General features: G+C 36.1%; 2 protein-coding genes across 5 annotated transcripts; one reads left to right on the top strand and one right to left on the bottom strand.

Annotated features, from left to right (window-relative positions):
- Positions 1 to 15,273: 15,273 nt before the first annotated feature.
- On the top strand, positions 15,274 to 51,101 carry LOC129281168 (polycystin-2-like protein 1). 4 transcript variants are annotated; one of them, XM_064112921.1, is made up of 19 exons: positions 15,281 to 15,894; positions 21,232 to 21,345; positions 29,309 to 29,439; positions 30,292 to 30,545; positions 30,889 to 31,113; positions 31,659 to 31,887; positions 32,489 to 32,659; positions 33,066 to 33,247; positions 33,634 to 33,754; positions 34,739 to 34,971; positions 35,638 to 35,755; positions 36,425 to 36,612; positions 37,262 to 37,409; positions 38,422 to 38,517; positions 40,548 to 40,724; positions 41,871 to 41,948; positions 43,504 to 43,938; positions 46,047 to 46,154; positions 47,061 to 51,101. In XM_064112921.1, exons 1-18 carry the CDS (start codon positions 15,486 to 15,488, stop codon positions 46,143 to 46,145), a joined length of 3,408 nt encoding a protein of 1,135 aa, XP_063968991.1. In that variant the 5' UTR covers positions 15,281 to 15,485; the 3' UTR covers positions 46,146 to 46,154; positions 47,061 to 51,101. The 4 variants fall into 4 exon arrangements, with proteins under 4 accessions (XP_063968993.1, XP_063968992.1, XP_063968991.1 ...); XM_064112922.1 differs by lacking the exon at positions 38,422 to 38,517 and having other exon boundaries at positions 15,277 to 15,894; XM_054917112.2 differs by lacking the exons at positions 41,871 to 41,948; positions 43,504 to 43,938; positions 46,047 to 46,154 and having other exon boundaries at positions 15,291 to 15,894.
- A 677-nt stretch (positions 51,102 to 51,778) lies between these two features.
- On the bottom strand, positions 51,779 to 65,941 carry LOC129281173 (uncharacterized). Its single transcript, XM_054917117.2, has 5 exons — positions 65,908 to 65,941; positions 65,016 to 65,541; positions 61,432 to 61,587; positions 61,006 to 61,165; positions 51,779 to 57,374 (listed from the first exon to the last, which is right to left on the bottom strand). Exons 1-5 carry the CDS (start codon positions 65,939 to 65,941, stop codon positions 56,874 to 56,876), a joined length of 1,377 nt encoding a protein of 458 aa, XP_054773092.2. The 3' UTR covers positions 51,779 to 56,873.
- Positions 65,942 to 72,089: the final 6,148 nt, after the last annotated feature.

Raw genomic sequence — 72,089 nt, 5'->3', positions numbered from 1 at the left:
CAACTGCTTATCAAGGGCAGGAAAATATTAAGCTTTGACATGTTTGATGATTAAACGAGTTGATAATCGTTTTACTACAAGTTTCAATTTGTATGCAGAAATAAACACACCGTCCCACACCCACATCTGTATACAAAGTAATATGCTTGCAAAGTGCATCAGGCATTATGAAAGCACACAGCTGATCCAATAATCAGGATATTGTTCAAATTCCATGAACATACAACAAAGATATTAAATATAAATTGACGAACTTATTATCATGCTGAAATTAGATTTCTTGAATTAGAAATATTAAATGATTTCATATATTATGTCCATGATTAGATGATAGGCCTACTTTAGTAATAATCAAATAAACGTGTGACTTCAATTTGCATTTATTTCATTTCGGTTAAAATTATACTTAATACAAAATATAAAAAATTATTAACAAGCAAAAGTAAAAAATGAAAATGAAAAGGGGAACTGCAAAAAAGAAATCCAAGAGGCCTTGTTCCCAAAAGATTATGTCGAATACCTTTTAAAGAAATGACAAGATAATATATATATGATATGATCAAAGTATATCAACAGAGACAAACGAAAAAAAAAAGATAATTTACAATAAGGAAATGACTACGCATACTTCACATAAAGAAACTGCTTCAATGTTTTTGAAGGAATTAACTGACTTATATTCAATTATATCTTTAGGGGTCGAGTTCCAAATGTCGTACAGATTTCATTACATTATTAATTTTCACAGGCCATTATGCATTGTAATTCATAATGCCATTCGGATAAAGTACCATACTTATGTTAACATCCTTGTAGCAATATTATGTATTTAAGTTTGCTTATAAGTTTCCACCAGACCTGGGGGCCGTTTCATAAAGCTGTTCGTAAGTTAAGAACGATTTTACGAATGACTGGTCATCCTTTCTTGTGGTAAATGGTATTCACCATTGTTCATTGGTGATTGTTTTGCGCATAAGAAAGGTTCACCAGTTGTTCTTAAAGTCGTTCTTAACATACGAACAGCTTTATGAAACACCCACCAGCAATCATTGCAGCTAACTATGCGAAGAACAATTTGTAATCAAGGCAAGGGGTCTGTATCACCAGGGCCCCGTCTTACAAAGAGTTACGATTGATTCAATCAATCGCAACTCTATGGAAATCCATCAGTGTCATAATTTTTTCTCAGGAAATTTGCAAAATGTGATTTGTAAAGAAAGGAGAACACACAAAATTGTCAAGAAATCAATGAATTTCTGGATATACATTCATATCTAGAAAAAAAATTGAGCAAACATGCATTTTATAATGTTGACTTTGATGGCCGTCCATAGTTGCAATTGATCGGATCAACAACAACTCCTTGTAAGACGGGGCCCATATCGCTCACATTTTCTTGCTCAATACCCTGCTGTTTATTTTTCATTGAACTTTCTTTTTCTGGGGATGCATTTCCAAAGGGTCAACTATCAAAGTGATAACTTAAGAGTAGAGCTTCTAGAGCAAGTTATTCTTCTAGCATAGGAAATGATAAAACATGGGCAAGACAAGAAGGTTTTCAGCCAAGATTGTGCTGAGCAAATGTTTACACCTCGTCCTATCCCCTTTCCCCTTTTTCTGGGGATGCATTTCCAAAGGGTCAACTATCAATGAAACTCTTGGAGCAAGTTAGCTTTTGTGAAAGCAAAAAAATCAAAGAATAAGATCAACAAAAGTTTGAGTAAAATAGGACTAGCATAAGAAGAGTTATGAGCATTTGAATGTTGAGATCACTAATGCTATGGAGATCCTCCTATTGGCAATGCGACCAAGATCTATGATGTCACAGATGAACAACTCTCCCCTTTGGGACACTGAAAATATACCCCAAAACATTTCTTTTTGCTCATTCTAATCATATGACAAACGATTCATCAATGATATAATGTTGTGAAACCTCTGTACTTGTCCTCTCATAAAGAGAACACCTCACCTTGTGATAGACTCTATAAAAGTGAGAATATAAGTGATATAAGTACTAAAGTAATGAGGGAGTTGTACGTGTGTGACATCACAGATCTTGGTCGCATTGTCAATAGGAGGAACTACATGGCATTAGTGATCTCAATATTAAAATACTCATAACTTTCTTATTATTCATTCAATCTTCCTCAAACTTTCAACAATATGTTTCTTTGATTTTTCTCTTTGATATGGATTCAGCTGGTTTCAAGGGTTTCATTCTCATTTAAGAGTAGAGCTTCTAGAGCTAGCTATTTTTCTATTTTAAAAACATGAATATATCATAGGAAATGATAAAACATGGACAAGAACAAGAAGGTTTTCAGCCAAGATTGTGCTGAGCAAATGTTTACACCTCGTACTATCCCCTTTCCCCTTTTTCTGCGATGGGGATGCATTTCCAAAGGGTCAACTTTCAAAGTGATAACTTAAGAGTAGAGCTTCTAGAGCTAGCTATTTTTCTATTTAAAAACATGAATATAGCATAGGAAATGATAAAACATGGACAAGAACAAGAAGGTTTTCAGCCAAGATTGTGCTGAGCAAATGTTTACACCTCGTACTATCCCCTTTCCCCTTTTTCTGGGGATGCATTTCCAAAGGGTCAACTATCAAAGTGATAACTTAAGAGTAGAGCTTCTAGAGCTAGCTATTTTTCTATTTAAAAAAATGAATATAGCATAGGAAATGATAAAACATGGACAAGAACAAGAAGGTTTTCAGCCAAGATTGTGCTGAGCAAATGTTTACACCTCGTACTATCCCCTTCCCCCTTTTTCTGCGATGGGGATGCATTTCCAAAGGGTCAACTTTCAAAGTGATAACTTAAGAGTAGAGCTTCTAGAGCTAGCTATTTTTCTATTTAAAAAAATGAATATAGCATAGGAAATGATAAAACATGGACAAGAACAAGAAGGTTTTCAGCCAAGATTGTGCTGAGCAAATGTTTGCACCTCGTACTATCCCCTTTCCCCTTTTTCTGGGGATGCATTTCCAAAGGGTCAACTATCAAAGTGATAACTTAAGAGTAGAGCTTCTAGAGCTAGCTATTTTTCTATTAAAAAAATGAATATAGCATAGGAAATGATAAAACATGGGCAAGAACAAGAAGGTTTTCAGCCAAGATTATGCTGAGCAAATATTTACACCTCGTACTATCCCCTTTCCCCTATTTCTGGGGATGCATTTCCAAAGGGTCAACTTTCAAAGTGATAACTCAAGAGTTAGAGCTTCTAGAGCAAGCTATTCGCCTATTAAAAACGGGAATATGGCATAGGAAATGATAAAACATGGACAAGAACAAGAAGGTTTTCAGCCAAGCTTGTGTTGAGCAAATGTTTACACCTCGTGCTATGATTGAAAGTGCTATAGGGTTTCCAGATTCTCATTGCAATGAAATTTATTGATTTCAGCAATATATTTTTATAGCATAAACTAAAAAGTGTCATTGCTCAAGGTGCTCACTCGAGTCCCATAAACCATGTGTTCCTTACCATCGATACAATCTTTGGGAGTTTCTGATGGCGTGGAAGGAGAGATGATGGTTTTAGTGACTGTTTTTGACAAGTCTACCCCAACAAAAAGTTGATTTGAATAAAAAGAGAAGAATCCAACAAGCATAACACTGAAAATTTCATCAAAATCGGTTGTAAAATAAGAAAGTTATGACATTTTAAAGTTTCGGTTAATTTCACAAAATAGTTATATGCACATCCTGGTCAGTATGCAAATGAGGAAACTGATGACGTCATCCACTTACTATTTCTTTTGTATTTTATTATATGAAATATGATATATTCTATTTTTCTCCTCATTGTCAAGTGAGACAACGATTAATTCCTCCCGAACATGTTGAATTAGCATTGTTTAATACTACATGGTTCAGTCAAGTTGGTCCTTATTCATGTTATTGTCAAATTGTCTTCTGTAAAAAATGAAAAATTGTATAATTCAAACAATAAGAAACAAAAAAAATAGTGAGTGAGGGACATCATCAACTGTCTCATTTGCATGTCACTGAGTTGTGCATATCAATGTTTTGTGGAAAAATAAGCGAAACTCTAAAATGCCATAACTTTCTTATCTTACATTCGATTTTGATGAAATTTTCAGCATTATGCTAGTTTGATTTTTCTCTATTCATTCGATTCAACGTTTTTCTGGGGTGGACTTGACCTTTAAGTTACTTACAGAAGTGCGTCAAGGTTGCATACTATCGCCGATTCATTTCGTCATGAGCAATGAATTTGGTTATGAACACGGGTTATAGAGAAAGGTATTTCATGGCTGTACATGTGTTTTCGAATAAATTCCCTAACTAGACTTTGATGATGATATTGCAGACATACAGGTAGCCTATCAGAGATAGGAAAGCTATTGTATACAGTTGGGGATAATGCCGGACAAAAATGCGGATTGATAATCACCCACTAGAAGACCAAACATGTCAGGAACCCATCATCCTCCGAAATAATCTCTTTATTAGCTAACAGAAAAAATTATGTCGTATTGAGATGTCAGCTTTTCGTAGTTCGATAAATGATAAAGGGGATACACATGTATCTGCAGTAGTGGAAAGCTGCATTACATGGTCATTTCAACACCTAACAAATCTGGTCAAACAGCAAATTCTCCCGCAAGACTAAAAGTCTGGTTTTCTCTAAGGATCTGTGGCACGAGGATTGAACATGTCTCAAGAACACAAAATATGATGACTTGGATATAGGCACATGCTTCCGCAGAATATTTTGTTGAATGGCTCTAAAATAAAAAGAATTTTTATCTTCTTGGCTTACCAATAAAGCCATATCTGGAGGAGATCTGGCAGTTTTTCATTCAGCAATACCCCGAGGGTTCTCGATGAACTGGTAAAACATAGATCAAACTGGAGGAATTAATGCAGTCCTTAAAGGAGAATGAAACCCTTGAAACCAGCTGAATCCATATCAAAGAGAAAAATCAAAGAAACATATTGTTGAAAGTTTGAGGAAAATTGAATGAATAATAAGAAAGTTATGAGCATTTGAATATTGAGATCACTAATGCCATGTAGATCCTCCCATTGGCAATGGTTTCAAACCGCCTCGATCACAAGAATCCCCGTTAAATTACGAGAACATTTTTAGGCTAAAAAATACCCATTAATTATTCCTGCATTCACATCGCCCCAAAACATACTCTTCGGGATAAATTCCTGAAGTTAGGAGCATGCGCAGTATGGTCTTATAAGCAGGCAAGGCGCGAGATTCAAAACCACTAGCCCAGCAGCCACCCACGGCGCCCGCGCCCAACGACACGCTGGGCTAAAAGTTCCCGTAAATTGCTTTCACTTAGCCAAAATACCTGCGACCTTGGAAAAATCCCCGCGAAAGTTCTCGTAATTTCGCCAAGTACCTACTATTTAGCGGGTATTTTCTTTCGGGGAAATTACGCGTAGTTTGCTTTCACATTACCAAAATACTTGGTATTTTCTGATCGGGGTAAATTTCCCGATCAGAGAATACCTGGAACTGACGAACTTCGAGGCGGTCTGAAACCACCTATTGATGAATCGTTTGTCATATGATTAGAATGAGCAAAAAGAGATGTTTTGGGGTATATTTTCAGTGTCCAAAAGGGGAGAGTTGTTCATCTGTGACATCATAGATCTTGGTCGCATTGCCAATGGGAGGATCTCCATAGCATTAGTGATCTCGACATTCAAATGCTCATAACTCTTCTATTGCTAGTCCTATTTTACTCAAACTTTTGTTGATCTTATTCTTAGATTTTTCTGCTTTCACAAAAGCTAACTTGCTCCAAGTGTTTCATTCTCCTTTAAGGGGACAGGGCCAGTTCTGTTTTGGTAAAATACTATGCACATGCAATCCATCAAGTCGAATGATAAAAATTCGGCGTTGGCAGTATACAGCGCGTCCCCCCAAAATGTCCCTCTGACATAGAGTTGAATAAATTCTAAAATGTGGTAGTATTCTCAAATAAATGTTCATGAGTAGAAAGCTCATTTCATGTTCTAACTTCTATGAAAATTTCATTGGTCGCGCTTCAGCGGGTTTGAATACACACTCTGTTACGTAACAGTGGTGCATTTTAGCCCATTCCAAGTTTGCAGCATTGATGCATTGTCTGTGGCATATTAACCCCCATTTTTTACATCCAGGATCTGAGCAGGAACATTTCCCTGATCATATCCAGGCTCATCAAATCATAAACTTGAGCATGGTCAGAAGGACAAGAAACATAACAAATTAAGTTTGTTTGATGATTGATAAGGGGAATCAGTGCACCAACTTGGAAAGAAAATGTGAATGATGGATGAGTAAAATAAGCTGAAAAATAAGGGGAATCGACAAGTTAATCACCATTTGCGAAAAGGAACTTTACCAGAGAAAACTTTGACTTTTTTTCTTTTAAAAAGTTACATTGAATTAACATAACCACAGTAGCTTATTAACTAAAAAAGTAATGAAAACAAAAATCCAGTATTAGGCATGAATTAGGCATGAAACAGACATGACCCGTTGTCCTAATCATTGTGCATCTCCTGTTATCAAACATGAAATGAACTGTCAAATATTGTTTTTGCCCTTCTGAACATGCTGAATGATGTGATTTGATGAGCCTGGTTAGATCATGGAGATTTCTCTGGTCAGATCAAGGAATTTTTTGGTCAGAATGTTCAAAGGGGGTTGATATGCTAGAAAGTGCAGAACACAAAGCAGTGCTGCATGCATGCAAACTTGGAATGGGCTAAAAAGCACCACTGTTACATTATTAGTCTGTGTATTCAATCAAAACCACTGAAGCGAGACCAAATTTTTATAGAAGTTAGAACATGATATGAGCTTCCTAGTTCCATACATTTCACTGAGAATAATTCTTATTTTTTAAAGTAGTTTAGCCACATATCAGAGGGACATTTTTTGGGACGCGCTGTACAGAGTAAATTGTTCATTTTTGTGGAACTAAGACTACAAAAATTATTTGTTGTGGAATGTTAGAACATTATAGCCTGGCTTTTAAAAAGTCTACTTGACAAGCAAAATGTGAAATAAAATAGTGGTTTCTTATCTATGTGGGTTTTGTTCTGAGAAGTTTTAACAAATTAGGACAATACAATTCGAGGAAAATATTATTATCAGAAAATCAAAGGAAATCTTATTTTCAGCAGATTTTTTTATTATTATTTTTACTTCATACTGCTATAAAGACATACATGTAATCAGATTATGTTGGACGGCGGAACACATATACTGCATTGATTGAGTAAAACAATTAAGGAATTGAGAATTGCACAGCATTTTCTTGGTTAAATTTTAAGTATTTATCATCTAAAGTTCTTAATATGAATGAATTGATTTATCAATATATTCAAGAAATCACAATGCAGTCAAATTGAAATATTGTACCGACATGTTCATGAAATTCGCAGGTTCACCACCAGTGTGCTTTTAAATGGGTAGCCCCCCCCCCCCCTAAGTATATTACTTTGTATTCAGATGGAGGTGCACTGTTAAAAACCTGATTTTACAGAAAAAAGAAAGATTTTGCAAAAAGCAATCACAGAATCATTTTGTAGATTCATAAAACAGGTATTTTTCTGCAATTTAACAGAACAGGTCTGTTTAAAAAGGGGAAAAGGGTGTTTTATTAAAGGAAATTTGAAGGATCCATACACCAAATACCAATTTCCTGTAAGATTACGCAATCTGGTAAGAGTACAGGTGTTCTCGAGACTCTGCTGCAGGAACTTCTTTTATTTTAAGGATAAATTTTCTAACAGTGTGTGTGTGTGTGTGTGTGTGTGGGTGCATGTGTCTCTCTATCCCTAAAAATATGAAACAAAGGTTGTTGTAAAGAGCATCATTGAATAATTAAATCAATGAAGCAAATTATATTTTTCTGTCTCTGATAATCAATACTTTGAGAGATCTCATAACAAAACATGTACAAATAAAAACAAAATTAATGGCAGAAAAAAATAAAGAAATGAGAGAGATATCCAAACAAAAAAATCAAACACATTAGTATTGACTGTGATAATATTTTAGGGCCGGAAAATTATTCGTAATGCTGTGAATGCTATCTGTACCAAACTAATAAACATTTGAACTGAATTTATCAAGTTATATCATAATATTGCAAAATATGTAAAAACTTTGCATGATTAATCAATTATACATAAAAATAGCAAACTTTTCACAAATGATGCACACTTTGTATGCATGATTTTGCATTATCAACATGATCCCTGAAAATGAGAGACAATATTAGACTAGAAATAATAAGAACATGAATGGTCGATTTGGCAGCCATTTTGTTTATGCAAATTAGGTGGTCAAGACAAGAGAAATCAGCTTGGGTACATGTCTAATCGGATTAAGCACATAGGAATTGTGTAAATAGTCCTGTTTCCAACTTTTACCCTAAAATGCCTCTAAAATTTTATACAGGCCTCTGTTTCAAAATATCTCTAGTCTAAAATGTATATGTATATTTCGACCAGCACGGTTAATGTTTAATAATGCCCTCTACGTTGGTCTTGCTGGAAATTTGACCTCGATTAATTTTCTTTATTGGAGAATTAATCATACACGAAATAAATCGTATAAATCCAATTTCGTGATCATATACACGCATCTACTTTATACGCGGTGGTATTTCCACGATAAAAAAAAGGGAGAACAGAAAATAAAATAAAAAGGTGATGCACATTATTTTCTGAATAAATTTCTGTCATCTATGTCAATACCTATCACAAAAATTTGATTTTTATTTAAAAAAAGGTCAAAAAAAAAAATTTCCGCCATAGCTTTCAATTGTAAACTTCAGAACTTTTTAGAAATTTTTTTTTTTTTGACGCATGCGCCGTGTTGCGCCTCCTGATTGATTTTTTTTTTTTTTTTTTTTTTTTTTTTTTGGTTGGGGCTCAATGTTAAGCTACTGTAAGTCTACATGCGATTTCAATAATAAGAGGACAATACAAAACTAGACTTTCTACAAGTAGTTGGTCTCCTTCTCAGAATATCTCATGGGCTTATCTAACTCAACTCCCTATTTAGTCTAATTACCGGTTGGTCTAGATTACTTCTTGGTCCACTACCTATACACTGTAAAAACTGTGGTGTTAAAACTGACACCAGTTGGTGTTAATAGAGGACCACACCCTGAGGTGTTAAAATTACACCCTCGAGATTTACCATAACACCAAATAGTGTAAATGTAACAACCAATGGTGTTGCAATAACACCTATAGGTGTTAAAATAACACTGTCAATTTAACACCGGTGTAAAATAACTGGTGTGGTCCTCTATGTACACCAGTTAACACCACAGTTTTTGCTGTGTAATTTTTCTAATAAATGCGCAGTTTTAATAATTTCTGCTTCGCCGTATTGCTGGGGAAGTCACATTTTGTAAATACAATTTATGGCATTCATTTTCATTGTTCCATGTATCATATAAATAAAATAATAATATACAGTTCTTGTATAGCGCATATCACAATTATGAATAATGTCTCTATGCGCTTCCAAATTGGACTTGGATATTATTACCCCAGCAGTAGCTTGGCAGCCGTAATTACTAAGATTACAGCGCACACGCATTTCAAGGAATAAATTCCTGCCAGGTACCCATTCACCTCACCTGGGATGAGTACAGCACTGGATAAATTTCTTGCCGAAGGAAATTACGCTATGGGCTATGGGCCCCGTCTTACAAAGAATTACGATTGATCCGATCAATCGTAACTATGGAAATCCATCCATACCATGAGTTTTTCTACAGGAAATTTGCACAATCTCCTTTATCATGTTTATAGTATAAACAAAGAGAATCACATTGAACATAGGCGGATCCAGCTTTTGGCGAAGGGGGGGGGGGCGCACTGCCGAGCGGCGCACATATTTTTGCACTTCACCGGCGCCATAAAAGAAAATGTTGAAAAAGGGGTAAAGTCTGACCCTGTCAAATGCTCTTTTCAAAATGTAGGATTTTCAGTCATGCCATTTTGCATGACCACACGCAGATAATATTTCCGGGGGGGCAAGACTCGAACAAATTTTTGAAGAAAAAAAATAAAAACGATAGAGTAAACGGACCGAGCTGCTCAATGGGGCGATTATTTTTTTACAAGTGTAATAAAAGAATTTGGTGCACATTTCACATTTGCACATTTTTCAAAGTTTTTATGAAATGTTAAGGAATTTTTTTTTCACAACAGCTGATCGCGAATTTGCCCCCCCCCCTTCCCCCTTGCTGCGTACGGCCATTCCCTGAAGTCCACTAAAACATATCTCATTATAACAGAAAATATATATCAATTTAAACATATAATCTTTCTAAAACATAAATAGAGAGAGATTGAAAAACTTATTAAAGAAAGAAACAAGCAAAAAGTAACACAAATTATGCATGTTATGTGCGATTTCAAAATCTCGTGTATTAACCCTTTTATTGCGATGAGGCCAATACTTTTGTATATTAATAGAGATACAATTTTTTTTTTACTATATGTATATATATATACACAGGGGCCTCGATCCTTTTTTTCAGATTTGGGGGGCAAAATCATGAATCAACTTTCCAAAGGCGCTCGATATCACACAAAACAAACAAAACCACACACACATATGCATATATATATATATAATTATATATATATATATATATATTTATATGACTCATGAGATAGAGACACATATCTCACCAACAAATTAATGCGAGCGCGAAGCGCGAGCTGAAATTTTTAAGTATACTGACCTGAAAACAGGAAAAAGGTGCCTGTTTAGGACTGTTTGTAGTAACTCATTAAGAGGATACATATCTCACTACACAGATAATGCGAGTGCCGAGGGCGAGCTGAAATTTCTTTATATTCTGACCAGAAAGCTTGATATTCTATGCATTTTTGGTACCAATGATTAAGATGGGTATCTAAAAAAAACGATAGATGCGAGCGCGAAGCGCGAGCTTAAAATTTTGATGTTTCGATCTGAAATAAAATGACAGTTTAATGGACGTTTGTAATAAAGAACAAGATTATATCCAACAAAAGATTATTGCATATCGAAGCGGGAGTTCTTGTGACGTTTAGAACTGAAAACGGGACATTCTATTCACCTATCTAATAATGAAAAGTATGGGGTTTTGCTACAGAAATGATGCGAGCGCGAAGCGCGAGCTGAAAATCTTTATATTCCAATCTGAGAAGCAGACAATTTGAGCACGATTTTAAATAAAGAACGAGTAGTGTAGCTCAATCTCGCTTGCTGATTTCTGTGTATAATTACCATCTTATTTTATTTTTGCACATGCGGAATTATTGGGAGGCAAAACGATATGTTTGCCCCCCCCCCCCAATATTTTCATTGGTGGGGCGATCGCCCCCCCCCCCCCCAGGATCGACGCCTCTGTATACAATGATACTCCATCATGAATCATTCGGAATACATCACCAATCAAGGTTTATATATTTATCATTCAATTTTCATGTACATGATGTATAGGCCTATATACAGAATTTGGTATATATTGTGATGCTTTTCACTAAATCTAATGCAATTTGTAATGATGAGTAATTTTTATCTAACTACTTTGATGAAACTGAATATGATGCTTATGACCTGAATTCAGAAAGAGATCCTCCAAGACAGAGCTTTGGAAATAGTTTTACAGGTATCGTTATCTTTGTTTTTAACTTCTTCCTGAGTGATCAGATGAATAATAGTTAACTTAATGGAAGATGAAAATAAATCAAATTTTGTGGCGTAAACATTTAAACGTTAAAACAAAGGTACTGACAAGTGGTATTTTATACATTGAAAATTATATTTAGTGGTTTAAGGTCTAACGAATATACGTCTGGTTGCGTAATTATACACTCCCGTTACTAGCAACGGGTTTTTAGCAAAGTTTTGGACTAAAATATCGAATCATCTTCATAAAACACTATACTGTATAGTAGCTGTCTTACACTAAAGGCCATAGAGGTGGCACAATGTGGAATGTGTAAAGTAGAAAAGTGACTGATCTTTTTTTTATTAAAGCATTGGAAAATAAGATCAAAATTAGAAGGATTTGCTGTACGCTTTTGTATGATTCTGGGATTTTTTTAATAAATGAAAGATTTCATGACATCTGTGGGCAACTGCCCCGCCCCAGTCCACTATGTAAGGGCATGCGATAAGCTTTGTTATGACAATTCAACAATAAAATGCATAACCAGGTGCTGCTGATCATTCTTGACCGGCGCCGATCTAGATTTGGTTGGCAATAGGCCCTTCTTCATTATTCTACCGGCGCCTATTTATTAGAACCAGGGGACGCTGATTATTCTTGACCGGCGCCGATTTAGAACAAGTAGTGCTGATTATTTTTACCGACGTCACGTAAGATTCAGGCAGCGGCAATTCACGATCGACTGGCGCCGATTAAGAACCAGGAGGCGCCGATTAAGAACCAGGTGGTGCTGATTATTCTTGTCCGGCGCCGATTTAGATTTAGGTGGAGCTGATTATTCTTGATCGGCACCGGTTAAGACTCAGGCAGCGCCGATTTATAAATAGATGGCGCTGATTATTCTTGATCGGCACCGGTTAAGACTCAGGCAGCGCCGATTTATAAATAGATGGCGCTGATTATTCTTGTCCGGCCCCAATTTAGATTTAGGTGGCTCTGATTATCCTTAATCGGCGCCGGTTAAGAACTCAGGCAGCGCCGATTTTTCTTTACCGGCGCCGATTTGACCAGATGGCGCCGATTATTCTTGCCCGGCGCCGATTTAGATTTGTGGTGGAGCTGATTATTATTGATCGGCGCCGGTTAAGACTCTGGCAGCGCCGATTTAGGCAGATGGCGCTGATTATTCTTGTCCGGCCCCGATTTAGATTTAGGTGGCGCTGATTATCCTTAATCGGCGCCGGTTAAGAACTCAGGCAGCGTCGATTTTTCTTGACTGCATGGCGCCGATTTATAACCAAATGGCGCTGGTTATTCTTGATTGGCGCTAGTTATATGCAGGCAGCGCACTGCTGATTATTTTTAACAGGCGAGGTTGTTGGGAAAAGGGTAGTTAAAAGAAAAGATAAGAAAGATGATTATGATTGTGCTTTGCTGGGGGATAGTCTTTCCTTTACTGTTGCTAATATTATATCAGTGTATAATTTTTTTAAGCGGCGCCTTTTCTTTTCTTTCCTTTATTTTTATTTGTTCAAGCAGCGCCTTTTCTTTCTTTTACTTTCTTTTATTTTTTTTAAGCGGCGCTGCTCAATACGGGGGGCGCGCGCCCCCTGCGCCACCCCCTGGATCCGCCACTGTTGAATCTTCAAGTTAGAGAACGATGAATGTATGATCATACATCATAATATCTAGAAAAAAATATTTTGAACAAATTTGCATCTTAGATGTTGACGTTGCTGGCCGTCCATAGTTGTGGTCAGATCAATCGCTACTAAGATGGGTTACGCCTTGCTGAAGGATGCTTGGCCGCGGTGGAGGTCGAACACAACCATGACCCTCCCTATGATTTACAAGGCGAGATCGGGCCCCGTTGCATAAAAGTTACTATTATTTTAACTTTGCCATCCAATGGTAATTACCATGGTAACCATGCTCAACAGCCGATCAAAGTCGAGGATTCCATGAAAATTACCATCGGATGGCAAGTATATACCGTAACTTTTTTGCAACCGGGCCAGAACCAGTCGACGCACCCACAAACCTTCTCCTCCATACCCCCTCTCGGCATCTCCCCCTCCCCCCTCTCCCCCCCCCTCTCTCTCTCTCCCTGAGAAGCAAGTTAATCTTTTGACATTCCGCCCATTAGAAAAATTCAGAATATAGTCATAATTATATTTTGGATATAAGCCTAAATCTTAGCAAGCCCTGCACCATTTTTGCTTTTCAGCAGAAACCTCTTTTCCAATTTAATTTTTTGACAGCCAAGTTGATTATCTATTGATGTGACATGTTTCCACGGCTCCTCTCAGAGTCACGCATAGTCCTAGGTCAGCAAAACTCAGCATAAAGACTTTAAAATACATATTTTTAGCCACTAGCCCACACAGTATAGGGACCAGTATGTATACATGCACTTCGATCCAGTCTTCCAGCACATTTTATGAATATGGAGTATATTTAAGCCTCATTTTTCACTATTTAGGAAATTTTGAGGTAAGTTTTAAGCAATGTCTGTGATAATAAAGAAAATATTAAGGTAATGCTTTTTACTAGTAGTAGAAATTACTGTTTCGGTTTTTTTTTTGGTAGTTTTTTTAGTAGTGGCACCAGGGGAAAGGGGCATGGGGGCATCCCCCCCCCCTCACCCAGGTTGCCCACCTCCGACCGCCCCCGAACTAAAACTTTAGATCCGTTGCTGTGCATTTGCCCCTCCCAACTTTTTCTCTCTGTTTTGCATGCGTGTTCCCCCTACTGGGGCCCGTAACACAAAGCTTAGCAATGATCGTAGACGTAGAACATTTTTCTACGATTGATTGCATTGACTACAATGTACAATCAATTGTAGAAATCAAGCGTACGATCAATCCCTAACCTTTGTGTTACGGACCCTGGTGCTGCCACTGTTTACTTAGTAAATTAGCTTTCAGTTTTAAGTGATCTCAGTGGCGTACCTAGGATTTTCCACAGGGGGGGCAAAATCGGCCGCCAAAAAAATTGACAAGCAAAAAAAAAAAAAAAAAAAAAAGGTCTTCAAGCTCGTCAGGGGGGCAATAAAGGTCTTCAAGCTCGTCAGGGGGGGGGCATAAAAGGTCTTTCAAGCTCGTCAGGGGGGGCAGTGATATGTATTTTGTGTTGTGGCTCGTCAGGGGGGGGGGCAGAGTGCCCCCCCTGTCCCCCCCCCCGTAGGTACGCTAGTGTGTGATCTCAATTTATAAAAAAATCAATACCTTTTTTTTTCAGAACAATGACAATGACAATGACAATGACAATGACAATGATTTTATTTCTTTGACGGCCCCTCCTGGGGGCATAGAAGAAATATAACAACTTACAACAATGGCATTAATAGGCATAAGAAAAAAATACCAAGGTAACAAAAAAATAGATTAATAAAAAGAAAGAAAAAAAAAGAATCAAACATGATGATAATAAACATATGTACAATAAGAGCAGTAATAGAAATAGAAATAGAAACGGGCACAAATTAACCCACCCACTCCCGACATGCCAGAACAATATTCCATACCGAAGTTTGCGAACGCACGTACGGTACCGTGTATATATACAGTACATGGGTACCGCGCGCGCCGCGCTGCGCATAATGTATCGTATCAGAGCAAAGAAGCAAGTCGACGGAGATGCGCCACAGGGAAACTTGTTGGATTTGGAACTGATTTTTAGCTCCATTTCATGCGGTGATGCTTTATATTTGTGTTTGAAACATTGTTCATAATTCATTGACATTTGTATTTTGAGTTTTAGACAAACTTTGTTTCAGAACAAGTGAAGAGAGGGCGTCAAAAATGAGCGCACAACGACGGGGTCGGGTAAGTCCGTCTCCGAGACCCTCTCCGCGGCCTGGCTCCAGCGGAGGACTCTCGGTTCAAGATGAGCTGGAGATGGAAAAAATTGAAGATGAAATGCGACGACCGAGCAGCGCCAGTTCTCGACATGCCTGGAACGACAACGATGGTTTTGACATGGGAACGGAAGAAAGGGACGTTCATAGTAGTTTTGCTCAAAGAGAATACGATGACGACGAAGGAGAGGAAGATGACAGCGAAGATAGTGACGAGGATCATGCCCCTACAGCCATGGAAAATGAGGTCTATGTTGGTGGTCAAATCAGGGCAATTGATCCGAAAATTGCCAAGGCTAAAGCCGAAGAGCAGAGGGCAAGTTGTTGGGTGAAAGTTGGTCGTGCATTAAGATGTAAGTTTAAAAACAATTCTGTAGATCAGGAAGTTAAAATAGATCAACAGATCAACTTCATTTTTTAAAGATCTTTTAGAGGGGTCTAAACCTTGAGTATCTATCATATTTTTTGTTGCTAACACTAACACTAACAGATGAGATGGTAAAGTAAAAAGTTTGGGCCAACCCTTATTTTATTATTCTCCCCAACAAAACTTAGAACGTCTGAAATCAAAGTTTAAAGATTTTTTTTTTTTTTATGAGATACTTGAATGTCCAACAATAGACCCCGATTCAGTCTAATTTTAAACTGGCAATTCTTTTGAATAGTGTGAAAATAACATTTCCAAACCAAAAAAGTCAAACAAATGTCTTGTAATATAATTATTGTATAGCCTTTTTTGTTTTACATTATTAGTCAAGTTATAAGTGTGTTATAAGTGTTCTTTACGATGCCCACTTTTGATATTCAAGTTGTACATACATGTAATGTAGATTACCAATTAACATTTAAGATCATGCCTGACTAACAGCCTGACATATGAAATCTTTTCTTTTAAAATATTCTATAAGACTATAACAATAAATTTATATGTTAGGTTTTATTAATTTAAGCTGTAAGTTAACTGTGGGAGCTGACCTGGGATGGCACTTTGCAGTTCCAGTCACAATTCTTTGACTCACTATTACCTGTTTCAACCAGAGAACAATAGATTCAGTTGACCAAATCCATTGTTCTCTGGTTGAAACAGGTACTGTACATGTAGGCCTACGGGGAAACGATTGATTAGAAACTGTCCAACTTGGAGACCACTGTTTTATTGGACACTTGCAAAAAAAAAAAAATAATTGGTTTCATTTGTGCATGATGAGAAAAACAGTGAACACAATTAATGGGAAAAGCCAAAGTGGGTGGAAGAATAATTTTTGCCTAGAATTGCCAAGAACTACTACATGTACTAAGAGACAATTTCATACATGTACATACCGTACGGTACGTAGACTTTTGAAATGGAAATGTCTGCTGAATATAATACTGTACTTCCAAACATAAGCTTGAAATGGATTACATGTAGTTTCTCGATTTCAGAGATGAATAAGAATCGTTTTTATGATTGGCGATCTCCGTCCTTAACGAAGGAAGGATACAAGGGAGAGAGAGATTATTATTCAACTTTGGCCATGCAATGCTCAAAGCAAAAAAGGAACATTTGAAAGAATTGTAATATGAGAAAGTGACACTGCACGTTTTACTTGTAAAAAAAAATATTAACCTTACTTTTGCATATTGCAAAGAAAGAATTGTAAGTGACACAGATCAGATGTAGCACCCCATTGAATATTGTCTTTTGTGGTTTCAAATGACATTTTATCATGACCCAGTCCAAACACTGGAACCTGATATCTCTTACATATAACCTTTTTCTTTCCCTTTTATTTATTTATTTTTTGGTGGGGGGGGGGGCCTTGAAATAAATATTTAAAGAATCAATTGAAAAAAAACAATAATTACAAATATTGTTACCTGTGATTTTATAAATCACTGAAAGAAAATATGTTCAGTGTATTATAATACTTGCAGAATTTAAAGGACAAGTCCACCCCAACAAAAAATTGATTTGAATAAAAAGAGAAAAATCCAACAAGCATAATACTGAAAATTTCATCAAAATCGGATGTAAAATAAGAAAGTTATGACATTTTAAAGTTTCGCTTAATTTCACAAAACAGTTACAGTACATACACATCCTGGTCGGTATGCAAATGAGGAGACTGATGACATCATTTACTCGCTATTTCTTTTGTATTTTATTATATGAAATATTCTAATTTTCTCATTGTCAAGTGAAACAGTGATTAATTCCTCCCTGAACATGTGGAACTACATGTAGCATTGTTTAATACCATATGGTTCAGTCAAGTCGGTCCCTATGGTCAAATCTGCAAAAAATGAAATATTGTATAATTCAAACAATAAAAACAAAAGAAATAGTGAGTGATGGACATCATCGAGTTGTGCATATCACTGTTTTGTGAAAAAAATAAGCCAAACTTTAAAATGTCATAACTTTCTTATTTTACATCCGATTTTGATGAAATTATGCTAGTTTTATTTTTCTCTATTTATTCAAATCAACATTTTGCTGGGGTGGACTTGACCTTTATTAAATGTTGGTTGATCTACAATGTTTATAATCTGCATGTGCTCTAGGCTAGCAGATACATGTAGGTAGACCTACATAAATGTTAATAAGCACCATCATTCATGCTTGAGTTGAGGACTGTATATCATCAATTATTCAGTGCACGCATTCAACTACATGTAGACCAGTATCTCTATGGCAATATGGCTTATTAATGACTGTTCAATGTCCTTCGCTTCTTTTTAATATCAAAACTTACCACCAGAACTCCAGAAGCATTCATTGGTGATGTACATGTACAAGTTTACAATTAAATAGGGAGATGTCATTGTGCCATTAATACTGTGCAGTGCCCCTTATTTGTAGTCATACACACATATTTACACATCTTTCCAATTTTTAAAGAAGGCCCCCAATTAACCATAAACTTTATGCATGTGCAATAATATATGGACAGAAAATTCAAGTCAAAACAGTGAAAGTGATAATTGTTTATAGGCATTTCATTAAAAAGCCAACATGCAGCCTCTGTCATCAAACCCCCAGAGCATATACATGTATTAAAAGTGAAGGGGTTTGTACAGACAGACTGGGCAGTGAGGGCACTAATATAGTGTTTGTTTTTTCCAAATCTACTGTAACATGACTAGCCACTGTTTCTGGGGGAAAAAATTGTATTTTTTTCCCTACATATCACATTTATCGATTATTAAATAAAGTTCAGTTATTTTTTTATTGGAGAAATGCATGAAACAACACAAGTTATTTCCTTTTACACAAAAGGTTCTGTTTTAGTTTACATTGAATAAAATTCATGTTTAACTTTTCAAAATTCATGTACGTAATGATAACTTGATTGCACAACTGCTCAGTAACAAACAGGCTTCCTTTCTTCGGAGAGCTCGGGTTTTGATGGATGAGAAAAGTTTGATATTGATTTATCTGGAAAGAATATTGATTTTCATCTCGTCACAAGCCTTGCAAAAGAGGCCCTTAACTCTACAAGAAGATGAAATGAGTAGGCTGATCTGCGTGCTTACGTAGGCTCTGTTGAATAGCTATTTATAATTCGTTTTAATGAGAAATAAGCAGTGGCTCTATTTTACCATGAATAATTGACATGCATATGAGGTTCTCTGGAGCCAATATGCATCCCAGGTTTTGTTTTGTTCCTGCAATAATACAAAAAAAATGGTGAAGCGAGGTCATACAAAAATTGTCTACATGTACCTTAAATGTCATTAAATCTACATGAATTTGGTAACTTTTCTCTGTTGTAAATCATGGCACATGTTAGTTTTTTTTTTTTTATTTGTGTGATGTAAAATTACAGGATCTACTGCTTCTAATGAGGTTCATTGAATACATTAATTTTGACAAATCAGGTTGTTGTTTTGTAATCTTGCCAAAAGAGAATATTTATAGCTTTTTGATAGGAAATGTAAGATGTGCTCTTACATGTACTTCTCTTAGATTTGTAACCAAGGTTCAAAGTTACAGTACTTGTAAAACCTTCAGCACTGACAAGTGATTGTGAAGATACACTGTACATGTACTTGTGTAGTAAGAAAACCAACCTTAGTATTAAACAAAATATGACCAAGACACCAATTACATGTACACCAATTTATGGATAAAAAATGGATGTTGAAAGTTTAAAACAAATTAGTATTTTTTACTTTAAAACTTTGACTAGGAAAAGATGCCCTGGACATTAAGAATATTTTATGCAGGAGATGTCCTTATTCTATAAATCATATCACATTTTTGGCCAATGCAGATTTCAAAATCCCCAAGTAATTACACACAGCATTTTATAAAGATTCATACAGTAAGTTTCTTTTATTGTTGATCAGATTATGTCAAAAAAATTCACCTGTCTGCTTGCTTTTTATTTTTTTGTCAAAGTACCTCCCATTTGGGGCGGATTACCCTTAATAATGACATTCAGCAAGTTTTTAAAGAACTTTGCACATCATTTCAAACTTCAAAGGGAACTCCATAGTAAGTTTGAGTTTAGCTAAAATACACTTTAATGAAACAGGTTAAAGACTAAAGAGATTTTTAGACAGTGATGAATTGTCAAACAGTTCATTGGCTAAGAGCAAACAAATGCTATATGTTCACCCCCTCTTCTGTATAGAATATCTTCTCTTTCCCCCCAATAAGTATTGTTTTGAAATAGATTTACATAAACATAAGCACTTGCCCGATTGCCCGGGGCAAGTAAGAGTTACAGTCGGGCAAGTGTTTTGAAGTAAAGACCAAAACTACTCGCCCAAATTGGGCAAGCAAAATTCTCACAGTAGAATGACCAAAATTAGAGTCGATATGATATACTGTATTGACCCTAATTTTGGTCATGGCAGGCAAGATAAAAAATGCAATAATAAAGTAGATCAGTTAATGTCGAAAGATAGAAAAATGTCAATGGTTTATAAAACCGCAAAACTTTCTTTTGGAGAGGTAAAACTTTTTTTTCAATGATTTTTTCGGGCAAGTGAAATAGATTTTTGGGCAAGTATATTCCAACTATTTGAAAATGTACTTGGCTGACTGGGCAAGTGCTTCTAAAAGTTTATGTAGCACACTGCATAAATATAAGTTTAAGAAATTTGACTCAAATCATTTTTCTCTTTATTCTTAATATATCAATGAATATATTTCTCAAATTTCTGGACTTTTAAAAGAAAGTGTTGCTTTCAGCAGTTCAATATTAATGTTTTCAAATTTCCATCATCATAGCCATCAATTATCAACAAGATTACCCTGCATAATGCACCGTAAACACTTTATCATCACAATTATCATTCATCAACATCATTGTTTTTTTTTTTTTCTCAGGCAGGCTTACAAATTAAATTTTAAAATGATTATATTTCCTTACTTCCATGTTGTTGGGTTTTTTTTTTTTTTGTGGGGGGAGTTGTTTTGTTTTGATTTTTAAGCATTTGTCATTATGTGAACTTGACAAAATACAGTTTGTATTCATTGTTACAATGACTATTTGTGTTGAGAAATTATTTAAACCCCTATACGTGTATGTAGAGGGGGAAAAGTAATAAAAGTGAAAGAAATTGTCATCATCATCGTAATTACATTATGAATTATTTGTAAAACTTTAAATTACTATTTCTCCACATTAGACTCAAAATTTTCTGCATATTATCATTGTGAAACTAAACAAATCTTTTCTGGTCATTTATCATAGCTCTTTGGAGAACAAGACAGACTGAAGATACGTCCGTTGATAAGGAGCTTCATGTGAAAACGACCCTGAGAGAACTAGCCATCTATCTGGTGTTCCTTGTTGTCATCTGTATTGGTAAGTATTTTAAAACCTAATGAAGGCAATAGTAAAGTCATAATTACCACTGATGGCGGTTATACTGTATTGTAGTTCAAATTATAAAATGACCCAGGTTAATAGTCAGTAGTCACATACATGTAGGCTATAAAGCTACTCTCCCAGCCTGCCCTGCATGGCATTTATACATGTACAATACGGTTTTATTTCTCCAGTCAAAATGCCTACATGTACATGTAGCCCCTCGGTAGAAGGCAGAAGGCCCTTACTCTTTTTTAAAGGTCAAGTCCACCCCAGAAAAATGTTGACTTGAATAAATAGGGGAAAATCAAACTAGCATAATGCTGAAAATTTCATCAAAATATGTAAATAAGAAAGTTATGACCTATTAAAGTTTCACTTATTTTGCACAAAACGTTACAACTCAGTGACAGTGACATGCAAATTAGACAGTCGATGATGTCCCTCACTCACTATTTCTTTTGTTTTTTATTGTTTGAATTACAGTATGGAAATTTTGCGGGATTTTGTAAAATGTTGATTTTTTTTAAGATGTCAAATTATTACATGTAGGTTTTTTCACACTTTAAAACTGTTCAATATTTCGCCCAATTTGAGGATCAGGACACAATATGCCTTTGATTTACAATGTATATTTCGTCATGTGTTCAATATCCATGTTTTGTGCTCAAATAAAAATGGAAATATCTATTTCCAACACAAATTCCTTTTCGGTTTTCCCATGAAACTGGCAGCATCAAAGGTCGCCACTAAAGGCTACAGTGCACCTGTGTATTCGTTTGTACACAATGTACTTCTTTAGAAATTGGAAGCTATTTGCATACATGTATGTGTTGTCTCTCCATTTTTTTTTACCTCCATGATGAAAGGATTGAACCCATAAACCTCATGTTCATGAGGCAGGTGCTCTACCACAATAGCCACCATGCCTATTTGAGTGATATGGATGAAATGATTACAGTATCTATGGCATGGCATTGTGTTTTGTGCAGTTTTTGTGTAGTAAGAAGACAATAATTTAGAGTGTTACACATGTAGCCATTTTGAAGGATGTTTATTTCTCTATGTAAATTGGATATATTTGAAAGTTCATTAATTACAAAATACCGCCTCATAATCTCCAATACATCACTTGATTAAATTTGAATCAGTCTTGCTCCAATGTCAGCTAGATTTGAAAAACAACTTTGTGGACTTTGTCGATCTACCAACTGAGCCAAAACACTTGATAATGGTACACAAAATGTCTTTTGTAACATGTTTTTTTCTACCACAGCACTCTACAGCACTTTGTTGATACATTTCCTCTACATGTATATACCCCACTGGATAAACTTCAAAGCAACTTTGAGAAGTAAAAAAGTTAATTAATTTCATAAAACTTGATTGAAGTACTGCATTTTTACGCGATGCTACTGTACGCCTTCATGTCTTTCCAAATTCTCCCATCAGAAGCACTCTCTCTTTTATTGCTGGCAGATCATACATTTTTAATGAGTTACGCACAGTTATATTCAACAACAACCTTTAAGGTGGTGCAAGGAGGGCTTGATGCAGACAAAAGGAGTCTTTCAGTGCATTCCCCCAAGACCTATTCCCAACCTCCTGGCTGTAGTATACATGCTTCAGGAAGGCCGAAATTGTGTCAGCCGACCCTTTTGAATAGTGGTGGTGACAACAATAGGTGGATTAGGGAACTAAATGTAGAAGAGGACTGTCTCTTTATTGGGGGAGAAAAGTCGATATGTAGTGGGGAATGGGGGCTGCTTGAAGGATTTGCATTATAATAGGGCTTTAGGAAGTAAGGACATACTGTAGGGAGAAAATGGATGAGTGTGATGTTTATGGAATCCCTTATTAGAGTTTGGATTACTGTACGTACATGTGATAAAAAGATCTGATGAGTGATTGTAATAGAATGAGTAATACACACATACTCAAAATTAATAGTCCATGGAAATATAGTGGTGCTCAAAAGTCAGTGAACCCTATAAATGAACATATAGTGTTCAAGTTCTGCCATGTTTTAAGATGTCTATTAAGATATCTAATTGTAAAGTCAGGTGATAGAATATGACATTTAATACAGTGTTTCTTTAGGCTTGCCAAACATTGTTGTCAGTCTACATTCAATAATCAGCGTGAATGAGTGTATAAACTTTGTGGTGGGGTACACTATTACTTTTGAGCACTAATGTATAAGCACGAGCTGGTTGTACATAGATGTATTTGTATTTGTATTTATTTGCTTATTTTCAAGCTTAGTTTGTATACACCTTGCTTTGTAAGTCCATGCTCATAGTTTAATTTGTTAAAAATAACATAAAATCTACACACATTCACTTTCCATTGATTTCACCGACTAATTTGCTCTAAGCCAAACAGATGCAAGAATTGCCAGTTTATAACAATTGGCAGTGAAAATCCCTGAAAAATTTCTTCTTGAAATGCTCTTCCATCATATTCATGTAGTTATTGGCAAACAAGTGTGACTTCGAAAATCTGTTTGCAATAACCGAGTTCTTGGAAGAAAGGGTGCAGTTTAGAGGGAAACCAAAAGACAACACACACGAACACTCTGAATTTACATAATTTGTTTGAATTATTTTTTAAAAATGAAGAGAGGGACAAATCCCAAATCATATTTAATCTATAATATTCTATACGGAGTTAGATCATATTCAATTCAAACTTCAAGTTATAAAGCAACTTTAACCCTTTCAAAAATTATTTCATTTGAAACAAGAAAAGAATTCATATATTGGGATGATCGAGAATATGTTTAAAGATACTGATACATGATCTTTACGTGTAGCTATTAAACCAATTGGTTGGAATAAAGCCCATAATAGTTCGACACATTTCTCTCTGCGTAATACTTGTCCCTGAACAATATTAGCAGCCAGAAATTAAAAATTCGATGCGAGGGGGAAGGGATCTCATGCGGGCATTATTGATCACCTTAGCAACGCCAAGCTGTATCCATGGATTCGCAGGCATCTGTAAATTTGATGCTCTCGTTTATTAACTGCTGTGTCGTGCGTGCGTTCAGCATACATGTAGTCTGGTGTTCAAAGACTGCTGTTCTAATTGAGAATAGACACTTAAATAATAATGAAATCATTGAGCCCTATGATGTGGTAGGGTGTATGGAAAATGTGTATGTTGCCGAAGAGAAATCTTTTTCAGCTGTACAGTGTATATATTTTTTCTCCACTTTTTTTGGGGTCAATTTGTCTGTTGTATTGGAAATCAACTGTTTCTTCAAAATGTTTGTTGGTTTTAAAATATGATAAGGATATGTACATGTACCTAATGGCTTATTCCATGTTGCCAAATGCTTTGTATTCATAAAGTTTGAAGTTGCTTTATGGATTATGTGTAAAAAAAAAGGTCTTTTCTCTGGAAATTTTGTTCCATCTACATGTACCTGTAGCTGATAAATTTTAATAATGAAATTAATGAGCAAAACAGTGTATACTGATTACATCATGGACATGGTGTAGCATGTAAATGTAGGACTATACTACTACCGGATATGTTTGTCCTAAGAGTAAAATTATGGCAATTAGGTTGATCATAAATTATCATATCTTGTTAAGTCGGGTACATGTAGCTTAATGGTCACAACATTTGCTCCTGTGGCAATGCTCCGGGCTTTATTTTCTCTAAGATACAGGGTTAGGGTTAGCGTTGCATTAGGGTTTTATGTTAGGTTTAGGATAGGGTATAGCGTTAAATCCTGGGTTGAAGTTGGTCTTATGAGTTATCTTATCTTATTCCACTAGCATGTGGATTTAACAGCAGAGCAGTTGTCACCGGAGCAAATATTATGGGACCAGCTGAATACCACAATTCCCTATAGATCTATACTTTCCATTTTTAAGAGAACAAATTTAAATTGCCACTATTCTACTTGTTGTCTACCAAATGACAATATAGCTGATTAGAAAGCGTGTTACCTTTAAATGCAGGTTGTTATGTTTTGTTTTGTTTTGTTCACCTGGATAGTCCCTACATGTATAATGTACATGTAGCAGCATTCTCTGAAAATCATTTTAAAACATGAGGCTTTATTTATGAAAAGTTTCTTCACTGATGAAATAATTAATGTCCACATTAAAAAGATTAATAGAGAAAAATATTATATTTCTTATTGGTATTTAACTACTTCTCAAACATAGAATGGGATGTCAGTTAGGCCTACATACCTAGCTTTCTGATCCATGTAATTCTTCATCAACACTTGGCCAACTTGCATTGAAGGACAAGTCCACCCCAACAAAAAGTTGATTTGAATATAAAGAGAAAAATCCGACAAGCATAACAATAACACTGAAAATTTCATCAAAATTGGATGTAAAATAAGAAAGTTATGACATTTTTATAGTCTCGCTTAATTTCGCAAAACAGTTAGATGCACATCTCGGTCGGTATGCAAATGAGGAGACTGATGACGTCATCCACTCACTATTTCTTTTGTATTTTATTAATATATGAAATATGAAATATTTTAATTTTTTCCTCATTGTCAAGTGAAACACCGATTAATTCCTCCCTGAACATGTGAAATTAGCATTGTTTAATATACATGTATGGTTCAGTCAAGTTGGATCTTATTGTCAGGTCTGTAAAAAAAATGAAATATTGTATATTTCAAACAGTGAGGGACATCATCGACCATCTCATTTGCATGTCACTGAGTTGTGCATATCACTGTTTTGTGAAAAATAAGTGAAACTTTAAAATGTCATAACTTTCTTTATATATTTTACATCTGATTTTAATGAAATTTTCAGTGTTATGCTAGTTTGATTTTTCTCTACAGATTTTATATTCAAATCAACATTTTTTCTGGATGGACTTGACCTTTAACTTGTTTTAAAGGGGCTTTATTCATACAAATTAAAAACTTTACCAAGAGTCTTAAACCCAGTAGGCTTTTAAATGTAGATTACATGTACATGTAAGTGCATCTTTCTAGCTTTGTTTAGTTTGGTTCGGTTAATACTAGGCCTAGTTAATACCGTATAAAAATCAAAACAATATTGTACAAATTTGTTTTCCTATTGAAATTATACTTTGTCACATGATCACGAATTGACCAATTGTTTATCTAGAATACTCATGAATATTCATAAGAGGGATATAAATCACTCTATTCAGAGCCATTGATATACATAATGGCTCTGTTCTTCCTAGAGGTCTAATCAAAGTAATATGAGATATAATAACATTTGAATTATTATGAATAAGAAGCAAAATAAACATCAACGTGTGGTAAAAACTATAGTTTGATAAACATTTTGTATTTTCTGGTTATAGACATGGAAACAAACCACTACAGAAATGATCAAACCCACAATAACATCAATTTGAGCAAGAAATACATCTAGAAACGTAAACGGAAAGTAGGATGCATTTTACATTAAACCTGATCGAACATATGGAAAAACGATCCTGCGCTCAGACTAGCGTGGTTTGTTGTATATAGAATGGCATTGATGCCGTCATACCGATCAAATACAGCGCTCAAATAATCAATCTATTGTAAGAAGCTTTTTGTGTCTGGTAATGAAATTTTATTGGACATTTGTTATTTGCCAACCCAATATCTGTCAGGGGTATTGATGGATGAATACATTTATTTTTAATGAAATTTCCAAGCATCAGCCAGTTAAATGAGGAAAACAGTCACCAGGCTAGATGTATCACAATGCAGATAACATTTCATATAATTTTATAAAGATGTGTTCTTTTGTATTCAGATTGATTGTGTTGAAAGGCTTGCAAATTTAATGCAATAGTAGTTCACATTTGGCATTAATCCCCAGCATTAATCTTTTGGTAATTGTCCTTGGGCAATATATACCTTATATCATGCATACTGCAGATTTGCATAATTGTATATAATTTATTTTCACATAATTTTATGTAATCCCCATTTCTGCCAGCTCTGTACTACATTTGATTTGATGATAGGATTGTGTGTTTAAAAAGGAATACCTTCATGGACAAGCAATATGTCTGAAAGTGAAACCATGCCCTGAAACAACAGGATTTTTTTTTTTGGGGGGGGGGGCACAATTTGGGGCAAAGTCAGACTGCGATAAAAATTACGATCTGAATTACACATGTGTTGAAAGAGAAATTTCAGAAGCATCTTTTGACCCTATTAAAGGACAGGCATATATTTACATACATGTACATGTATGGCCAATAGATAGGGATTAAAGAGTTTACATGTACATTGCAACGCATACATTCATAATTCCTAAGCTTCGTTATTCCGAAGGTTCGTTATTCCGAAGGTTCGTAATTCCGAAGGTTCATTAGTCCGAAAACGAAAGGAGGTTCGTAATTCCGAAGGTTCGTTAGTCCGAAAACGAAGTGAGGTTCGTAATTTCGAAGGTTCGTTAATCCGAAAACAAAATGAGGTTCGTTAGTCCGAAAACGAAATGATTAACGAACCTTATTTCGTTTTCGGACTAACGAACCTTCAGAACGACGAACCTTATTTCGTTTTCGGATTAACGAACCTTCGGAACAACGAACCTTATTTCGTTTTCGGATTAACGAACATTCGGAACATCGAACCTTAATTCGTTTTCGGATTATCGAACCTTCGGAATAACGCAACAAATGTTCGGATTAACGAACCCTTTTACGTTTTCGGATTAACGAACATCGAGGTATAGGCAATTTACGTGTTTCGGATTTACGAACCTTCGGAATTACAAAGTGTAACCCATTGTAAGATGAGATTGCAATCTCCCCCATTGTATTTCACTATTACATTCTTGCTTAGTGTCATTTTTTTGCACTTATACACTGTGATAATAATAATATAGAGTATTTCTAAAGCGCCAAATCCACATTGATTATGTGCTCAAGGTGCTGAAAATATACTTGGTATATTATTACCCCGGCTGTAGCTGAGCGGCCATATAGGCGCTAAAGCATTCAAGGAATAAATCCTACCGGGTACCCATTCACCTCACCTGGGTCGAGTGCAGCACAGGGTGGATAAATTTCTTGCCCAAGGAAATTACGCCATGGCTGGGATTTGAACCCACGACCCTCTGTTGCAAAGTCCGAAGGCTAATCCACTGGGCCACCACGCTCCACATTTATATATGAAAAATAATCATACCATCATTAGAAAGAGTATAAGATAAAAAGTTGCAACTGCTTTTGTGTGTCCCATGAATTCTTTTAATAGCTTCATGAACATAGCTCCTATGCCCTTTGATAGGAAACTGCTGGTAGCTATGAAACCAGTTAAAGGAAAATGAAAACCCTGGGAACAAGTTAACTTGTATTAAAAAAACTGAAAAAAAGAAACAAATCAAAGTTTGAGAATAATTGAACAAAAAGAAAATTGAGCAAAATGAGCAAAAACATATTTCAGTGTGCATAAGGGAGAGTTGCACTTGTGTGACATTACAAATCTTGGTCGCTTTGCCAAAGTGAGGATGTCCTTAACACATATTGATCTAGAAAATGATAAAAATTATGCTCATAACTTTCTTTTTTAATGCATGTATTTGTCCAATTGTTCTCAAACTTTCATTGATCTTTATATTCTTTGATTTTTTTTTCTGTTTCCTAAAAGCTAGCTTGTTCCTAGGATTTCATTCTCCTTTATGTGAGATCATGTTGTTGTAGGTCTATGCCCATGGTGAGATGTAGAGGGTCACCGGGCCGATCCTGCAGTTTGAATGATACGGTCTATACTGTGTATTTGAGTTTTTGTCAGACGTGTATCAATCAGATATGATTATTTACATCTGGGACCGACCTTTAACGTCACCATCCGAAAGACGTGACCAGGGCTCGAACCTCGAACCTCTGCATCAATTTGTAACTTCCCCACAGCTTGGATTACAGGCGCACGCCACAACGCCCAGTTGTATGAAATTGTTACATGTATCTATTGACCTTCATTTATGATTTACAGTGACTTTCGGCATGACAAGCTCTCACATGTACTACTACACCAAGGTGATGTCAGAGCTGTTTCTGGATTCCCAATTCCCTGATACCAAGAACACTTACCGAGGAATGACAACCATGCATGACTTCTGGAGAGTAAGTCCTTTTTTCATTATTACATCTATTTATTGAAAATATACCAATGAAAATCATCCAAAGTAATTAATCTGAGAATTTTCATTTCATATTTTGTTTTTTTTCCATTTCCCACTATTTGATTTTGTACATATTAATATTCAATTTCATACATACTGCTTGTAGGGTGTAGCCCCCCTATTAAAAAGATTCTTATGAATAGTATCAACTCCCAAAACACAAGTAGAATAAGATGACAAATTGAGCATAAAACCTGTTAAATTTAGACCATGTATACCAATAAAAATATCTACATGGCATAAAGAATAAGAATAGAAAAAAATAGATAAAATTCAAACCTATATTTATTTTTATAACGAAAATGTGCACAAAGAAAACCTTTCATTTTCGAGATTCCTTATTGAACAAAATTTCTTTGTTGTTCCTAATAGCTTTATAAACCAAACAAAGTTGGGGATCGTAATTTGAAATTGCTTGAGTTTCTTCTGCATTCAATCAAGTACTTGTCCTGGTTATTTTTATCAGTTCTGGCAAGATAAATATCATTTTAAAGCTTAGGATGTTCCTTTTCTAACTTGATAAAAATCAAAAATCAAAATCGGAAAATTCATTTTGTGCGACTTGTGTTGATTTTTAAATGTTGATGTTCAATAGGATCATGATTTGATTTTTGTTAAAAATAAAGTTGTTATATTCTTGTTGGAATGCTCCATTGGGAGTGGAAAAAGTGCATACATTATGTGTGGGCATCCAATGACCGAGGTAATAATTACAATGTATAGCACTTAGATACATGAAGTATGTCGTGCTATATGAATGTAATTATTTTAATATTAATTTTCTTTCCTCCAGTTTGCTGAGAACCCTTTGGTGGATGGCCTATACTGGGAAACATGGTACAACAATGAGAACGTGACCGAAGACGAACTTGGCTACATCTTCTACGAGAACAAACTACTGGGCGTGCCACGTATCCGGCAGCTGAAGGTTAAGAATGACTCCTGCATCGTCCATTCCGACTTTGAAGCGAACATCAACACCTGTTACGCCGGTTACTCTGAAAGCTTGGAAGATACACAAACCTTCGGCCTCAATAATGGTTCTGCGTAAGTAACTTCTGGGCCCCGTCTTACAAAGAATTCACCAAAATACCATGATCATCATCATTATCACAACCCCCATCATCCTCCTTATCATTAATATTAACATGCAATTTGAGCAATGATTGTGCACATCGAAAAAGAGTATTTTTACCAAGGTATTACTGCCTTTTTTTTTTTTTTAATCTTCAAGATTGTAATAACACAGGCATTATTTAAAGGTAGTGGCATCCTGTGGAGCGATAAAAGTACCTTATCCGAAATACATGAGTGCCATGCAAAATCTACCATTATTATCAGTACTCCATCATAATTATAAATGTCTTTATTCTTCTTTTTGATGATACAGCTGGGTATACAGCACAGAGGAGGATCTGGATGGTTCCGGTCACACTGGAATGATAACATCCTATGGAGGAGGCGGTTTCTATGCCGACCTCAAGAAGACCAAAGCGGAATCTCTGGACATCATCATGACCCTGAAAGACAACCTCTGGCTTGATCGAGGCACTAGGGTCGTTTTCGTTGACTTCACGGTCTACAATGCCAACATCAATTACTTCTGTATCATTCGGTAAGGTCAACCGAAATCAAATAACATTCTTTTTCATTCCCACTTCAACATTTTTTGCCTTGGTATTTTAATAAGGAAATAAAATCATGAGGAAAAATGTTTTTCTAAAACATGAAAAAAATCCTGAAAATGTATTGGGGAAGTGGGCATACTACTTGAGGTTTTAATTCCACAAATGATTAGGATGTGTCTTATTGCTCTAATTCACATGTACATGTATATGAATAGAACTACATCATCATCACGATCAAACAAATTAGTTCCATGATTTTTAATTTTCATGTGTATTAGGGGAAACATGGCATATACAAAGCAATTCAGATAGCGGCTATCTTGAAATTTAAAAAATAGAACACCCCTCTGTAATGTATTAAAGAAAGTGCAGATTAAAACAAGTTATGGAGTGCCCGATAAAGGGTCCAGCAGAGGGTTTATAGGTTTATAGAATTCTTTGCTTTTTTTAATTCCCTGCCCCCCATTAAATATCGCCTGACAAGATATGACCATGGTTAATTTTCCAAACTTTATTCTGCCCAAATTCATAGACTCACTGTGGAATACCCGCCGACTGGGGGCGCTATCCCATCCTACAAGTTTCGAACGGTGAAGCTGCTGCGATACGTGACGGCATTTGACTACTTTATCCTGTGCTGCGAGGGCATATTCTGTCTGTACATCCTCTATTACATGGTTGAGGAGATCTTGGAGATCAAGCGGCATCGTTGGGCTTACTTCAAGAGTAGCTGGAACTGTCTTGATGTCATCATCATCTTTGTAAGTACATGTAGTCGTAATGGAGGGGGGTGTTTCACAACAAGGTAAGTGTAACTTAGACGTGCTGGCGTGCACATTATATGTAATGTGCAATCTTATGTATTAGCGTGCAGTAATGTGCATCCTCTAATAGCATGATTTGACCAATGCGGTTCTGCCTTTTATATCACAGGCAACTTGGAATTTGAGTGCAATTCTAAGTCACACTTAAATCTTTGTGAAACACCCCCCCCCCCCCCCCCCCCCCCCCCGGTCTCGCATGATGTCATGTGTATCTTTAATATGAATAGTTCTGTAAGACTTGTCTTAAGACCAAACTTATCATTTTGTTGCTGTGCTGATGTGAAAATCAGCCCAACACTAACTCCAAGAAAGATCAACTCTGAACTCGAAATCTCCCAATGAGATCTTAAACCACATGTGGTGCACTCATCTTGTGCACTCTGAATGGAATTTTGAAGAAAAAAAAAATGGTCAAGGACAATACCTTACTGTAAATCTGCAATTAAAACAGGTAGTTTTCTAATATAAAAACTTTTCAATCATTTCATCCATTGTAACAACAGTGATTATAATCATTATTTTTTGCCTTTGTTTTCAGATCTCGATCGTTTGTGTGGCATTCAGCTGCTACCGTTATCTGACGGTGGCCAATCTCATTGAAGGACTGCTTGCCCAGCCTGATATTTATCCTGACTTTGAATACATGGGATACTGGCAAGATCTCTTTAATAACATCATTGCTGTCAATGTCTTCTTGGCTTGGATTAAGGTGAGAAATTTCTTTAAAAACTTAAGAATAATTTAAGACTTTAGTGTAATCGACTCTATGCATAATGGAAATTAGAAGTTATACATCAGATACAGAAATTAAGGACTTCTCCTGTAGATTTTCCCGGTCTTCTGGTAATTGACGATTATGTAGACAGTTTAAACTTGTGAAACTTTACGTGCATTGAGAAATGGAGGTTTTAAATCTTTCCCCCACCAAAACATGTCCAACAGATGTTTAAACCTTTCCACTGATTTAGCTATACCAAACAAAATATGCCACATTTTGTGTTTTGTCCCCCCAAATTTTTTTTGTAACATCTTTTTTTTTGTGTGTGTGTGGTCAGTATTAGAAAGGGTACAAAAATCACTGAATTGTAATCATTGATTTATTTTTTTCTTTGCAGACTTTCAAGTACATCAGTTTCAACAAGACTATGACCCAGCTGTCCTCCACCCTGTCCCGTTGTGCCAAGGATGTGGGAGGATTCACTGTCATGTTTGCCATCATCTTCATGGCCTACGCGCAGCTTGGTTACCTGGTCTTTGGGACGCAGATCAAGGACTTCAGCAGTATCGGTTCCTGCATGTAAGTTAACACTTCTGTAATCAATCGTTTTGTCGTAATCATTTTACAATGGAATAATTTCAATGTTTTCCATCAGAGCCTTTGACACTACACAATAAACTTTTACTGGGCCATGGAACAGACCTTTTTCGCCACACGGTTCATAAAAATAAGAATAGGCATTTCTTTCATAAGAACAGTTTAGTTCGCTGGCTCCGCAAATGTTACTTTATTACAGAAATTTGCCATTTTTATTCACAATTCTGGGGTCGGCAATCATCTTTTCTCTTTGAAAGCTAAAAATAAAGTCTTTGGTAAACAGTGAGTTACCTGTCTCCTCTGATGTAACGTTTGCTCTACAAATTACTATCATCATTAAATCATTTTTTTCTCCATCTTGTATACAGCTATACACTGTTCCGTATCGTCCTTGGAGATTTCAACTTCCATGAGTTGGAGGCTGCCAATCGATTCATGGGTCCCATCTTCTTCTTGACCTATGTGTTCGTGGTCTTCTTCGTTCTGTTGGTAAGTTCTTGATTCAGCAGTTATCAGTTGATTCCCAGAGTGACTGTTGTTTGCAATAACACTGTATATGCTACCCAAAAAAGTCATGCCAATTTTTAATGTACCGGTAGGCCTATTGCATTTGCATTCAATTCACCATTCTGTATAATGTGCGTCCAATTTGAACTTCTATTATGCAACACTTCTTATAGACAACAAAAAAAGATTAGTCCTTGAATAAAAAATTGTTAAAATAATAGTTTTTCCCCATTATAGAACATGTTCTTGGCCATCATCAGCAACACCTATTCTATATAATGTGTGATCCATTTGAACTTTTATTATGCAACGCTAATTATTGACAACAAAAAAAGATTGTCCTTAAATAAAAAATTGTTAAAATAATAGTTTTTCCCCATTATAGAACATGTTCTTGGCCATCATCAGCAACACCTATTCTATATAATGTGTGATCCATTTGAACTTCTATTATGCAACGCTAATTATTGACAACAAAAAAAGATTGTCCTTAAATAAAAAATTGTTAAAATAATAATTTTTCCCCATTATAGAACATGTTCTTGGCCATCATCAGCAACACCTATTCTATATAATGTGTGCTCATTTTGAACTTCTATTATGCAACACTAATTATTGACAACAAAAAAGATTGTCCTTAAATATAAAATTGTGAAGATAATGATTTTTCCCCATTATAGAACATGTTCTTGGCCATCATCAGCAACACCTATTCTATATAATGTGTGATCCATTTGAACTTCTATTATGCAACGCTAATTATTGACAACAAAAAAAGATTGTCCTTAAATAAAAAATTGTTAAAATAATAATTTTCCCCATTATAGAACATGTTCTTGGCCATCATCAGCAACACCTATTCTATATAATGTGTGCTCAATTTGAACTTCTATTATGCAACACTTCTTATAGACAACAAAAAAGATTAGCCCTTTTTGTTATGATTATGATATTTCCCCATTATAGAACATGTTCTTGGCCATCATCAACGACACCTACAGTGAAGTCAAGTCCGACATCGCCCTTCAGAAGTCCGAGTTCGAGATCACCGACTACTTCAAGAAGGGTTACGAGAAGATGGTCGGTAAGATCAATTTCAAGCGAGATAAGATCGCCGACATCCAGGAGGCCCTGGCTCATGCCGATCACAATGCCGATCAACATCTGGACTTTGATGAATGGCGTCAGGAACTCAAATGGTTAGTCCGGGATTCTGTACAACAAAGCCTACGCAATTGATTCTAGAATAGCTTTGTTATGATTGATTGCACTTACAACAATGAAGCATTAATCATGAAAAAAAAAGGATTAATTGTTAAGCTTTGTGTAACAAGACTCTTGGGAGAGTTCCATTTAGCATCTCGCAGATCTACCGGCCATTCTGCATTGGCAAAAAAAACCTCTAAATGTTAATCATTCTTGAATCTTATTTTGATGTTTTCGTAATTTATTTTACCACACACTCCTTTGGGTCCTATTGGAAATGCAGTTTCTTTCCTACTTTTTTGCAGAATCATTTGGAAGACTATTTCTAATCAATGGTGTGTCACTGATAACTGTTATAAGCTACTGAAATTTATGCACTTGATTGGTCGAGAGAACATTTTACTGAAAATCAAGACAAGATGCCTTCTGCGACAAACTATATGCTGTTCAATACTTAAAAAAAAAATGGATTTAGACTGGCGTATCCATTAACTTGTGGGGTTTTCGTAGCGTTGAGATGTTAGAATTTTGCACATTTTTTTTTTTGGCTAAGAAATCAGAAATTTGGCTCATCTGTAGTTTATTAAGGTTAGCAACATGAAGTTAAACACCTGTGCTTAACTCCCTTCGGTTTTTTTTTGCTGATATTGAATCTTTAGCCGTGGCCATGCCGATGCTGAGATTGAGGCTGTGTTTGCCAAGTACGATGTCGATGGCGATCGGGTCCTCGATGCTGAGGAGCAGATGAAGATGGCCCATGACTTGGAAGGCCAGAAGGTAATTAAGCATGTTGTCCATCTCAAGTTTGAATCATGTTATAAGCTAAAAAAATCATTGAATATGATTGGCCGAGAGGACTTTGAGCCATGGGTGGCTTTTCTTGTTCGCTGCTTTACATTATGTGCTGCTGTGCCGTTACTATATATAACTATTAGATCGATGCAGTGATGTTGTATGAAGGGCAATTCCATCAAATAATCCACCTTTCCGTACATGTGACCCTTATTTTGCTCCATCTTTAGTTTATTTCATGAACTACTCATGCCTATTGAGGGGGTGAATGTTCGGTGTACATACTTGAATGAATTTTCCTATTGCATTTTTGACAGGAAGTCTAAAAAAAAATGTAAAGAGGTTGAAAATATCAATATCTGTGAGAGAAAGCGTTCTGAAATGAAAAGGAATTGTTATATCAACAGAGATCTAGATCTGATATTTTCTTAGTTTAACCAAGTTTTGCATTGTGAACTAACTGAACTGAAACTGTTAAAAAATGAATCATGCTGATAATCGCTCATGCAGATAAAGCACACAGGAGCACTTGTATCATCATAGCTTGGAATAAGACTTATTTTGACTGAATACCTTGCTTATTTCTAACACAAACTCTGTTTCTTGACCTGTAAAAAATATGGAATAAGTGTTTTAATTTTCATCTCTCCTTAGACTGATCTGAACAATCAGCTGGCAGAGTTGGAAGACGCCAAGGCCAACCACCGTCCGACCACTGCCCGTAGCCGTGTGAGCATCAATGATGACGATGATGACGACGACGATGAGGAGGGTGGTGGTCGTCGTCGCGGTGGTGGTGGTGGTGGTGGTGGCGGCGGGGTTGCCTACGAGGAATTTGTTGTGTAAGTGATCATAAATAGAACTCCCTAATTTTGAGACCTTTGTGATCCCTGTCTGTGTATGTGATTTGAAAGCTGCTGAATATTTGAAATTTGCATGATGAACTAAAAGTTGCTTGAAAGCATGAATTTAAATCATGTTTTTATAGTTTATTCCAGTTGAAACTTCATTATATTTTTTCTCTGTAATTGATTGAAATCAGATGGTTTTATGTGTCTATTCCCAACAAAATCAGATGTCAGCATGTCAGAAAACTTCACAGGAATACAAAAAAACTATACCAACAAAAGTTCCAATAGTATGAAATCGATTTTTATGTTGTAATGCTACAACTATATCAAGGCAGCCACCCCCCCCCCTCCAAATGGTAAAGATAAACAGTAAATGTATTGGCGATTTATAGCACAAAATCTGATGTTAAAGGCATACTGGTAATAAACTTGATTAAATTTGCGAGAGATGGGAGGAGTTGATTTAATTGCAAACATATGGCTATGCATGTTTACTGTTGGTTTATTGTTTGCACTGTCATGGTCAAAATCTAAGGGGAAAGGCAATTTATTCACCTGTCTGCTGTGATTTTCTTAATGATAAGTATCACAAAGAATTTATTTTATTTTCATTTTGTCATTTCTTTGGAAATCCTTACAGTCTGTCCCGCCGTGTTGACCGTATGGAGCATTCCATCGGTAGCATCGTGTCCAAGATTGATGCCGTCTTGGTCAAGCTGGAAGCAATGGAACGAGCCAAGCTGAAACGTCGTGAGACCATGGGCAAACTGCTTGATTCTATCACTGAGGTAAGTGATTAGATTTCAAGCCTTTATCATTATCTTTGTCATTATCACTCAATATCAACCTTGTTAGTATCACCATCACTGCAATCTTTGTCAACAACATCATCATTATCATCGTGTTTATCATCCAGGGTTCCCACAGTCATGGAAAATCCTGGAAAAATTTGTGGTCATGGAAAGTCAGGGAAAAGTCAGGGAGTTGGGAAAATTTGTGAAAAGTCATGGAATTGCATTTACCTCTTGGCTATGGCAGCTTTCCAGTTTGTCGTGTCTCGCAACTCTCATACTTTGTGATCATAATCGGTGTTCATGATTTCCATTTTTCCAAGTTTTGTGACATCTCAAATTCTACATAACTCCTGGGACGTCACAGGAAGTCATGGAAAGCAGCAATTTTGGTCATGGAAATGTCATGGAATTCGGTTTTCAAATGTCTGTGGGAACCCTGTCGTCGTTACCATCATCATCAATATCATTTTCATCATCACTAATATCATCATTATCATTACCATCTTGATCTGTATCATCATCAACATCATCATCGTCATCATAATCACCACCACCATCATCATCATCACAATCATCATCATCATCACCATTACCATCACCATTACCATCATCATCATCGTCACCATTACCATCATTGTCATCTTCACCATTACCATCATTGATGGCATCATCATTATCACAGCAATTATTGTCATCCATATCAACCTCAACGTGCCAAATATGTTATAAGTATAACCTCTGCCTGTACAAAATATTTCATCTCGTACAGTATTTCATTCATTAAATTTCTATCTACACAAGCATTCATTTTCTTTTGCTTCTCATTCCTGCTAAATACAAATATACGTTTCTTGCTTTTTGCCTTCCAATCACATTTATTAGTTATATTATTATAAGATAATTATCATTCTTATTCATTGTATATATGCTTGCATGAAACCTATTTGCATGACTCCATTTCTTCATCATTACCCATGATCCTTTGCATGCCCTTTGACCTGATAAGGAGCGTGAAATCAAGATGGCTTACAAGCAAGGAACCGGAGGACTGCCGCGATCTTCTTCATCCGCATCTCAGTATAGTGAGATGGATGAAGATGAGGTAGAAAGAGTGTGTCTTAACATTACAGACTGATGTGACGTGATCATTTGGAACTAACATTGTGAGGGAGGGGTGAGAGAATGAAAGAGAGAGGGGAGGGGGACAAGAGACTGGTAACTGCCACAATCCTCGTGGAAGAGGGGATGGGGGTACAGATATGGATCATTATGAGTTGGCTGTACTGCTTATAATTGCTTGTATTGAAAATAAGGAGGAAAATGGGAGAGGTGAGAGATAGAAGGGGTGAAGGTAAAAGGAAGAAAGAAAATAAAGTGGATGATGAGGAGTAGGATCAGGTAGTAGAGGAGAAGAAGAATGAGGAGGAGAGGAGAGAGAAGAAGGAGATGAGAAACAGAGAATAAGAGCTTAACATTTCATAGGAGGAACCATCTGATCTTAATAAATGCTTGAATGACTAATCAATTCACCATTGGAATGATGTATCTTTGTATGCAATTTACTGATCAGTTTGTGCTAGTTACATGCTCATTTTCCCTTCCATTATTAAACAAAATTAACAAGTTTTTGCACCACTATGTAAAACAAATTCAAGAAAACAGTAAATGTATTGAAAATTCCATTAAAATCACAACGAACAGCTGAAAATTCTTTGTCGAAAATTGGTGAACCGGAACAGCAGATTGTCCTAAGTCTCAGAGCTGATCAAAAAAAAAAAGCAAATATGTTGTTTGTCCAGAGTCCAAGACAAAAACTGCTGTTTTGATTCATTAACACTCAACAAAGACTTCTTGGTAGCTCTTTGTCATGAAGGGCACTTGACAACACATTTTCTATGTTCCTGAAAGCGTTCTGCGTTGCGGTGCGAAAACCTCCCTATAGGTTCTCCCACTGTTTGACCTTGTGTTCAATTAAACTCTTTGGTATCTCACTCTCCCTCTTATTATTGTTCACTTTTGTTGCTGTTCTATCACCATTCAGGGATGCTAGAGTCTGCATTATTAAAATCCAATCTCCGGAGACCACAGAAATCTGTTTATCTTGAATGACACATGTTTTGCACATTATGGTTTGGATAAATAGTCTGGCCCATATTCTGAACTTGGGTTTGATTAAAACTCTGGGGACCATTTCATAGAGCTGTTCGTAAGTTAAAGTGACTTTAAGTATGACTGGTGATCCTTTTCTTGTGGTAAATGATGTTCACCGTTAAATTTCCATTGGTAATTATTTAGCGGGTTAGAAAGGTTCACCATTCATTCTTAAAGTCGCTCTTAACTTACAAACAGCTTTATGAAACACCCACCTGGTCTAACGTTGTGGGTCAACTATGGATAGCCAACTGTGACAAAAATATGTAACAGTTTAACAATTTATCAGCTCATTTGGCACTCGAATCATTCATAGTTGTCATGAAGTAATTACTGAAATTATTTTCTTCACCATTAATGCATGAGGAAAGAAGAAACTAGCCGTAACAAACACACAATGTAAACAAACTTGAATTTTTCAGCATCCCATAATTTTAGCGCAGTGTTGGGCCATGGTCCAAATGAAACCAACCTTCAGAATGCGGACCTATGGTTTAGGTGATTATTTGAATTATGGAAGGTCAACGTATGCAGACTCTACTGTAATTCATCTAATAATTATTGCATTTAAGTAATGAAAGACAGATAAAATAATGGCAGATAGAGAGGATGAAGGAAGAAGACAGAGAGTTGTATGAAATTGCATCATCTCACCTAATTTTGAATCAACTGGGCCCCGTCTTACAAAGAGTTGCGATTGGTCCAATCAATCACAACTATTGACGGCCAGCAACCTCAACATCTACATAGCATGTTTGTTCAAATTATTTTCTAGATAAAATGATGTATATTCATACAGTCGTCGTTCTCTTGAAGATTCGGTGTGATCCTCTGTTTACTAAGGAGATTTCAAATTTCCTGTAGAAAAAATTATGGTATGGATGGATTTCCATATACTTGAGATTGATTGGATCAATCATAACTCTTTGTAAGACGGGGCCTAATCTATTCTCTTCTTTGTACTCCTTCTTTCATATTTAGGATGAGCAAGGCAACGTTGACAAGCGTGAGAAGATGGAGAAGCTTGTCCGGGAGGAGCTGGAACGCTGGGACTCGGAAGCGTCCCTCTCCCAGGCCAGTCGCAGGGCTGGAAGCCGTCCCGGGAGCTCCCAGAGATCTCGCCCTCCCAGCTCTATCTCTCACCAAGTTGGACTCGCGGTAAGGGTTTGATGGTGGTTTGTGTACCCCGGTGGTTTATGTCCATGTAGTATACATTTGTACTTCCAGGGGGGTGTTTTCACAAAGATTTAAGTGTGACTTAGAGTCATGCTTAAACGCCAACGCCCGCGTGTTATATAACATGTAATCTGATGGATGGATACGCAGTTCTGCCTATCTTTGGCAAAAGGAAGCAAGTGACACATCAGTCAAATTTGAGTTATTGTTGTTTCTAAAACACCCTTTGTATGTTGCACGTTCAGGCAAAATTTGGGGGAAGAAACGATTGTCCTATGGAAAGATATTGAAGAAAATATGCTGTTAAATTGCATTGACACCTATGTAAATGCAAACACACATTGCTCATTGACAACAAATGATACTTTTGTAACATGCTTCCTTTTGCCAGAGTACGGCAGAGTAGTACGTGTCCCATGCGCATAATCTGAACAATGCGGTCATGCGTTACATACCACACACAACTGAAATTGTAGCCGTCTCTTTAAATTACACTAGAATCTTTGTGAAACACCCCCTTGTTTTGCAAAGTGTTTCCAGCATCTTATATAATAGCATTATTTTAGCAGGTTCAGAGCTTCGTCAACATGGCCAGCACACCTAAGATGTACACATCAACTTATGAGCTAAAGTCTTGAGGCACAATAACTGTTTTGTCTTTCTTGTTATTCAGCATTGATTTCCCTATAATTTTTTACATTTGTATCACTTATTTTACAGTTTAAATGCATTCATTACTGTTAACAATTTATATTTCTAATGTTTCATTCAAATATTAATCATGTGCAGCCCACAAGTCCTGGTACTTGGCGGATACCGGCACTATTTAATCCTCCATTTATCATATTATCTATCATAATCATTCTCACTCTTCTTATTACTATTATTACCATCATTATTAATACTCATTTCATAGCAAAATGACATGTTGAATATTCAGTCTACAGCCGTTTGAAGCTGCAATGAACTTTAACAATTACATTAAATATGTATCAGACTCCATCAGCTTCCTATGCAATTATGAATTAGCTCATTGTTAACGGTGATGTATATTTCTGTGTAGTAATGAACATACTAACAATACTTTTTGATGGCCTTACTTCACATGCTTGCGATGAATGATTATAGGCTCCGAGCAGTCGAGCTAGTCGTCGACCTTCAGCCACGTCGCAGCGATCATCCACTCAGGTTGCCTTGACGATGGATGTGAGTAGGTCACATGGTTGTTGTGTGTCCAATCACTGAGGGTGATCTTAATTTGCAATGTTTATATTAAAAGCTTTTGTATGATGAGTAATATTGATTTTTTTTTATGGATCAGTACTTAATTTAGTACTTTGATCATAAATGTTTGCCTAGCTAAGTACATTGTTTAGAGTTGTGTAATCTATTAAACAGCTGGAAGATTTTTCCATATTTTTTAGCTGTCTATTAATCCAGCTGTGCGCTATACGTCTGCTGCGTTCCAATTTTAATGATCACATTAAATCACAATATTATCAAATGCAGCGAGTAACTTTATCCTTCTTAATCTAAATTGATTGCAAAATGTAATCAATTTCAAATTTGCTACTTGATACAGATAGATCAGTTGAAATCAATTGTAAGGCAATATATGATTGATTACAGAACCTAGATGAAGTTTAGTGCAAGTTTCTTGCAAAGCCCCTTTACATTTTTATAACTAACTTGCACCTCTGTTGTTGTTGTTTTTTTTAACACTTTTTACCATTAACCATAGTTTGACATTTTGAAATGCAGTGAATTTGTGATAATTGGGTTCTGGGCCCTGTTGCATAAAATTTACCGTTATGTTAACTTTGCCATCCTATGGTGACTTGTATGGAATCCTTGCTTTTGATTGGCTGTTGATCAGCGTTACCATGGTAGTTACCATTGGATGGCAAAGTTACCATAGTAGTAACTTTTATGCTACGGGGCCCTGGTAGACCTACAACAGGATTTCAAATGTGACCGAATAGATGCCATAGTGTCATTGCAGGGAATAATTTTGCTTTACAAATTTGAATAGCATTTTCGGTCATAAGAGAAAAGCTCTCAACTAAGTAATGTACAGTCCTATGTAAAAATATGCTACCGTATACAAAAGACTTAATGCATAGCAGTCTTTCAAAAATGTGGAGCAAAGTGCGATGTGATACCAGGAAAATTATTCCCTGCATTAGGGAGAGTAGGGAAAATATTTAAAATGACAGAAAATAAGATGCAACCTGTGTGTATACAGTACTTTGTAATGCACTGCAAATTCCATTGCTGTAGTGTGGCTACCCAAGACAACTGAGCATTCAGGAATTAACATTCTCAGTGTATGTACATTCATATTAATATCTTGAAAATATGTGGAAAACTGTAAAATGCATGTCTCGCATTTGAAGCCAATATTCTTTTGCAAACGTATACAGTACAACAAAGTCAATTCCTGCAGTTTGAATGATAAAAATGGCAAATAAATTGTGTTTGTTCATAAAAGAAGTGTGCTGTGTGGTCATTGCAATGCTAAGCTTTAAAAATAAAATGTGTTTCTCTCATGTAAGTGATAATACTACCAAGGTTTTCCAACTATGGTATCATTCTTTGATTTCCACGTTTATGTTGAGATATGTGTAGCAGAGACTGATAGGAAATGTTTAATATTGCATTTTACTCAATACATTTCATTTATTTCCTTTTCAAGTTTATGCATTGCCATATTTTTCTCTCCATTTTCCTTTCCCCTTATGTTTTTTTTTTCATCCTTTAGGACAGCAACAAGGCTGATGATTCTGAGGAGTCCCCTCGCGCTGCTTCTAATGCTTCCACCCTGCGTCCAGGCTCACAGGCACGTTCGGTCTCACAACTGAGCAAGCGTGCTCCCTCCGAGGCCCGCTCGGTCTCTCAGATGAGCAAACGAGCCCCGTCCGAGGCTCGCTCTGTCTCGCAGATGAGTGAACGGGCCCCGTCCGAGGCTCGCTCTGTCTCGCAGATGAGTGAACGGGCCCCGTCCGAGGCTCGCTCTGTCTCGCAAATGAGCGAACGGGCCCCATCGGAGGCTCGCACCGAATCGCAGATGAGCGAGCGTGCCCCGTCCGAGGCCCGTTCGCGCGCTGCCTCTTCTCGCGCATCCTCTCGCGCTACCACTGCCAAGTCAACAGCATCCCGGGCGTTCAGTCCTCGTTCAGACTCAGTCATGTCGGCTGTAAGTTCCTCTAACTTGACAAGAGTGGTGTGGGTTGCAGTTGCACCGAGCTAATACAGAGAACATCACTTTATCATGCACATGAACAAACCCTTCTTGAATCACTTTGTCTTTCCAGTTTAATGTAAAAGTTTGTGCTTCTGAATCCAGGGGTTTTACACCGTCAGCACTACTAATGTAATTTTGCTTGTTTTATTCTAACATTTTGCACGTGTACAGTATTTTTCATCCTAATTATATTTTGATAGCAGCAATTGTCGCTTGCACCGACGTCTTGCACCGAGTTTTGTCTCAACGTCATGCAAGAGATTGGATGATTATGTTCACAGTGGAGTGTGTCTCTTGATCAATAAAGATTGTTTGAAATAAATAAATGGCCCTGCCTGACAGGAGCAAGTCTCCCTTGTATTACTGTATGGAGAATCATCTCATTGTGATACAATAGATTGTATGATGATATGCTGGAGTTGCATCAAGGAATGTTGCTCAGAAAATCAGATCAATTGTGCTTCACGGTCTACAGACCTTTTGTGATACCTCGGTCCCAAACCTGGCTCCTAACTGTTTCTGAACCAGCATCTACAAGCCAACACGAAATCTATACAATAAAGTCATTTTTTTTTCAGAATTTTGAAAACGACTGTAGGCATCACACTATCCAGGGCTCCGTAACACAAGGTTAGCGATAAATCGCTAATTTGAAAGAGCAATTCTGATTGGTTCCTAGTCAATCTACTGAGCAAAATGCGCTTGCAACAATGATCTTGATTTATTGATTGATCACTAACCTGGGGCCCAGGTATTTAGTCAGTTTCACACACACACACAAAAAAGAACTTTTCTGCCCTTTTACTGATATGAAGCTCACTTTTTTTACTCACGTTGCACAAATATTTTGATTTGCTTTCATCTATTTTATGATTTCCTCAAGTGAAGCTGATGATCTATTTAATGAAATATTGAGTGTCTATTAACTTTCACATTTTTCTCTGCACTTTTAACAGTTATTGTAAAGTTGTGAGTAAAGTAATGTATGATACATGAACACCTTGTTTACCTATGACTTTATGACCCCCCCCCCCCCTTGATCTCCTTATTTGCATACACAGTATGCTAGGCTTTATTCTTCCTCTTATTCCAGGGTTCCCAGCCCATCAGGGAAATCAAGGAAAATCATTTTACTTTTTTCCAGTCAGGGAAAAATCAGGGAATTTGATTTAAAAAATACCTCAAATCAGGGAATCATGCCTCAAATGAGGGAGAAATTAGGAAATTTTGATCAGCCCAAAAGTCGAAAGCACATCAGACTGTTATATTTTGTTGCATATCAAATCGACATCCATTGAATGTCTGGTTATGGTGGTACTAATAAGTTTTACATTATTTTGTACTGAAAATTCATGTAATCTACTGCAACAACTTAAAACTAAAAACATGCGAACTGGGAACGGGTTTGAATAATTATCAGGGAATTTTTTAACTTCATCAGGGAAAATCAGGGAATTTTGTTTTCCTGAAAAGCTGGGAACCCTGTTATTCTTTCTTCTTTTCTCTTTTGGAATTTAGTTTGCACCATATACTGTGTCTCATTCTTCCCCTGCCCGATAAATGATGTATTCTGGCACTTGGGAACCACACTTAGGGAGAAAAATAATCAAACAAAATATATCCTGAATTATCTTGCAACATACCGTGTCTTCGAATTTGCATAGACTCAAGCATTATTACATTGTCATAAAAACAATGTGATCATAGTAAAAAGAAAAAAATTCTGTATTAAATTTGAAAGGATATGGGAGTTTCAATTCATATTACCGCTACCACATAATTTGTTCTGTTTTTTGCCATATTTTGCTTTCAGAGTTATTTTACTCATTAAGATTTTGTGAGGTGAATGATTGTGGGCCTCAAATCATTAAGAAAATTTTATAGGAATAAGAGGCCCAAAGCATTGAATTTCTTCTGTTATGTCACCTAAGTTTGTCGTGCTTGCTGTGATGCCCACACTCGGAATATAGTTCTTCATCTTTTTTTTCTGTATGTCATCTCATCTGTCATTTTTACTTCATGATCTTTGACCTTCAATCTTGCATGCTGCCCTCTATCAGGAATCGCATGCTTCCTCTGAACCTTCAGAGTATTCCAGCGACGGAGAGGATGATTACGACGATGATGACGACGAGGAGTATTCTGAGGACGAGGATTAAATTGGGGCCGTAAGTTTGTGTGCTGTGATGGAAAGGAACTTTTTACGAGGAGGGAATACAGTGGTTTTTATTTCTGTTGATTGAAATCCAGATGTAAAGGGACAATCGTACATGTGCTCTGTCCAGCTGTTTATTATTGGAGGTGCACGTATCTCGTTAGATATTCACATTTTGTGCATTGAGAGATTTACATATCTTAGCTGTTCAATGTGCGATCATTTACAAATGAATGATATATGTTGATTTAATCATGATTGTTTTGTTGTTGTGTTTTTCAATGATTTGATGATTTAAATTTTTCTCGTTCGTACTGGACGAGAAGATTTTAGCTAATCAGCAAGAATGGCCAGTCTTCAGAATTTCTTAACATGATTTTTTTTCCTTCTCCATTCACCATATTGGATATCTTCCACAGAACATTGCAGAATCGTTTTACTGACCAGTGTAGTCTCATTTGTGTACTACTGTATATAATTCATTATATTATATGGGTAAAGATGAATGCTTTTAACCATGTTATTGTAACTCGCTACGAAAGATAACATCCACAACATGCTTATTATGGAATAAACAACCTTGAAGGAAATAATCTATTCTCTTTTGAGAATCTCGACATTTTATCTCACCATTTTCCTCCTCTTTCCCCTATTTCATTTATCTTTCTTTTCCCTTTTTCTCCCTTTCCATTTTCTCTCTTTTTTTATTTAAGTCTCCCCCTGTTTAGTGCCTATCTCATTTCTCTTCTCTCTACTTGGATATTTTTCTGTCATATTTTTAGGGGAAAACATATTTACCATTCTTCATCAGCACCTAATTTGGATTATGTTTAATGTTTTATTCTTTTATGCATCACTTTATTATTCATTAATTCAGCATTGATTTGTTATTTATTTGTGTGTGTGTTTATCATTGTAGGATCACCCCATCAACACAAGCAATGTCTAATTGTTCAACCAACCATCCTCCACTCGACTGGATAAGAATTACATCGAGCTAATGCAAATCAATTATACCAAGAACAAGAAAGAGATCAATAGAAGACTGAGGGACAACACACAGTGTAATGAATTACTATTTCTACTACGGTTTGTGGATTGTTTGTTTTAACACTGGCAATACATACAGAGTTAGTACAGTTCACTTTACAACTTAGCCAGCCAAGTTATTCATTGTAAAATTGCACACTTATTTAATGGAAAGGTAAGGGATTTTGTATATATTATATTTTAATTTGACAATCACACTAACTGGCAGTCTCAAACTGATGAAATTATTTGAAGACAATACCACTTGGGAGGGGGATATTGCAAACAAACAAACAAAAACAAATATTTTTAAGGAATATGTGGTTACACTGGTTTGGATTGTGATGATATATAATTCAAACGAAAAGGCTTTTATGTTTGAGAACAGAGAATATATTTATTGAACATGTAAATAATTATTTGTAGAACAGTGGATATGTGAAAATGAAGTACTTGTGTTAGGCAAAAATGTTTATTAGAATGTTATGGAGTCAAAGTTGATTTATTTATTATGGTTACAAATTTTGTGAATTTTATCCTTCTTGTGCCAAGTTATCAATGTATGATACATGTATATATGTATTCTAAGTGATCTATTACTTTCAATGGACACAGATCCATATTTCAAGCATGCATTATTTGCACCACAACTATTCCTTTAATCCTATTTTCTTTTTACCTGTGTAAACATTACAAGCATCAGACCCATGTTTTGCAAAAGATGGGAAATTTATTTTCTTTCTTTTTTTCTTTTAGTTATCTGTAGGCCTACTTGTCTTTACTGTCTATTTTGCCACACTTCTATCTTTTCTACATGTATAAATACATGGTTATGTACATAGTCTAGTTTTCAAAGAGAGGAATAAAATTGTTTTTCCTATGTGTACATTCCATCCATCCTAGTAAATCTTTATACTATGCCCTGTTTATAAAACATTTGATCTTCTTTTCATGTTTCTTATTCTGAAATCTTATCCTATGTTGTATCCTATGCTGTCTATAAAGTATTGATATCTCACAGTCGCTTTGAGTATATTCAAATGTAGGTTTTCTTCCTAACTTCTCTAAATCTTCCCTATTTCTTCCAAAACTTTTGTGCCTTTCTTCTTTAATCTCTTTATTTCTCATCAGTATGTAAATTAATAGAATGTATTTTGAACACGAAAAGATATTTGAATACCTTTTTTCGCCATTGTAATGTGGATATATCATTCCAAATTTCTGAGCTTTATGTAGTACATGTATATGAAACATGGTCTATGGCTTTATATCTGTTGTATTTTTTTGTTAATATTTGTAGAGCAATATATAAATTGTAAGATTTCTTTAAAGATCAAGCTTTCTTAAACTAGTTCTGGTTTGGGTTTATAAATATACTCTCAAGGGTCCTGTTACACAAAACTTAGTGACTGTTCATGTGATTGATTTAACATTGTGGTCAGTGCATGATCAATCATAATATTTGCTTATTATCTATTGCTATTAAGCATCGTGATACAGGGCCCTTGATTTTACTTGAAAATGAACATAATGCAAAGAAGCGTAAGAACAATGATCTGTCCAAGAAAACGAACAAATTTCAATGTAAAGTATATTATTGGGGGAATTATTTCATTAAAAAAAAAAGGTTTTGAAGGTTTGATACCAGTAAGAAATGTTTAAAGCTTTTTGAAATAGCCTTTAATTAGTTACTTGAATGTATAATTATTATGTCTGCCTGTAAATATTTGCAGTGCATAGTATGTGTAAACTTGCCAAATTCAAACCATACATTATTTTTACTTCATTGGACAAAAATCAATTGGACATTTTTAAATGATTTTGAAACTACACAAAGATTTTGCTTAAAATTCATAAACGTTGACCCAAAAAATTCTTCTTCAAATTTTACCTCAGTAAAGAGAAGATTATTAATATAAATGAAAGCATTGATCAACATCAGTCCAAATTTAAATGAATTTTTTCCAGGTTTTTCTTATTTATGTGTTCTTTAATGGGATTTAATGTACTATACTCAAGAACGATATCACTAAAATCATTAATAAAATCATTATAAGAATTGTATGGTAATTTTAAATGGCATTAATGTACGTTATTAGCTGGCACAAGATTGTAACAATCTTCATCTTTTTAAAGACATGAAGAGCTGAAATGAGTTTGAATGTATGCACATGTGTAGTTGGTGTTCATAGACCTACAGTATATACATGAATAAGTGTATGTGGTTTATTCTGGACTTATATAGAGGTTATATAGGCTGGATCATATTTGAGCTGAACAAAAACAAACAAAAAATGTAAATAGTTGATACATGTAGTTGTTTCTTGTATTCAATTTCAAAGCACAATTTGCACTTCTTCTACAGTGTAGATAATTTTTTTTGCCAGGTCTGGTAAATACATGTACCAACAAAAATCAAATTAAACCATATGTATTTTATCCCTAGAAATTAAAATTATTTTCCATGGAATGTGTATTCCAGAAAGCAACCTTCTGAATATTTATGTTTTTGTTTCTTTTATCCAAAGAAATAGATGTTAAAAGTAACAATATACATTAACCCGTCCCTAATTTATGATGCCTTGTTTATTATCAATTGAAAGCCAATGGATTTTGGATTTTTCACAACCTTGCCTTGAAAGTATTTCTTGAAGAGAAAGAAATGTCTCTTGTGGACTTAATGTTCAGAGCTTTTTTATACACTGTCAAGAATTCTAATGTTACTGGACTGGAAAATCTGAGATTTGATGCATAACACCTTGAAAATGTCCCGTCCATATTTTGTATTCATTCATTTTTAAAGAACATGCCTTGCTAGGAGTAACAAGTAATGACAAAGCAGTCCTACTTTTGATGTTTATGCGTAACCCCTCTTGATTACAAATCACAATTTTTATCAACGGACTGAAGTAAAAAAAAAAATATATAAAAAAAAGAAATGCCATGTGATGAATAATTATTACTGCTATGTTCTTTTGAACATTGATCTTAAATGAAAGAAAAGTGTAATGCAGTTTTGAATTGAAAAGTTTCTATAAAGGTTATTGAATATTGAAAATAATGTGAAAATGCTGTCTTTAAGTAGTTTCGAAGGCAACACTCGAGCTTGAAATTAAATGTTTTGGAGGTAAAACAGATTTGCATTTAAAAGGAGAGTATAATTCCAGTTAAAGCCGTCCTAGTTTGTTAAGTTTCAAATTTGTTGAATATGAAATGTTATGCAAGATATATATCACCTTGAATTTTATTGTTTTTTTTTAAGTAAAACAAACAGGTAAAAGTTGTTTCTAAAGACGTTTGAATGCATCTAATACATTTATATCGTTTGTCAATCGCCAGATTATATGAACAGTTGCCTGGCATGCAAAATGTGTCTAGAAAAATACCCAACTGGTTATTTTAAAGTCAGTGTCACTTACAAATTGTTGAACAACAGAATATACTGAAAATGCTTGCAGGCTGAAATTTTTGTGGATTTTTCAAGGCTCTGAAATTATTTTTGACCGAAAGCCTTCAAGTCAAATTGAAGAACAAAATGGCTGACACTTAGCTGAAACTTTGGTATATATTCCAAAGAGTTGCCTTTGTATGGACTGTTAAAACTGTAATCATTTTTTTTTAATCGTTACATGAACAAAATAATAACTTAGACTGTGCCTTGAAATATACCCAGGTTCTTTCAGAAAATTACCTTGAATTTTGTGCTCTTGATGACACAATTGTGGCATAAGATATTTTACTGCAGAAAAAAACTGACTATTTTAACCAGAGTCAATGGCAAAATTGGAGTTTTCAGTTTTTAACACTTGTTTTTATGATAAAGTTTTTAGGCAATTGGCCCCTGAAGTGTGCTTATTCAGATTCAATATACTTGCTTCTTGTACTCCCAAATTATCTCTTTAATAAAACTATATGTTATAGTACCCCATAATCTGTGTTACATGTGTTTTCTTCATAATTCCATCATTTCATTAGATCCCCCCCCCTTTAGTCATCGATGGTAAGTTTACCATTATTGGAACAAAGGTCAAATCAAGATTTCCATGGAAGTTGTAATCGATGTCAAAGCTACCATCAATTGCTAGTTTTATCAAATGAGAGAGACAGAGAGCTGAGGAGTTGAACTGAGAAAATGGAAAGATTTCACAGAAAATCTATGTATGTGCCATTATATGTCGGTCTTCATTCCTGAAGACTGCCCCCCCCCCCTGGAAAGAATTTGACACAACTAATCATACCATGTCTAGAGTAAAGACTAGACTCCAAACTCTGTATCAAATAAGCATCCACAGTACATAGTGAGTCTAGTCTCACTTCTTCAGACTCTGTATTGTGCACTGTGCCAATTGCATGAAAACCAAAGGTCTGTGTCTGCAGACTACACCACCCCCTCCCCCCCCCCCCCACCATTAATGGAATATCACATCATTGATAGTTGTTATTCAGTAATGTTGCTGGACCACAAATCAAAATCCAGACTATTAATAAAGGTTTCCTTGGAAGTTACAAGTAATTACAATCAATTGTAAGTTTTATGAAACAAGGGAGATGGAATAGAGAAATGAGAAAGAGAGCAAAAAAAAAAACAACTCAATTTTACACAATGCATACAGAGTAGATACATATTTTAATAACTTGCCAAACAAATGGTATAATGCAAAACTATATCACACTTCAGAAAAATACACAATCCAAGCATAGCTGAGTGACATCATACACAACTTTTCAGTTGTATAGTGATTAAGTAAAGGACATGATTTACTGATTCAGAAGTATACATGTAATGTTATATCCTGCTATAAAATCATTACAGAGCAATGCATCGAATGATACAGGAAATCATATATTTCTATGTTAATATATCCGAATCTGGTAGCAATATTATATTCTTTTAGAGCATAATGATATGAATATATAATATTGACAATACAAAAACTATGAATATAATTCCAAAGCTTTTGAAAATACTGGCAAATACAAAAACAAAAATGGTAATTAAAAAAGTAAGTAGATATTGTCCATGTATATTGTATATCATTTATTGAAAAAACAGATATAAATTTTGGCAATTAACATTAAATGAAAGCAATAGAATTTGGTACGTTTTTATTATTTTGCATATCGCCTCTTTTTCTGAGATCGATGAGGATAAAATTTCATCAGCTACCTGGCTTCTTGTAACATTCTTTGTATAAAGGGTTCCCACAGTCATGGAAAATCCTGAAGAAAAAAAATTCTGGTCATGGAAATTCAGGGAATTTGAAAAAATTGTGAAAAGTCATGGAATTGCATTTACCTCTTGGCTATGGCAGCTTTCCAGTTTGTCATGTCTCGCAACTCTCATACTCTGTGATCATAATTGGTGTTCATGATTTCCATTTTTCCAAGTTTTGTGACATCCCAAATTCTACATAACTCTGGGACGTCACGGGAAGTCATGGAAAGCAGCAATTTAATCACGGAAAAGTCATGGAATTCTGTTTTCAAATTTCTGTGGGAACCCTGGTATATGAATGGTATTCATGTGCTTCTTGCACGAACTGACAAAGTTGATCAGACAGTCCTCAAAATGGAAAGCAAGAAGCCTAAACAATTTACAATCACATATATAACACAGTGATCAGAATAACATCTGTTGCGGCTTCTGCTTTTTAAATACAAGTAAAAAAAACACAGTGCCTACATTGAAGATTTGTATAGAGAAAGCTACATGACAAGAAAGGTAACTTTTCTGAAGAAAAAAAGGTGTAATAATAATCTACTTATTTGTATAGCGCGGAAACTATGTGCATATATTCTACTGCGCTGTAATTAAGAGCTTATGAAATTCGTGAAAACATATTTAGAAAAGGGAAAAAAGTAAGGGGATTAGTTGAAAAGATAGGTTTTTAGTCTAAGGCCGTGTTTATGCTTCCACTTTTCAGGCCAGAATCAGCGTTTCCAAACGTGATTAGTCCAAAACACGGTTGCGTCCATGCTTACTTTCATTTAAACACTGTTTCAAAACGCCGATCGTAAACTCACAAAAAGGTGCGTTTGTAAATGTCGTTTGACCAGAATCAGGCTTTCTGGGGAAGTATAAACAGGACCACGATTCTAAACGTGTTTAAATGACGTCATTTGGTACATGCTTTCGGTGAGATGAAAATCCGCCGGCAAATACAGTCGTATTGCTCCATGGTCGCATGTTACCTCCACGGAATTACCTCTCATCTCCCTTGTTTTGCATGTGTAGTACTATTACTAGTATTACTCTTCCAATTTGTCATCGCGATGAACGTTGAGGGATTTACACACAAAAAAAACTTGGAACATGAGTTATAATGAGGAGACATCGCCAGATGCCCCAGTAGCATAAACAAATAGGTATTTTATTGTTTTGTATACTTAATATTCTTTATTTTTTTCTTACTATTATCCTCACCATGGTGGAAATTATATGGCTATATCAAGAACCTCCATGCAGTGACTAAAATATCGGAAATTGCTCGATGTTTATATAACAGCCGACGTACCTTCCCCATAACAACACTCGGAATAAAAAAAACTTTCGAAAAAGGGCGCGCCCAATTTGACCTCGCTTTCCTGCTCAACGAACATTACGATGCGAAGCCAGCTGGAGATCGTGATTTCGCCTCTGAAAAGTTAAGCATAAACAGCACTCCCAGAACCACGTTTACGATCGGCGTTTTGAATCAACGTTTGAAAACGCTGATTCTGTCCTCGCAATGGAAGCATAAACACACCCTAAGTTTGAACGTTTCTACTGATGGTGAGGATCTTATTACATATGGCAAACCATTCCATCATTTGGGGGCTGTGCAGGTGAAAGCCCAACCTCCCAATCATGTTATCGTTGTATTATGAGTGAGGTACCATTCTTTTCAAGAAATAAAATAATTCTTCAGAAAAAAATAATAAGTTCTCAAGAAATAAAACAGTCTTCTATATTTAAACAAAATAAACTTCAGAAAATATTCTTCTCAAAAAAATGTTCTCACGAAATACCACAATCTTCTCAAGAAATAAAACATTCACCACTTACAATTCCTCTCTTTGTCTTTCATCGCTCAAAATGAAGCAATATAAAGTTGTGGTAAAGTAAAGATAAAGTTATTTTCTTCCTGGCTTTAGCAGCAAACAGCCAGAAGAAACAATATAATGATAAATAAGTTTGCTAAAGATTCCATATACACATTAAGAAATGATAATGTACCATACCTAATCATAGGCGTGACACAGATAGCACTGCAGACATACAGTTTAAAAGAGACAAACTATTTACATACCTTGTACAGTGCAAATATTACAAAGATGCCTGTATAATTGAATTACGAGAAACAAATGGCTGAATTAATTTAAATTCATAACATTATGTGGCAAATTTTCATATGATTTTAGTTGTGTAATCTGCCATGAATTTAGTTTCATAAGTGGGATCATGCCCTTTGTTTACGAAAGGTTACAGTTATGGTAACATTTAAGACTAACTTGGTTATATTAAGCTCACTTGTTTTTTATCTGTATCAAACAAGTTTAACTTTATTATAATCAATTAAATGTATATTTCTGATGGACTGTTAATCTGCATCTGTCTGTAGAAATTAGAAAACTTAAGTAAAATTAATAATTTCTTAAATTTAGCTTTTATGAATGTAAAACCAAGAGAAAATCAACGGTCCAATATTGAAAGTAAGATTTCTTGATAGTAGAGCGAATGGCAAATATCAACCAAATAATAACTTGTCTGGGGCATAGTCAATGCAATTTAATTGATGAATTTAAATAGTCAAAGTCTCACTATGACAGGTGTAAGCATTCCTATGTCATATCATGATGCATCTGACTGCACAGTTCTTAATAGAATAACTATCAAAAATGTGTACTGCACATACTTATTGTGCTTCTTTTGGTCTGAGATGTAGATAAATATTGCAATGAAGGCCACTTTCTCAGAAATATGCTAACATTTCACCACTGAGTTCTGATACCCTGTGAAGACAAAGAGGTGATAACAATATCCTTATGATTACATACATGTATCTAACATGTCCTCCTGCAACGCTCAGTCGTGCTTTAAGAATATATACCAGGGGTACATTTCATAAAACTTGCTATAATAACAAATTTGCAATAACAGTTAAAAGCTACTGAAATCCTTCAATCTGATTGGTTGAGAATAAAATTGTGCATCTGTTATCTTAACAAATCTTTATAAAATGAGACCCAGATTAGAATTGCCACTGGGAGTCAAGTGGTCACTTGCCGCTTGATCTAATCCCAATGGGTCAAATCCAACTCAGCCTAATCTCACCTGATCTCATCCCAATTTATCTAATCCCACTTTATCTAATCCAACTTACATACAGTCTCAGTATGGAAAATGAGGGGAAGAACATACTTGTTGAAACATCAAGTCCATGTGGCCCCTTTCAAGACCAAATGCATGCCGATATGTGGTGTACTGTGAATGTGAAGCCTCCAAATTGAATCATTTTCTCTTGATGCAAACCTTTAGAAGTTACCCACTTCACCTATTAAATCTTGATAGCGTTTCCCTGACATTTCTAAAGGCACTAAAAAGCATGATCATGTATCAAATATCAACGTCTTTGATTTGTTTCAAGGTTTCTAAAATCCACCGAGATACGATCTATGCCTTTGACCTTCCTCCACATCTCCAACACTATTCACAGTATTATGTCAATTTCAAAGCAATATGCTAATTGGCTTCGTCCTTCCAATTCTAAAGCATTTTGACAACTCAATAAAAGATATCGTCCAAATATAAGCTAATAATATATAGCAATTAAGAGGCACCAAATATCTAGTTGCCTATACGATGGTGCACTACAAATTATCCCGGCCTTAGCTCCAGATGCAAAGGTGCTTGGTGCTTTCAAGAAATTTATCCTGCCGGGTACCCATTCACCTCACCTGGGCTGAGTGCAGCACAACGTGGATCAATTTCTTGCTGAAGGAAACTATGCCATGGCTGGGATTTGAATCCATGACCCTCTGTTTCAAAGTCCGTAGACTAATCCACCGGGCCACAATGCTCCACGTTGAAATAGCATTGCTCAAAATTCATTGCAGAAGAACATACAAATCCTGTGGCGAGCACCTGAAGACATCAATTCTATCTGTTCTTCGGAACATAAATACTCACATGGTATTTCAATATAAACTGATTCTAAATGATGTTAACAGACAACTTTTAATAGTATGGGTAAGGGAGTCCATCTTTTCTTTATACTGGAGAAGGAAATAAATATATATTTTCCTAATTTTTACTGAAGATGGTGAAAATGTCTTGCAGTGATCGAGTGATTGGTAAAGCCCACCTTCCACTTCCAGTCATAGAGCAATGCAGAAACATAACTTCCAGAATGAAGCTTGTTTTCTCTGTCAACTCAGTGTTCTTCAACCTGCCTTCTTCTGGACAAACAACATAACCTCCAGAAATATTAAGTTTTCAGTTATTCATTCTTAGGGTTCCAAATACTGCTCAATGTTCATTCTTAGGGTTCCAAATACTGCTCAATGTGAACACAAAGAGAGTTGTACCATCATCAAAATATGATCACGTCATAAAATACTTCTCCATTTCACATTTCATTTCATAGTTAAAGTCCACTCGTCATGCTGCAGGAAATTTTGTCTTTGCGATGACCAGAAGAGCCTCCAGGACATTCGTCCGACATCATTTGACATTATTTCCCGTCGACGTTTTCGGCATGTTCACATACACATTCTCAATCCTTCTGCTAAGCTTGTTCTTGATGTTAAGAAAGGTCTTAGCCGGTAGGAAACTCCTGGAGTCATTGACATCGATGTAAGCCGATACTCTCTGCGCTTCCCCTTCCTCTGTCAACATCTCTTTTGGTGTCAAGTACGCCGTGTCAAGAGTCTTTGACCGGTTCTTCTCTGAAGACTGAAACTTGCCGCGTCCGATCCCTGGTTTGGTCTGCGACTGAAGCGCATTCTCCACGGTCAGCTGAAGGTTGTTGGGTTTGAGGCTTGGTTTCGGCTTGGGGGCGGGGGCACCGGTCCGGGGTACTTTGTAGTAGTGATGAGTGTTTTGTAGGCCAGGGAGGGCTGAACCAGGTACAATGAGGCTGCTTGGATCGGAGTAACAGTTCTGAAGTTGGCCGACTGGAGGCTTGGGTGGCGATCTTGTGGGAGGCTCCGACTGTGTGGAACCCTAGAAAGATGCCGTAAAAATAACGATAAATTGGTTGGTATGCAAAAGAATATATTCATGAATCAGTGGTTATTCTTATTCATATATATATAGACTCCTGGTGGGTGTTTCATAAAGCTGTTCGTAAGATGAATGACTTTACGCACGACTGGTGATCCTTTCTTGTGCTATCTGATATCCTTACGTAATTGATTTATGACTTAAGAACATGTTCCAGTTGTGCATAAAGTCATACAAACAGCTTTATGAAACACCCACCGGGGAACCAAGTGATACAACAGTCTACCAACTTTGATGCGAAGTCACTAAGAGAGACCTGTCTAGTCTTCATTCACCTGATGAAGCCAACAGCGGTTGCTGAAACGTTGGGACCACAGTTAACTTTAAGTTTCTACTCTAAAATTTTCACCAATTCCAGTTAAAAGATTCATAAATGACTAATATTGCAAGATTGCTGGATGATTCATGATATTCATGGATTTAATGAAATAATCACTTTATCACTCAACAATAAAGAAATCCCCCTTTTTATACCCACCTAATCATAATTATGTGCCAATAATACAATAATTAAAAAATATTCATTCAATCTTCTGCGAGGCTACCAATATTATTTATAACTAAATAATTCAACAATTTACTTTCTGTCACTTCCATAAGCGTTGTATACAGACCATCTTGGGTCTCGTAACACATTTTTTATGATCAGTTGCAAATTTGAAACAACAATTTTGATTGGTCGGTGGAAGTTGAGTGAACAAAATGCACATGCAACAATGATCTTGATTGGCGATTTAAATAAAGTGATCAATTGAAAACCTTTGTAATACGGGGTCTTGGTTCCAGTAGGCAATAGATTGAACTAAATAGTCTACCAACACTATGGGCCACGGTCATGGTTTCCCTAAAATAGACTTGACCAAGCATCACAGCTGGACTGACCGGCAACAACACTACACTCACAGGTCAGTCATCACCAATCCAAAAAAGTGAGCGGTCATTGTCTTAATCTGTCATTGGTCAGCTCCATTTAATCATGGCAGACAAACGGCTAAGAACTGGGTCCAGTGACACGAAGCTTAGCGATTAATCGTAGGCTTGATTTTCACGATTGATTGTACATTGTAGTCTATGCAATCAATCATAGAAAAAGTGTTCTACGATCGTTATTAAGCTTTGTGTTACAGGCTCCAGGGTCCCGTAACACAAAGATTAGCGATTAATCGCTAAAATGAATGGCCTATCAGGATCGCCACTGCATGCGCAATTTGCTCAGTAGACTGACTAGGAACCAATCAGAATCCGTCTTTCAAATTAACGATTAATCGCTAACGTTTGTGTTACGGAGCCCTGATCATCTCTTCTGTGACCTGGTTCCAGTAAGAGCTCGAAGGCATCCCCCATTCCCTTCCTTGGCGCTTAAACAATGACCACACCCTCCAGATCTTTATCTCTTCATCACCTGTCTTGTTATGAACGACGCATCATAAAGAATTATGTCAGTAGATCGGGGGATGTTTCATGGAGCTGCTCATAATGACTTTGCCTGATTGTTCCTGCGTTTCATATACAGTGTAACCCCTAAACATTTTTTCATGATAATAAATAATGCACTGAAATGCTCTTAAACAAATAAGAATTTAATCAACAAAGATCATATTTTTAAAATTTTCCTGAAGGGAATCAAAATAATATTGAGAAGCAAACTATTTCAATTTTTTTTAAATTATTTTACAGACGGAAATTTGAGAACTTCTTCATTTTAAATATGGATGAGAAAAGTATAGAAAAGAAGATTTGCGACTTAAAAATGCTGTCATTCAGTTTTTTCATCCAATTATGATGAAATTTTTTTTTTATGTCATTCAAATAAGCATTATTTTTAGGGTTGAGTACCAGATAAACAACTTGCCAAACTGTTAACTGCTAAATTCAAATACCCTGTCTACCTACACATCCTCGCTCTGCCACCCCCCCCCCCCTCCCCCAATCAGCTCCAATCGGATTGAAGATCTTTATATAAATGTACATTTATCTCTTTATGCATTATGATTACCACTGGGGAAAATGGGTAAAGTCATTTGCAGCTCAAGGCTTGAATGACATAGCTCCTTTTCTTCTATTTACAGCTTGGGGGTTAGAATGAGTGATGAAGCTATTTAATATTCAACTAGAGCATTATCAGCAGGTGTTGAGGGGAAGGGATTTCCCTCTGCACGGGGAGAAGGAAAACACTCTGTCGTGGGGCGCCAAAATAGAGGAAACGTGTGACAATTATCTGGAGTGTTAGACAGTGAGGAATAGGAGAGCGAAAGATTTAGAGTATCAATACTGTATTTTAAAAAAGACTTCCCCGTTTTGAGAATGCAGTCTATAAAATTAATTAAAGGAATGGAGGGATGAATGGAGGAAATAATAAATAGAGGAAATTTGTGATTACTCTTTGAAGAGATAGACAGTGAGAAACGGAGTAAGATGTGACAAAGACTCAAGAATTCATTAAAAAGGACAACCTGAATTTAGATTAAAATAATGAAAATATGAAATGAATAAAGAAATTCATGCATTCATGGAAGAGTAATCAAATAAAGGAAATTTGTAAAGATTACTTCGATCGAGAAACAGAGAGGAAAAGGAAATATTGGAAGGAGATTAAAGAATATATTTAAGAAGGGAACCCAGTCTTTAAAATTCAACTAAAATAATTAAAAAACAGTACTAATAATAATAATAAACAGTTTTTTTATTATGTGAAGAATGCATGCAAGGATGACAGGATGATACTTAATTTTAGAAACTTACTAATTAACTAGACTAGATAGCTATTAACTAACATTTTGTCTCTCAATGCTAGACTGCTAATATTCATGGGATTATGAAGTATGTAGAAGATAATCCTCCAATAGGTTTTAAAATAAGTAAATCAATTAACACCTACAAAGTATGAGGTTGACAGGTAAGTTGGGGATATAATTAATTCACTGTGCAAACCACATGGGATGTATTCTGCTGTAGATGTATGGAGGCATTTCCCTTGACATGTAAACAGGGGAGCCTTTCATTAAACAAGTAGTTATTGATTTTCACTGACTGTTTGTTATAAGCTATTGAAATCCTTGCATCTGATTGGCTCAGAGCAAAGTAGCCTGTGTAAATCAAAGACTATTAATTTCATGAAATTTTTCTCCCAGAAAGAAACGAAATATGTGAATGTAAAAAAAGTAGTGCAATTTGAAATTAAAATGATCAGAAAGAAAAAGTTGAACTGAGACAAGAAGAGAATAAAAGGGGGGGGATAAAAAAAAAGATGACGAAGGATGAAATATGTAAAAGGAGCATGGTTTGAGTACTTTAAGTAGATTTTCTTTTTCATTATAATGGTGCGTCAAGAGTCAAGAGTGATTTAAAGTCATCCTTATGTGCCAATGTGCACATGATATCTAACATGCAATATCATTGATTAGTACCCGTTAGCGCACATCCTTATCGGCATGATTGGACCAATGAGGAGATGTGGTCCATCCCGCACGTAACTGGGAATTTAAATGCGACCTTTTTGTCACTTAAAAATCTTTCTGAAACACCCCTCGTCTTACTAAACCAATTACCTGAATGTGTGAACACATCTTACCTGTGACATGGAAGGTATGAGAGGAACATGGTTCTTGTCTATTCTCTCTAAGGTCGCGTTCATATTGGTCTTCTTAGGAAGCGATCCATTACCATCCGGTGGAGGCGCACTCATCACAAACTCAATGTTGTACGCTTGACTCCTGGCTTTTGATCTCGCCCTTTAAGAGAGAATGAAAGAGAGAAGGATAGAAACAAATAAATAATGACCATTGAAAGTTTAAAAACAAAGGAAGGTTGATTGATTGATGGAGAGATAGATAGATAGATGGACTGATGGAGGAATGGAGAGAAAGATGGATAGACAGATAAATGTATATATAGACAGGCAGCTAGAAAGATAGATAGATATATAGATAGATAGATAGACAGACAGACAAACAGACAGACAGACAGACAAATAAATTTCTGGAAGTTGATTTCTTACCGTTTCCAATAACAAAGGAGGGTAGATATGACCAGTACTAAAAAAAGAGGCGCTAAGACACCGGCTGAGACTGCAGTAACTTTCTGCATATTTATTCCTTTCGTAATATGTTTATCCGCAAATTCGCACCTTTGACCAGCAAATCCATTTTGACATCTGAAAATAAGAAAAAATAAAAAGAACCCCAAAATCAGTGTAAAATGTGCATGATAAAAAACAAGGTGTCACATTTTGCTTATTCATTAAAACTTACTTTATGTATTCACACCTATTCAAACCATGAAAATACCTCTAACTTTTCAAGGCCTTTAAAATTCCATATAATTCATTTTATGCATTCTTGACAGTATGAATGAGATCCATCTAACTAGTAATACTTTTGCATAATTAGCAGAGGACATGCATTCTCCTGACGACAATAACTCATTTGTCAAAACGTTGAGTTTAGATGGTCCTTTTCAGGACTAACATATGCCCATGAAAGAATACATGGTGTACTGTGAAACCACAACACCTTTCTTCTTCGCCATGGAAACCTTCAGAAATTATTCTTGCCTCACGTATTTCTCATGATCTCTGTTCATACAGTGAACATCCCTCCTTCCTTGGAGAAATTAATGTGAAGTTTTGGAAGAGCAATTTGCAGGTCCTCTCTTTTTACAAATATTAAAGAGTATTTTGCTTTAACCATGACAAAATACTTGTTGTATTTCGGAACAAGGAGAAATCCTTGTGAGGTTTCTTGTAGTTGAAAAAAAAAACACTGATTGTTTTAAACAGGGAATAGACAGTATTTTGTCTTGACACTGACAAAACAGCTGTTTTTTTTCTCCCTAATGGATGGATATGAATGCATCTCCTGAAATACAATTGTATTATCCGAAGGTCCATTTAGCATTCTGCAGAAGGAAGGAAGGTAGCAGGCTTAGTAGGACAGATCATCAGAAATGTTTTGAAAGTTGAGAACATCACTGCATCTTGGAATAAATTCAATTTCCTTTGAGGAGACACGCATGCATGTAAAGGAACATCTCCATCAGGTAGAAATCAAATGGCCCACATGGATGTACCCCTTGGGATGGCAAGGAGATTGATATTCCCATGGTTGCATGGCCAAAGGGAATAGAGTCCGGGGAATAGAACTATACCTTAACCCATGTACCACCATCACATCTTGATAGACACAGGGGAAAAGATGAAAGGGTTCTCTGGGCGACTTTGGACGTAAAATGCTCAAAATGAGCCCTGGAAAATCCCCACTCATCACAGTGTTAAAGTTTATCCAATGTTGCAGATTTAAAAATAAGTTGTGAAAAGTAGCCCTCGAAAAAAAGAAGAAGATGTTTTTCCTGGATGGAAAACATCCAGACTTTGCTGGAGAACTATTGTACTTGAAAGGGTATACTTTCATTACGTCTATAACCAGTTGTGGGTGCCATAACCAAACACTAAGGACATGATCGCATTGATTTTTATGCATGATTATATTGATAAATGCTCTGGATGAATGAGTGCAAAGATTAGGATTTCATGATCGTTTGCAATCATGACTTCTAATCAACTATACGATCAACCGTTTACCTTCGAATTATGAGCTCTTGGTCTGATTCACATTTATTTGAATTCCATTAGGTTTAAACCCATTTTTCCTCAAACCAGATCATGACCTTCTTCCTAATACATCTTATTTCCTCTTGGCCTAATAATCAACTGTCCAATATCCCATATGGCCAATATGTAGTGTAACATACATGTACTTGGACTCATTTTTATTTTGGCTAATTTTCCCCGTAATTTTTCTTTCAGCTTTTAAAAAAAGAAAGATTTGTCGTGAATTCATTTTTGTGAAACTAGTCATTTCTGAATAAAAAAAAACACAAACAAATGGGAGTGGTAACTGGTAAGCCCCCGCCCCCCTCCCTCCCTCCCCCACCTTCCCCCCTGTGCAACAATGACTGTAAGAGTCGAGAAAGTAACAAAACTTTGATGATGGGTACCATCTTATGGATACTACAAGGGTTAAAGCAGGGCAAACTGTATACCATGTATAGCCAGAGGATATTGATTTAATTCTAATTTCCTCAGGGGGAGGTTTAAGTGAGAAATGCAATTATGAACCAACAAACCTCATTGGCCATTGATTTCAATAGTACCATCTATTCATGTATTCATTCTTTAAATAGGCCCACTTAATTGTGATGTAGCAGTGAACAGCACAAGTAAGATTAATGTGGGACTATTAAAGGGGGCATCACAAAAAAAAACTTGCAATAAATTTCAAGTCACTTTTACATGTAGGTTCTGAAATTGATCATAAGTCTTGCAAATTTGAAACTGATCACTGTTTTCTTAAAACACATAGTAAGAAATTATTTGATAAAGTTTAACTTGACCTTGCAATGAATTGCAAGCCAATTCTAGGTTCAGAAATTGATCACAAATCTTGCTAATCAATTGGAAATTTGAAACTAATTGGTGAGCTGCTTTGTCGAACAGACAGGAAACGATGATTTCCTTGAGCAAAATTTGAAGAAAAAAATTGGTCCGTATTAAGAAATAATTGGATAAAATGTGAATGTTCAAGAATGTTAATTGATTTTTTAGTATTTAGGGTGAACAAAAATACAACCTTAATTATTTTGACCACGTCTCAATAGAGCAGTAATAGGAAGCAGGATTCAAGTAAGAACTGATTACCAAATTCTGCATTTCACATAAGCTTCGTATGGGAACCAACTAGTTCTATTGGGCTACAGGTTCAAAGAACTTCTCATTACTGTCCTCTCAATATTCATTCAGTACACAAAGGGATAAACATAGACTGGTGAAACCATTTCTTGTAACCAGTACAGTATGTGATATATTAAAGAATAACTATAAGAAAAGGAGTTCAGTCTCTCCTTGTCAGTCTTTAACTTAAGAATTCATGGAAATGGGATGAATAAATGAGTAAAATGTGCTGATAATTGCAAGAGTTCAACACAGACTGGTGGAGCATTTCTTATAACCAGTACAGTATGTGACACATTAAAAGAATAACCATGAGAAAAGGAGGTCATTCTTCCCCTGTGAGTCTCTATCTTAGGAGCACATGGGCATGGTATTAATAAATGAGTAAAACGAGCTGAGAATTGATGGTGCAGAAAGACGAGTGTGACAGAAGAAGACTCAATTATAGCTCCTGTTTCAACTCATTTCCCCCCGATTTATTTGGTGCTACTTCGAAGATAAGATGAAGAAATCATCCACCTCTCGTTAACAGATTCAGACATTCCTTATGATAGCCAATGTTTTGTTCATTTGACTTTACTTTTATATGCTTTTATTTCATTAAATGCTAAAAATCATGAATGAAATATAAAAATAAAGAGTAACAAAAAATGTGTTTGGCTCAAAACATTTCGGTCATTTCTTCCTTAAATATTATTATTATTAATAATTAGAATAAACAGTTCTTGTATAGCGCATATCATATCTCTATACGCTTCCAAAGGACTTGGGTATTCTTACCCCGGCCAATAACATGAATTAATTAAAAACTTTTAAAAAATGATGACAAGCGGACATAGACGTTAGGGACTTACTCGCAAGAGGGTGTTTCCACAGCCTTGAGGAATGTGCACTTCCCGCCATTGAGACAGTAATATCTGTGAGTGAGAGGGCACACACCAAAGTGACCCGAAGGTTTCTTGGGCGTGACCCCGGCCTCGCCCTCTCCAAGATGCCCTCCCTTCGCTTTTTTAGGGCTCTTGGTGGGAGCAAACGTGGATTCCTGTTTGACGGTGGGCGGAGTCAGAGTACTCCTAATCGGGTACAGCATGAAGGTCATTGCTGTAGATAATTCAAATGTTTCTGTGGTAACAGTATCAGCAGATGGGGGCTCTGTGGGTGTGGTGTCTGGAGACAAAGGGTCACTCCGAGCTGGGTTGGCAGATGAGGTGGATAAGACAGAGGTTGTGATGGCAGTGATGGTTGCTAGGCTGGTTGCTATGGAAGCCTCATCTTCATTGACCGGTGGTGATGGAGATGAAGATAGCGGTAGAGGTTGTTGGGGTTGGGTGATGATCACATCAGGAGGGCCGATCAGTCTCTGAGGAGGGGTAGTTATTGCTGCAAAACATAAAATGGGGAGAAAAGATAATGATTTTAATAAATTCATACAGTAAAATGTAAAAAGTCAAACAATACATGAGTATTGTGGTGTTGTAGTTTGCATCTGTAAACCAAGCTACATGAAGATGTGAAAAGTTTCAAATTGAAACATGTCTTTTGGATGGTGATGTGAAAAGTTCGTCCCTGACGTAAATAATCATATCCAATCGATAAGCATGTCTGTAAAAACTCAATTTCACACATGTACATCAATATAGGCAACATCATTTTGATGGAGAACCCACTGGGAAACTTCACAGCGCACACTAGGACACGGCCTAGTTCACTGACACAGAAAATCAAAGTCTGGACTGGTACTCCTACCTTTCCTCAAAACTGCAAAATACCATGACAGCATATCTTCTAAAGGATGGCAAAGCTTCCACATTCAACATAGAGAACTAGTTTGAGACAACTTTGATGTACATAAACCCAGAGTATAGATTTTGTAGGTAAATCTACATTTTCCCCTATAGCGACTGTCTCTTTCCTTTTCCGACATAATCCAATCTCACAAGGTCATACTCTGAACTGATTTTAAACTACAGCAAGTTTTTGTGTCACAGAAATAATCATTGGCTTACTATCATGTGCATGTAGTTCCAAATCACTGAATTTAATCATACATGCATATGCAAAATACATAATTTCCCTCAGCAAAAGTAATCAATATTGTGCTGCAATCGACCCAGGTGAGGTAAGTGGGCACCCAGCAGAATTAATTCCGATTGCACCAAGCCTTTTAAAAACAGCAAATAAAGTGTATAGCCCTCAAAATATTCATATAGTGGGCTTTTGGAAAGTTAATTATAAAACATCACTTTTTAAATGCTATGGTCTAAGTAATATGAGCTTAAACTTATAGGCAGCCAAAAATGTCCATACTTTTTAAAAAATCATAGATTCTTTTATGTTTACTGTGTTATCAAATGTGGTCTAATGTTAGAAATTTATATCACAACTGGCTCTCCGTGCATAGATAAACCACAACTTTAGAACAGAGTTTAAATTAAGGATGGGGTTCTGAATATGGGCCTAAAGGTTTGTAGAAATCAAGGACTCTCATTGTCTCAAAAATATCATTTGTTGAAGACAGAGGCCTCAAAACACTCAGGCCTACATACACTAAATATTCTCTATCTTTTCTCTATAAATATTCTATATTTTCTATAAATATTCTCTATCACATTCATAACAGACACACTTAGAATATCAAATTGTTTTCTGGATGCCCCATAAGCAAATGCTACCTCAGCTGCAGCTACTTCAATCAAGACAAAAATTATGAATACAAGATTTTAGAGCCAAAATGACTTACTTTGAGTAGCACCAGCTCTTGCTCCAACTACTCAAAAAATCCTGTGGCTCCTTACCCACTATGCAACATCCTGATCATGTTTAGATTTTCATTCAATGCTATTACTAAATTAAAGTACAAATGAATAAGTGTATAAAATCTTAAACGTGTTTCCCTTCAGCAAGAAATTTATCCACACTGTGCTGCACTCGACACAGGTGAGGTGAATGGGTACCCGGCAGGAGTAATTCCTTGCATGCACTGAGCGCCGGTGATGGTAGCTCGAGCTAAAGCCGGGGTAATAATAGCAGCCCTTCGTATCCTCAGGCAAAAAGCGCTTTATAAATCCAGCTATTATCATGATTATAATTATTATTATGAAACAACAAAGTTAAATATTTAATTCTCAGTTAATTAAGCATGGTTGTTTAAACTACTAAAACTAAAGGTTCATATAGTGAACAGCATTCTATAAACTGTGTATTTAACCAAATTTTCCTCACAAATCTTCAAATGTTTTATGAAAAGGTAAATGATGGGTACACACTCATCTGCATAACAAGTAACGTCAAGATAAATTCAACTAATGCTGAGTTATTGAAATAATGTTCATATAATGATGCAATAATTTCCCTTTTCCTTTTGATTAAAAGTCATGTAAATGAGTGTATTATGTTACAAAGTAACAATTGGAGATAGGAAAGTCCTCAAAATATCAAATTGGCAGAAGCCCCTTTTCTTTCTTGGCATGCATATGCAACTTCTGCATGATTAGGGGATAATGATCTGAGATATTAAGAATATACCTTTAATGTTTTATAGAGGGTTCATTTATTGTATTTGCAATGGGTAGCAACATCTGTCCTGCATGGACAACTGGTAACCTTTTCACTAAAACAAAGCCTTAATCATTCTATTTGATGTTAAAGCCAAATATATTCCACCTCATTTTAATGGTATTTACGATGCTGTTATGATGGTGAGTAAAACACGTAGGCTATGTAGAGTACCGAAGTGATGACGTCACAAAAAAAATTTGGGGGGCAATTCAGCATTTTTTATACCATATTTTGGTAGAGCATGATGAAACATAAAAACCCACTATAATTTGATGGGAAGCGGTCCATGGGGGCCTTAGATATGACATCATGAATGTCCTTAATTAGCCCCATTAAAGTAAATGTATTACTGGCCTGGTTCTAAATGTTAGGAACCACTTACCAGGCTAATATTTCACTGTTCCCCCCCACCAAAAGATATGAAGTTATTCAGGACTAAATGAGCACTATTACCCCTCCCCCACCATACGATATGAAGTTATTTGGGACTACACGAGCACTGTTACCCCCACCCCACCCTAATAAAAAGGTTCTGCACGAGACAGGTGCGGATTGATGGAGAAAACACTTTGTCAATTAGAAGCTCACCACAGTATATCACATGATCATGAATATTGCATACTCGGCTCACCGGCAACATCACTCACTGTTTTCAAAAGTTAACATTCAATCAAACCATATTAGACAATATTGCTCCACCCAATCACCACAATATTATCCAACAATTTGTGGTTGGTGGAATGTTAAAGACTTACTAGGGAAGTTTGAATAAAGTACGGATATTTCAGGCTTGCACCTGGTAAATACATGTATGTAGTCAAGCTAAACAGAACTTCTGATTTTCCTTTTAAAATGTTTCTGAACATCTTTTCAATGATATATGATCAAAAACAAAATTCTACCAGGGCTTCTCCCAACTCCCTGATACTACACATATAATACATTTTAAAGGGAGGTTAGCTTTCAGGTCATTTCACTCCAACTCTCTTGATTATATACCTAGGAAAACAATTTGCACTAAAACTAATTTAAAGACATTGATTGATTTTGGGGTTTATGTCACCTTGTGAGAAAAAAAAATGTTGTAAGCCTCTGCAACTTTTGTAATGCCTCCTATCCATTTTACTTTGTACAAGAAAATGCACTGAGCTCCATCAGGCCATGTCTGAATAAGACTTAACTTGTAATGTGCAACTGATACAAGGTTTTATGAAACACGGTCCTGCCTACTCAAAGGCCACGTGGAGTGACAATCACCAAACAGGGTACTGTTTCATAAAGACTTGTTATAATAACAAATGCACAATTTTAATAACAAATTTACTATCAGCCAATCAGATAGCAGGATTTCAGTAGCTTTTAACTGTTATTGCAATTTGCTATTATAACAAGTTTTACGAAATGGACACTAGGGCTTCGTCTTACAAAGAGTTGTGATTGATTCAATCAGTTGTGACTGATCCAATCAACCACAACTATGATAAGATAGCCACGTCAACATTTAAAACGCATGTTTGTTCAAAATGTTTTCTAGATATGATGTACAGCTGTATATTCATACATTCATTGTTCTCTTGAAGATTCAGTGTGATTCTCTTTGTTTACTATGAGATTGTGCAAACTTCCTGTAGGAAAATTATGGCAATGATAGATTTCCATAAAGTTGAGATTGATTGGATCATTCACAACTCTTTGCAAGACGGGGCTCAGATATTTTATCTAATTCTTATATAAGTTAAACTGCAATATCTTCAGAAGATATGAACGCATTAGTAATAAGAACAAGAACTGTTATAAAGCAATCAGCTAAACGAGTCACTATGTCCCAGTGGACTTTAAGAGCAACAGAAAATAAGAAAGGCTACTGAGTTCACTTTGTAGAATCAATACATATTTTTAAAAAGTGTGTTTCACAAGCATATTGAAATTCTAATCATTGTGTTTCAAAGTGAATGTGGAAGGCTCCGTTTTCTTTCCTTTTGGTGATGAGAACATTTTTTTTCTTTCTCATTTTCTTTTTTTTTGGCCTATCAGTCAGCGACAATGAAAATTTATCCTCTGCTACCACCCCCCCCCCCCTGCTGATCAGGGGCCCGTTTCATAAAGAGTTACAACAGTTGCAACTTTGCCATTATGGCAACTACCATGGTAACAGGGCTCAGCAGCCAATCAAAAGCAAGGTTGCCATGGTAGTTGCCATAATGGCAAAGTTGCAACTGTTGCAACTCTTTATGAAACGGGCCCCTGGAGTTTGTTACTTTGTTCAGAAAATCACAGACTATACATACCTGGGCCTTGTTGCATAAAAGTAACTATTATGGTAACTTTGCCATCCAATGGTATCTTTCATGGAATCCTTGAATCTGATTGGCTGTTGAGCATTGTTACCATGGTAGTTACCACTGCAAAGTTACCATAAAAGTTACTCTTATGAGACAGGGCACAGGTCCTCCAACTGAATTGATTGAAAAGTTGGACGAAAATTTTCCAACAAAGTAACTATTAACTCCTGATCCACTACCCCCACCCTCCTCATGAATCCACTGGCATCATAAGCCATTTTCATACTGACAGCCAAAGTGGAGTTACTCTGGAATCCAGAAGGAGTTACCCCACTCTGCAGGGCAGTATGTCTAGTAAGTCTAGGATTATTTCAATCCAGATTCAAAGCGAAGTACTCAACCCACTTCGAGAAGAGGGTTACAAATTGAGTTAGTCCGCACCGGAAGTGCGGTATTGCCAATCTCGCATGTAACTTCATTCATTTCCGCATGGGGGAGATTTCGCGCGCCACACATATGGGGCGAACTCGCTTGGAAACCACAGAAAGACTGCGGATACACTGCTGCGGAGCTTGTCTGAAAGGGGGAGTAATATCGGTCTGCAGTACAAGCGTATCAACTCAATCCGGAGTTACTCCGGAGTACGGTAACTCCACTTAACCTTCAGTGAGAAAACGGCAATAGAGCACTAGCTAAATTCACATCCTACATTGATGGTTTAGTTCCAATGATGCCTCACAGGTGTCTACAGAATCCCCCCTCACTGAACAGATGGTATCCATTACTCACCTTAATCACCTAGATAGAACCCTACCCACCTTAGTCATACTTTTCTTTACCTAGCTGGACAAAGGTTCATGTTTTTGGGCAAGAATACCACTAAGCGTCTTTCACTGTGGTTTTCATGCATTCAACATTATTTTGTCACCCCCAAATCATACTGTTAGGCAGCTTTGCTCAATAATGAATAGATATGCTTTTCTCACTGGCAAAATTTTCCTTAACCCCTTACTATATCAACCCCACCTATATTACAAGATTAAAGGGGAATGAAACCTTTGGAACAAGTAGGCTTGTGTGAAAACAGAAAAATCAAAGAATAAGAACGAAGAAAGTTTGAGAAAAATCAGACAAATAATGAGAAAGTTATGAGCATTTGAATATTGCAGTCACTAATGCCATGAAAATCCTCCCATTGGCAATGTGACAAGGATGTTTGCTGTCACATGTGAACAACTTTCCCTTTGATGGACTATAAAATACACCCAAAATTTCTCTTTTTGCTTTTTCATATGGTGATACAAACTCTTTATCCATGATGTTTTCTTTAAAATTCTGTATTACATGCCCTCCCATAGAAAGAACACATGATCTACTGATAGATGTGATAAAAGAGGCAGTTTAAGCGAAATATATACTAAAGTAATGGGGAGAGTTGTTCACAAGTGACATCACACATCTTTGTAGCATTGCAAATGTGGGGATCTCCATAGCATTAGTGCTCGCAATATTCAAATGCTCATAACTTTCCCCTTATTTGTCTTATTTTTCTCAAACTTTTGTTGATCTGTTTCTTTGATTTTTCTGTTTTCACACAAGCTATCTTGTTCCAAAGGTTTCATTCTCCTTTAAGCTTAGCCCACTCTCTTTTCTCACATCATTTTTTGTAAAGTGGGCTAGCCCACCTAAAGTATGGGATAATTTGGCCCTTCATAATAACAGGGTTAGCTGAGCAATTGCGGTGTTAAGGGTGATAGTGCGGGGTTAACAATGGCTAGTGGGAAAAAAAACCCAGCTAAGCCAAGGACAGCGCTCGATGTATGCAATAGGGGCAATGGAGCTGGCGCTGTTGTCTAATTGGAAATAAGCGCTCATGAATTGCTACCACTGCACTGGTCTGGGATTACTGAAATTTATGTGAGAAAAGCCAGCATTGGTTGGGCAGAAAATATGCCTGTGAGAAAAGTAATATTTTTAGTACAGGATTAGTGATAGTACCGGGTTAAGAAAACAAAGTGAGATAGGCATAATAATTTCACTTTCTTTCCTATCTGACAAGAAGGACGATATAGAATGGCGTGCCTGGAT

Source organism: Lytechinus pictus, chromosome 18, assembly GCF_037042905.1.
Source record: "Lytechinus pictus isolate F3 Inbred chromosome 18, Lp3.0, whole genome shotgun sequence".
Classification (NCBI taxonomy): Eukaryota; Metazoa; Echinodermata; class Echinoidea; order Temnopleuroida; family Toxopneustidae; genus Lytechinus; species Lytechinus pictus.
Note: the sequence above shows the minus strand (reverse complement) of the source record. Positions and strands in the feature narration are given on the sequence as shown.

Excerpts from the sequence above, each read along its gene's own strand:
- LOC129281168 (XM_064112921.1), top strand. The coding sequence starts at position 15,486 with ATGAGCGCACAACGACGGGGTCGGGTAAGTCCGTCTCCGAGACCCTCT. Across the intron at positions 38,518-40,547 it reads GTGAGATGGATGAAGATGAG|GATGAGCAAGGCAACGTTGA; the intron begins GTAGAAAGAGTG and ends TTTCATATTTAG. Across the intron at positions 40,725-41,870 it reads CTCACCAAGTTGGACTCGCG|GCTCCGAGCAGTCGAGCTAG; the intron begins GTAAGGGTTTGA and ends GAATGATTATAG.
- LOC129281173 (XM_054917117.2), bottom strand. The coding sequence starts at position 65,941 with ATGCTGTCATGGTATTTTGCAGTTTTGAGGAAAG. Across the intron at positions 61,166-61,431 it reads CTCCTTTGTTATTGGAAACG|GGCGAGATCAAAAGCCAGGA; the intron begins GTAAGAAATCAA and ends TCTCTCTTAAAG. Across the intron at positions 57,375-61,005 it reads TCATACCTTCCATGTCACAG|GGTTCCACACAGTCGGAGCC; the intron begins GTAAGATGTGTT and ends GCATCTTTCTAG.